At 40.8% G+C, this 60,000-nt stretch overlaps 3 protein-coding genes across 3 annotated transcripts; 1 reads left to right on the top strand and 2 right to left on the bottom strand.

The window, feature by feature from the left end:
• The first annotated feature begins 9,949 nt into the window (after positions 1 to 9,949).
• Positions 9,950 to 10,377, top strand: LOC108261488 (histone H2B-like). The gene has a single exon (XM_017462359.3). It carries the CDS (start codon positions 9,950 to 9,952, stop codon positions 10,322 to 10,324), a length of 375 nt encoding a protein of 124 aa, XP_017317848.1. The 3' UTR covers positions 10,325 to 10,377.
• A 20,253-nt stretch (positions 10,378 to 30,630) lies between these two features.
• Positions 30,631 to 33,060, bottom strand: LOC108261485 (histone H1). The gene is made up of 2 exons (XM_017462354.3): positions 31,826 to 33,060; positions 30,631 to 30,961 (listed from the first exon to the last, which is right to left on the bottom strand). Exons 1-2 carry the CDS (start codon positions 32,437 to 32,439, stop codon positions 30,895 to 30,897), a joined length of 681 nt encoding a protein of 226 aa, XP_017317843.1. The 5' UTR covers positions 32,440 to 33,060; the 3' UTR covers positions 30,631 to 30,894.
• A 2,112-nt stretch (positions 33,061 to 35,172) lies between these two features.
• LOC128630101 (histone H2B-like) lies at positions 35,173 to 36,226 on the bottom strand. The gene has a single exon (XM_053678670.1). The coding sequence runs from the start codon at positions 36,007 to 36,009 to the stop codon at positions 35,635 to 35,637; it is 375 nt and encodes a 124-aa protein (XP_053534645.1). The 5' UTR covers positions 36,010 to 36,226; the 3' UTR covers positions 35,173 to 35,634.
• Positions 36,227 to 60,000: the final 23,774 nt, after the last annotated feature.

The following is a 60,000-nucleotide window of genomic DNA, read 5'->3' on the forward strand; positions in this document are numbered from 1 at the left end:
CCCCCCCCCCTCGAGATAACGATAAGACCAAGGTCCCTCCCGGTTGTTTAGTCGTCTTGTCTACGTCATTTTTTTTACCTAGGGAATTGAGAATCCTGGTTTCTGACTACCTAGGTAAATGAAAGTCCTGGTTTTTGACCCCCTAGGGAAATGAGAATCCTGGTTTTTGAGAACCTAGGTAACTAGAAACTCTGGGTTTTTGTTTCCTGGGTTTTTGGAAATGCCTGGGTTCTGATTTTATGTGTAAATTAAAACCCCTGGTTTCAATTCTATGGGTAAGTGAAATAGGCCTTTTCTGGAAACCTATGGGTTATCTAGTGTGTAAATACAGTATAAATACTGGAGCTTAAGCTCAGGGTATTGGGATCACTTTTGAGAATTCTCATCGGTGTGGATCTCGTGTGGTGGAATGGAACAATAAAGCTGGACCCTTGCTTCTTCTCACTCACGGCTGGTGTATTTTTTCTATCTCCAACTGGGCTCAGAGGTAGATGTGAGTATTGGCTTCTAAGTTAAGTTTTAAATGTTTTTGGGTAATAGGCTAAATTCGAGCCAACAAGTGACACAGTATGAAGCACAGAAGGGTTTAATTAGGAAGGTTTTTATTTCATTTTATTTTCCTTTCATGGGAAATTCTTTAGAATGGAGGGCTGCATTTTTCTTATTAACTTTGGGGGAGAGAAAAAATAGAAGGTGGTGCATGAATGACTGTCTATAGCTGCTATAATGTAAGGGATAACAGGAACTAACTTAACTTGTCTCACAGGTGTTCTGTAACATTAGACATGACTATAAAGTGAGAAAAAGTATGTTGTGTCATTCTTTAATGAAATAAGAAATTCTTCTGCACACTCTGGTATGAAAATAATCAACTTCAGGGTGGTGACAGATTAATTAAACATTATTAACTATGGATTTAACTTAATATGTAAAACTAAATAGAGTTCCCTTCATTTCTCTCTCTCTCTGTCTCTGTGTGTGTGTGTGTGTGTGTGTGTGTGCATGCGTGAGTACAGTGGAGCGAGTGAAACGTGTTGGTGAGAGCGTGCGTGGAAGACTGAGGTTTTTTTCACTTTCTTTCTCTTATTTTCCCCTTCTACAGAATCTCACAAAAGTGAGTACACCCCTCACATTTTTGAAAATATTTGATTATATCTTTTCATGTGACAGCACTAAAGAAATGACACTGTGCTACAATGTAAAGTAGTGAGTGTATAGCTTGCGTAACAGTGTAAATTTGCCATCCCCTCAAAATAACTCGACACACAGCCATTAATGTCTAAACCGCTGGCAACAAAAGTGAGTACACCCCTAAGTGAAAATGTCCAAATTGGGCCCAATTAGCCATTTTCCCTCCCCGGTATCATGTGACTTGTTAGTGTTACAAGGTCTCAGGTGTGAATGGGGAGCAGGTGTGTTAAATTTGGTGTCATCGCTCTCACACTCCCTCATACTGGTCACTGGAAGTTCAACATGGCACCTCATGGCAAAGAACTCTCTGAGGATCTGAAAAAAAGAATTGTTGCTCTACATAAAGATGGCCGAGGCTATAAGAAGATTGCTACTACGAGAAATAAGCTCATAGCAACACTGATGAAATACACATACAGTACAAAAAAACACACACACACAAATAGAGAATGTGTTTAGCATTTTTTTTTTTTTTTTTTTTACATCTGCACATAATTATTAGTTTAGCAGCTTTTTTAGAATTAAAAAAGTAATGTGTAAGTCTATATAATGAGTCTTTACTGGTCACATATACAGTGAAATTGTTTTCTTCACATACTCCAACATGTCAGGAGGCTGAGGTCAGAGTGCAGGGTCATGATATGGCACCCCAGGAGCAGAGAGAGTTAAGGACCTTGCTCAATGGGCAGCTTGACAGTGCTGGGGATTGAACTCCCAACCTACTGATCAGTAAGCAAGAGCATTAACCGCTAAGCCACCACTGCCCCAGTGTGTGGGAGTGAGAGGGGGTATGGGGTGAGAGATGTGATAGAGAGCGAGAGAGCGAGAGAGAGAGAGAGAGAGAAAGAGAGATCGATAGAGATCGATCGATCGATCAGATCAATGTTTAGAGTGTTTTGCTCCGCTTAGAGAGACCGAACTAGCTACATTAAGAGAGAGAGTTAGTTTTCATAGCATTTACTACTTCTTACCCCACTGTTTTCTAACTACTACAAATATAGACTTCTGAACACCGCCCTTAAAAGCTTAATAACAGAATACTGCAATTTTTGGGAAATTGCCGTTCCCGAGTTTGGCCACACGAGGGCAGTCATGTCCCATCCGGCACAACACACGACGCCGCCTAAAACAGAAGGTAGGTTGTAGGTATTGTACTACTACTACTGATTCTAGTAATGACGTCAATCAAAGTAATTAAATACGTAATGAAAGGTGTTGTCTATATAGCCGACCTCATTTTCCTACACAGTGAGTTAAAGGCGCACAACTATCAGAATCCCAGTTCATAATTGTGTTTGATTGGCCAAGTAGAATAAAGTGTCCGATTCTTTTTGAGCTTATTGGACATTACACATTGCTGTAACTATCTCATTGGCACTACTTAATTGCTCATGGTTTATTTGACGAATGCAACTGCTGCGACCTATTTTGCCAATCTTAAACTCAGCTGTCATTCTGGAGGTGCAGTTTTGGTTGATGCATCACATTTAGGTTCAAACACAGTGCGTATGGGAAAAGAGAAGGCCAGTGATTAGACAGTGTGAAGGCTGACTTTGTATTCCTACTTGTGTGTGATGTTTGTTATGTTAGTTTCTCTTGCACAACTGTCGAAGTGCATATGCTTTCCTTGTGAGTGACACTTTTTAAGAATAAGTTGAGGGTTTGAGACAATGTAGCTAATTTCGACCTTTGAGAGTCCATTATATCGTGCATTTGCGAGAGCTGATAAAGCAAGGCCTGATAGTTGTGTTTGCATTCCTTTCTGTGGTGCTTGTAAGTTAGTGAAGTACTTGTGTGGTAGAATGTGGACTGGCTTCAAAGTGAACACAGACATTGGTGCTGATCCGCTGAATGCTGGGCCTACTAATAAAGGCTTGTGCTGCTATGTGTGACCTGTAGTTGCAGTGGACGTAGGACTGTAGTATATACGGGCCTCGAGTCCAAGGACGTGCTCAAAAGGAACGTCTTGTGTTTGAAACAGTAATGTCAATGTTGTACAAACACAGACGGCTTTTTCTAACCCCCTTACGCTGATGAGTGTTTGGCTGTATGCTTTACTATGTATGTTTTACCCAAAGTTCCTGACTATTGTGTTGTACTACTACTACTACTACTACTACTGCTGCTACTAATGGAACCAAAACATTAGTACTGATAATACTAATAATGTTTTGTATCTGTATGTGTGTATTTAGAGAGAGAGAGAGAGAGAGAATGGGGAAGAAGAAGACGTTAGCAGGTGAAAAGCAGTGCCTAGTGATTTGTTTTCGAAAAAGAGAGCTATTGTGTGACCGTTGGTGTAAGGCCCGCCTCCTCGCCTGTTCTCAACTAGGTCCTGTCGAGTGTGGATAAATAGGTGGGCGCTGCGCGAGAAGTTTTATTCAGTGGTTTGACTTCGAGAGCAGCATAATGTCTGGCAGAGGCAAGGGTGGTAATTAATACTCTCTTTTTGCAAGTGGTACCCTCGTTCGTAATTTGAAACTAAAGACTTTAACGACAACAACAACATCAACAACAAAAACACCTTTAACGAGGTGATAATTATCGCCACCCGGGGTTCGGTATGTCACCCCGTGTGGCCTCCTCGCCGTCGGCGGGGAGGCACTGGGTCAGACTACGTTACAGTGGAGAAGGAGAAGCGCCAGACAGGGCTGAAGTCGGAGTAAACCTTTTAAGTAGTCAATGGATATCGACTACAGATGTATACTCTTTTATTGCAATGCCTAACAGAAAAGAGTATGAAATATGTTTTACCAAAGAACAGGCACTTCAAACATTTTCTCAAATTTTTAATAATAATACAGGAAGTGAATTCTGGAAAAACTGGGAGATGACTACATCAGCTCCCCAAGACGTAAAGAGCATTGTAGTAAAGTTTTGGACTGGGAGAATCGCTGACTCGGATGTAGAACAATACCTCTTAAGGTTTGGTGAGATACTGAACCCTGTTGACAAGCCACTGGACCAGTTCGGGATATGGTATGGAGTCAGGAGATATAAAATAAAACTCAAGAAAAACCCCGACGGAAGTATATTCCAGATACCAAATTCCATTTCCATGGGACCATACAATGGAACGATTACATACCCCGGCCAAACAAAGCGATGTTTTATATGTAACGATTCCGACCATCAGGCAAAGGACTGTGAGAAAACAAAGTGCTGGAAATGCGGAAGCTTTGGCCACAAAGGAAAGAGTTGTAGAAATACACAAGTATGTAATTTATGTAATGAAACTGGGCATATATATTTTCAATGCCCAAATTCTTACAGCTATAAACTAAGACTGCCGAAAAATCAAAAAGACATTGACCAGAATGCAACACAAAACGCACATAACACAGAAACCAAAACAAACGATAAAGAGGATAACAACTGGGAAGAAAATAAACTACACACAAGTGAGGACGACTCGACATCTGGGAGTGACTCAAGCAGCACCGATACCAGCGACAGCGAAGACAGCGAGGACTCTGAGAGCAGCGCCGAATCTCTGATCCCGGAAGGGAGACGGAAGACACCGGAAGTACCTGCTGGAAGCAGCGGAGCATCTCCGCCCAGTCTTTCGTCTGTGGAGAGACGGCAAGCATCGGAGTTTCCTGCGCTATCAGCTGTAGAAGTCGGCGAGACTCGGATCGGCTCAACCCCTGAAGGAGGTCCACAAGCCCCAGAGGAGCCTACGTGCTCAGAGGGAGAGACCGGAGCGACCCAGATCATTTCTACACCTGCAGGAAGCCTACAGGGCCGAGAGGAATCATCGCATCCAGCTGGTGAAAGTGGAACAACTCAGACAATCGCCGACAACACAGGTGACACTGCGGACACTCCCACGCTGGCGAAAGGTAAAAACACTTTAGACTATCCATATAAACGCCAAAGGCGAAAGAGGAATTCTCCTGGAAATGTTGACAATGCAAAAAAGGTTAAGGAATGATGTATATCGCCTACTTTTCTTCCCTTTTTTTTGACATAATGTCTTTGATTTTAACTTCAATTCCTATATCATTTAAAAAGAAATGTGATATATGTCTGCATGAATTAAGGTTAAATGATGTGGATAATGTTGAGAAAATGTGGACTAATGGACATGCAATAATATCTATCGGAGAAGATTCTTATCTTAATTTCTATGGTTTTTTCAAATTTAACTGTTGCCACATGTAATGTTAGAGGGATTCAGGCAAAAATTAATCAAGTGAAAAAGTTAAATATATTGAGTGGAGAACATGTTGATATTTTATGTATACAAGAGACCAGATTAAGCAGTTTTGCAGACGTACAGGACGCTCAAAGTTTATGGATCAAAGGTCCTTCAATCTTTTCAATAGGTGAAAGTAAAGCTGATGGTATTGCGACCTTATTTTATAACAATAAATTTAAAATAATTAAGAGCCGTGAAATAATTCCTGGTCGATTAATGTTTATAGATGTGTTTTATTGCACAAAAAAAATTAGAGTAATAAATGTATACACAGCACAGGATACTGTTGGTAAAATCCGGCTTTTTAAAAAGCTTAAAATGCTCATGTGTGTCGGTTTCTATACCATTGTATGCGGTGATTTTAATACAATCACAGATTATAATGATAAAATTTCTTCCAAAATATGTAAAATTAGGAGAGAAGGTGGTGTCCTTAAATCTATAATGAATGAACAGCATTTCACCGACATATTTAGGACATTATATCCAGAGAAAGTGGACTTTACAAGGTTTGATAAAACATGTAAAACTAGAATTGACAGGATATATATTAATAATAATTTTGAGGCAAAATTTTATACAACAAAACTCTTGGTTGAGTCGGACCACTTGACAGTTATATGTGGCATTAGATTTAAAAATGAAGAAAGAAGAAACTATTGGAAATTAAACACACAAATTTTGAAAAGTCCTTTATTGATTGTAGAATTAAAAGAAGAAATTAATAGGATTAAAACTTTAGATATCCTCACTACCAATTATTGTGATTTGTGGGAAGTTTTTAAGATTCAGATTAAAAAATTTCTTAAATACAAATGTCTATGTTTTAATAAAGAAAAAAATGAGAAGTACAATACAATTATGACACAATATATAAACCTAAAACTGAAAAATACAAGAGATGAAAGTGAGGAAAACAACTTAAAGGATTTGAAAAAAGAGATAGAAACTTTAAATAGTGAGTTTTTACTGAACATTCAAGTCCGAGCAGGAATAATTTCCGATGAACTTCTAAATCAAACAAAAGCAATTTCACTATTTAATAAAAGGAAAGAAGCCCAATATATCGAAGCCATTAAAACAGATAATGGAACTATAGTGAAAAATCCTAAAGACGTCAGAGATGCTGTTCGGATCCTTTGTTCAAACATGTACAACTCAATTGAAATAGATAATAAACTCCTAAAAACCTTTTTGAATGTAAAAAATAGTGTTGACCCGCCTTCCAAGAGCTTAGGTGAGGAAATAAAAGAGGCTGAGGTTGTTAATGCCATTAAACAATTAAATCTAAAAAAGTCTCCAGGGAAAGATGGTCTCCCGTCTGATTTTTATCATGCATGCGCCATAGATTTGGCTAAAATATTAACGCAAGCCTTCAATGATGGGATCGCTAGAGGTTACATGCATGACTCGTTCTATGAAGGCGTTTTATCCTTGTTGTATAAAAAGGGTGAAATGAGTGATATCAACAACTGGAGACATCTCACCCTAATGAATGTCGATTATAAGATTTTTGCAAAGACCATTATGAACAGGATGAGTGACTATTTGGATGTAATAATAGCTAAACAACAAACATGTGCAATAAAGGGAAGATTTATGTGGGACAACTTGAACACATTAAGAGAACTAGTTTTTTGATAAAAATGGTGACAGTTTTTACATTGTGGCTTTGGACCAAAGAAAAGCATTTGACTATATCTCAAGGGACTATTTGTGGGAGATTTTAAAACTGTATCAATTCCCTGAAAATTTCATAAACATGATTAAATGCCTTTATGTTAAATCGACGGTTGAAGTAAATGTTAACGGTTCTTTGACTGAACCATTTGAAGTTATGCGGGGTGTAAAGCAAGGGTGCCCTCTGAGTGCAGCCCTGTATATTTTATCTATAAACCCACTTGTACAAAAAATCCAAGATGATCATAGACTTAAAGGTCTTCAAATAGGAAAGAACAGAGTCGTGATCTCTGCTTATGCTGATGACATAACTGTATTTGTGAAATCTAAACAAGAACTAGACATCATCTTTGAATATTTTAGCGAGTATGAGCAAGTCTCTGGAGCCTCCTTAAATAAAGCTAAAACGGAATGTGTCTGGATTGGAAATGAAAAAAACAAAATTCCCATAGATGTCCCAGAAGTTCAGCAATTAAAGGTTTTAGGTATATATATATAGATAATAATGGCTGTGTCGACCATAACTGGTCAAAAAAAGAAGAAATAATACAAGATGAAATTGATAAATGGAAATCATGTAATCTAAGTTATAAAACTAGAATAAATATTATTAAAACTTTTCTATTATCAAAAATACTGTTTTTATCATGCATCTTACCTCCGACAGAAGTTTGGGTAAAAAGACTTCATAAAATATGCTGTAATTTCATATGGGATACGACTCGTGAGGTTACAAAACGTGAGCTCCTTTTTAAGAGAAGGGAACTGGGAGGCCTTGGGGCTGTCGATATATCCCTAAAAACTAAAATAGCAGTGTGCAAAATCATCGCGAGTGGTATTGCCAGGCAAATCGAATGGATAGGGAACATCTCTAACTGGAAATCTAAAAAAGGTCCATCGAGGAAAGGAATTCCGTATTATAAACTGATGTTTTCTGACTTCACTGACAAATTTAAAGATCTAAACATCGATTGGGTGAAAGACTCGAGCAAAGAAATATATCTTTTAATTGTTGATCGAGTTTATTGTAACCCTGTGGCTTTCAGGAATTTGGAGGAAGACCAAAACAAAGAATGTCTCCAAAATTTACAGAATAAAATCCTATCTGAACACCTGAGAGATACAACTTGGTTAGTCGCTGTAAGAAGGCTCCCAGTAAGAGCGGTTGTAAAATGGAGCTGTTTTGTAAAAACCAGTAAATGCCCGATGCCTAATTGTAATGAAGAGGAAACACTCGAACATTTCCTGTTAGAGTGTTATCGCGCTAAAGAAACATGGGCTAAATTAAAAATCATTGGTCTCAATATAGAAATAAATATGAACTCAATTTTCTATGGCATTTTTAAAGAAAATTGTAGCAAGACTCAGCATGACTTCATTTGGTTCATAATATGTTTGACTAAATCTAAACTCTGGAAAACAAGAGCCAAAATGACTATAAATCAAACGTTTATATCCAGTGATGTTGTATTCAAGGACATTCAAAAAGAGCTAAGAAGACTTAAAAGCAGCACATCTTGGTTTAAAGACTCTTCAGTGTGGGACTCTATTTGCGTGTAATTGTACTTTGACTATGTAAGTTTTTTTTCTCTCCCTTTCTTTCTGAATATGATTTGTGTAAGATTGTGAATTTTGTATAATTTCAATAAAACTCATTAAAAAAAAAAAAAAAAAAGCAAGGGTGGCAAGGGACTCGGCAAAGGAGGCGCTAAGCGCCACCGCAAGGTGCTTCGCGATAACATCCAGGGAATCACCAAGCCGGCTATTCGCCGTCTGGCTCTCCGTGGTGGTGTAAAGCGTATTTCTGGTCTGATCTATGAAGAGACTCGCGGTGTGCTGAAAGTGTTCCTGGAGAACGTGATCCGCGACGCCGTCACCTACACCGAGCATGCTAAGAGAAAGACCGTGACCGCCATGGATGTGGTGTACGCTCTGAAACGCCAAGGACGCACCCTGTACGGCTTCGGCGGTTAAACGCTCTAACACCGAACGACGCGAATACAACGGCTCTTTTAAGAGCCACTCACATGTCTAGAAAAAGAGCTGTTCCGTGGGGGGGGGAGCTTTTTCTTTCATGAAGCATAAGGCATCAATCGCTGTACAGCAGTAGCGTAAGTGGTAGATCTATTTGTATTTTTTTGTAATAATTCTCTCTCTCTCTCTCTCTCTCTCTCTCTCTCTCTCTCTTTTATTTATATAGTATACAATATTAGATACATATATATTAAATATTGTAACTTGTTTGATTGAGGCCATTTAGAAGATGATTTTAGTAGAAACTTCTATATTTCTCTTTCTCATACGCACGCATGCATGCATATATAAGAGAGAGAGAAAAGTGGGGAAGTCAAAAATTTTTTCTGTTTTTTCAAGCATAAGGTATCAAACGCTCTACACAAGTAGTAAAAGTGATATAAGAACTATTACTATAATTTTTGTTTTTTTGCACACTTTATTTTGTTATACATTTATATGCACAGTATTAAATATTATAACGTGTTTAAAATGAGTTACAAGACGGTTTTAGTAGAAACTTCCACATTTCTTTCTCTCTCTATACATATATGTGTGTGTATATATATATATATATATATATATATATAATTTTTTTCAAGTCAATTGTTTTTTCATAGTGCACGTTGTCCTGAAAGTACAAGGGCGGGAAGGGAAACAAAGCGTAGCGGAGGACGAGGAGGAGGTATAGAAGGAGGGAGGAAGCAGAGTGCAGTAGGAGGTGCCATGCAGGAGGAGGTATCGAATTTTGGCCAATCAAAAAAAGGTGTCTTGTGTGGACGTCATTAGCATGTGGGTCTGTAAATGAGCGGGCGCGAGGCGGGCGTTAGTCACTTTCTGTTCGTTTATTCGAGAAGTAGTATCATGCCCGATCCAGCCAAGACCGCGCCCAAGAAGGGATTAAAGAAAGCCGTGACCAAGACGGCCGGCAAAGGAGGCAAGAAGCGCAGAAAGTCCAGGAAGGAGAGCTATGCCATCTACGTGTACAAGGTCCTGAAGCAGGTGCACCCTGACACCGGCATCTCATCCAAGGCCATGGGCATCATGAATTCTTTCGTGAATGATATTTTTGAGCGCATCGCCGGTGAGTCTTCTCGTCTGGCTCACTACAACAAGCGCTCCACCATCACCTCCAGGGAGATCCAGACCGCCGTGCGCCTGTTGCTTCCCGGCGAGCTGGCCAAGCATGCCGTGTCCGAGGGCACAAAGGCCGTCACCAAGTACACCAGCTCCAAGTAAAGCGCGTTAACGCCGTCTTCATCAACCCAACGGCTCTTTTAAGAGCCACCCACTTTTCATACAAAGAGTAATTTCCTCTCTTTCGTTTTCTCTCTCGCTCTGTGTGTGTGTGTGTGTGTGTGTGTGTGTGTGTGTGTGTGTGTGTGAGAGAGAGAGAGGGGGGGCACTTCTGAAGTGCTGCTCTCCCACGAATGTTCAGGCTTTTGGGTAATTCTAGCAGTCTGATAAATGCAGAGATGAGTAAATCTCAACAGGGTTGTACACGGTTTCTCGGGCTTGTATAATCTGAGCAATGCAAAATGGGGCTTTAGCAGCACAAAGTTATTCATATTAAGACTAGCAACAAGAAGTAACTGAAAATGGTATTCTAGTAAAACGTAGAAATTCAAACTAAGGTTCTAGAAGCACGTAAATGTTCTAAATACTGTTGTAGTAACATGTAGTCATTCAAAACTGTTCCAGCAGCACAAAGTCATTCAAAAGAATGCTCTAGCAGCATGGAATACAACACACACACACACACACACACACACACACACACACACACACACACACACACACACACAAGGCAATAGCGGAGTTGGGATAAAGGGCATTAGGGTGACTGTTTTGTTAGGGTCAGGGAGGAATCCGACCGAGCTAAAGAGAAGGAGGCCGGATGGGCTGGCTGGTGCTAACTAGGCGTGCCTGTTTGGCCCGGGACTACAAGAGCGGAGCGCCGCGTATGAGTGGCGAAGCCCGGACACTAGCAAAGACAGAAGGAGTCTTCTGACCTACACCTATAATCACATTTTCTTGTTGGACATGCTTTCTCCCCTACAACTAACAATGTCTTACTCTTGTCTTTGCTGCTCTGTTCAGCTCTTCCTACTTTCCTACTGACTGTTTCCCACCCACCTAGTCAACTTTTATTCAACATTTGTTCTTTTCATCTAGACTTTAAATTTATTTACTCTTCACCATCTATTCATATACTTTCTGTTTGAATGAAAGTGAGCAAGTGATTTCTAGCATGCTAGCCATGTTAATGAATGATAGCGACCATGCAAAGTTTGCTCCAGTCGAAGAATAGCTTGTTTCTCTATGAATGGGACTGTTGTGTAAACTTCTCCTTTGAAACTGCTTTATCCTCTTTACTCTGAAGCTAAAATTTTGTCTATATGATTAATGTGTGGGATTTTAGCTTGTTCTTATGAAATGGGGGTTTGACTCCTGCACTTATGCTGCTTTTTTCTAAAGCCTACAAACATTTGCAATATCTGCCACAAGCTCTCCCATTTTCTCCAAACTACTGAATTTGTGATGCAACAAACTTTTTTTGGACAAACAATTTTGAGCCTTTGCTTTTATTTCTTTTAACTATATGCTTTGAGAACTAATAATTTTCCCCCAATATCTGATTCTGACTATTGTGCTAGTAGGTCATTAAGGCTTGAACCTTATGAAAACTTCATTAAGACTGATTTGCTAGCCTAAGCTCAATCGGTTTTGTCCGATCTAATCCACAAACTGAGCAGGAGTCACACCCGACTCCACCTGTTTAATCGGTCGATCTTGACTTTCAATAGACTCGGGTGTGGCTTCTGCTTGGTCAGAATGAAAACCTGCACCTGAGTTCTGAGTCCTGAGTTCCTGAATACTAGATGTTCATACTAAATTACTACAGTCTTTCACTTATCCCAGTATTTTTTAGATAGTTTATTAGGGGACAGTGCATTTTCCCAGATGTTTTTTCCCCAGCAAGTTTTTTAGTGTCATGTTTTGCATTCCAATTCACATCTCTAGCTCAGTTCTCTCCTCCCGATATCTTTTGCAGTCTAACAGAATGTGTTTTACCGTCTCTTGTGTATTGCAGTGTGTGCAGAGTCCAGTGGGGTGTTTTCCTATTCTGTGTAATGTTAGATATAAGCCAGCATGAACTATTCTAAGACACATAATTATCATCTCTTCCTTTGGGTTCCTGTCTTGCCTCATACATATGTCCCGGTATTCCTGCCGTATTTTATGTGTCCCTTTATAATGGTTTTAACATCTGCTCTACTTAATGGTACTTGTATATCAACTGTTTCATGCTTTATCGATCTTTTTGCCAGTACATCCACAGTTTCATTTTCTTCCACCCCTACATGTGCAGGAACCCAAAAGAAGGAAACATTCAGCTCCCTACCATGGAGTATGAGAAGCAGATAAAATATTTGTTAACCAATGTCTTGTCTACATGATGTTTTCCCAGACTGTATATTTGATAGTGCAGATAGACTGTCAGAAGCTATAGCGACATCTTAGTGCTGATTATTTTTTTCCGACCGCTACAGTGACAATAGGACTCCTGATAGTTCTACGGTGTACTGATAAATGATCGGTCGCTCTTTTTTTGACTGCTACTTCATGAGGAATGAACAAAGCCACACCGGTGTGGCCAGTCTTGAGCCATCTGTATATACAAGTAATTTATCCTGATAATGGTCCATATATTTTTTAAGTATTATCCACTGTGGTGCTATTTTAGATTCCTCTTTTAATATTTGTTGTAATCTTGTATCTACACATGGTTTTATGAATTTCCAGGGTGGTACAGTTCACCTCAATGGGGCTTTCTTGTAGCTGGCTGAGGCCTGCATTTTGTGCCTTTACATTTCTTACCCATCCCAAACTCTTAAAGAGGTTAGTCCTATAAAACTCTGAGCATTGGTGTACACCCTGCTATGCCCTCATAGATTTATCCAATATAAATCACAGCATCTCTCCTGTCTCGACCTGTAACGCAGTCACTGGTGATGATTTAAATGCTCTAGTACAGATCCAGAGTTCTTGCGCCTGTTCCACGTCAAGCTTTTTAAGATTTTTAAGATACATTAGGCGACCGTAATCAAAGACAACTCTTGTAAGAGCCTGATAGATATTTATGAGCGATGCCCTACTTGCTCCCCGGTCTCAGAACATTATTCATCTTTTTACATTTGTTCTTAATTTTATCAATATGCTGACACCAGGTAAACTTCTCATCAAAAAGCTCTCCTAAAAATCTCACAGCCTTGACCTGTTCAAGATCTTGCATGTACAGTTTCAATGGTGCTGTTTTATGACGTTTAGAAAAACATATACCTTGTGATTTTGAAATTGATAGTTTAAAACCATATTCATTTGCACACTGTTCTACTTTCCCTATTGCATGTTGCATTTTCTTTCTTACATATTCTATATCCCGACCCCTAACCTCATCAGCTGCATAAAGCAACCTACCTATATTTTCTCCGACCTGATCAAATGTCTTTAATCATAATATTAAACAGTATCGGGCTACATACACTGCCTTGTGGGGTAAAATTTTCCACTGCATATCTATTTGAGTACTCTGCACCTACTCTAACTTCTATTGGCCTTCTGTTCAGGAAGTCTAATACCCAATTATATATATCTTTATGTTTATTCCTAATTCGTCAAGTTTAATAAGAAGTCCATCCTTCCCAAGGGTATCGTACATCTTTCGACATTGAAAAATACAGAGATGACACTTTCTTTGTTAGTTCGAGCTTTCCTAACTTCTGGCTCTAGGCATAAAATGGATTCTACCATTCTCCCCCTCCCTTTACAAAATCCCGACTGATACTTTGAGAGAAGAACTTTACTTTCTATATAGTGATCTAATCTCTCTGGTATCATCCTCTCCGTAGTTTTCCCTGTGACGTTAACACTGTGGATCTGTAACTTGACGGATCTGACTGTATTTGCCGGGTTTGAGTATTGGAACCTGTTGTGGATAAAAAATGTCATAAAATAAACATAAGGGAGAAGAAGGAATTGGAATTACGAGCAATTTAAGATCAGTAATAGTCAAAAAAGTCAAAAAGAAGTGTACGAGCTAAGGAGTGCTAAAAACACACACACACACACACACACTCGTACAGTCAAGGGCGGGCAAGTAGACACAACATACATACACACACACTCTCTCTTCCTCATACACACACATGAATAACTTTAATAATATCTTATAGTAATAGAGAAACTCTATAAAAAAACAGAATAGTAGGATATGCAGGACAGTAGAACTGTAATGATATTAAGAAGTTGGAAGTACAGTAAACCGCTTTTCAAGTAGTATAAATATATATAAAATAAGAAATATAGTGCAAATATGAAAATAAATTATAAATGAGAAGTACGGGGAAAAAAGGAAAATATAACTTACTCATGATTCAGATGGTGAAGATTCTCGTCTCGCAAGGAAAGCCTTAATTTTTAGAGAACCATGAAGAAAGCCAGTTATAAGGGTGGCTGCCCCCCCCCTCGAGATAACGATAAGACCAAGGTCCCTCCCGGTTGTTTAGTCGTCTTGCTTACGTCATTTTTACTACCTAGGGAAATGGGAATCATGGTTTCTGAAGACCTGGGTAAGGGAGAACCCTGGTTTTTGAAGACCTAGGTAAAAGAGAACCCTGGTTTTTGAAAACCTAGGTAAATAGAGACACTGGGTTTTTGTTTCCTGGGTTGTTGGAAATGCCTGAGTTCTGATTTTATGTGTAAAGTAAAACCCCGGGTTTCAATTCTATGGGTAAGTGAAATAGGCCTTTTCTGGAAACCTATGGGTTATCTAGTGTGTAAATACAGTATAAATACTGGAGCTTAAGCTCAGGGTAGGGGGGATCACTTCTGAGAATTCTCATCGGTGTGGATCTCGTGTGGTGGAATGGAACAATAAAGCTGGACCCTTGCTTCTTCTCACTCATGGCTGGTGTATTTTTTCTATCTCCAACTGGTCTCAGAGGTAGATGTGAGTATTGGCTTCTAAGTTGAATTTTAAATGTTTTTGGGTAATAGGCTAAATTCGAACCAACATTTGGCACCCCAGATGGGACTGGGCTAAGATCTATATGTCTGGAATCTCTCCCGTGGGACTTCGCTCTCTAAGCAACAGACAGGCCGTATAGGAAAAGGCATTGCAGACGCCTGTTATTTCAAAGCTCTGTTTTAGTGGTCTGTTGTTACGATTGAGAAGCCCCGGGGTGGGAAGAAAGACTAAGTGGGTCTCCAAAAGAACCTGGAGTGAGTGAGAAGAGGTAAGAGAAGTATAGATTATAGAATGTACTTTTATAATTATAATAAAGAAATGGTATATGTGTTGTGTGAGTGAAAGTCCTGCAATACCGCTGGAGGAGGTAGAAAAAAGGTAGAAAAAAGAGAAATAGAGAAATACTCCAGGGCTGGGATAGAAAGCAGGTGAAAAATGAGGCCTCAGACCCCAGATACCGGCTACTAGACTTGACTAGCAGTCTAGTGGTGGCTGCATTGGTGGGGACCCCTAATACCGCTGGAAAAGGATTAGATAAAAGATAGATAGATTAGATTCCAGGGCTGGATAGAGAGGGGAATAAATCCTGGGCCCAGGTCCGGGTCGTGCAATACAGCATGCCCGGTGTATGAATGGAATATGTACTAACAAATGTGTGTGCTTAAAATATATGTGCTTATAATATGTATAATATGAGTGTGGTGTGAGAGCGTGTAAGTTTTGGAGACAGGGAAAAAGTATTTATTAGTGCTCTGAACAAGAGAGCTCCATACATTTGACGCTTGATAAGATTTAGGGAAAAAGAAAAAAGGGGAAAAAAAAAAAAGGGAGAATAATAATAATAATTTTTTTTTTTTTTTGAAAAAGTTGTATTTAATTTATGTGACTATAAGCTTCATACATGCGAGCTGGTGTGAAGGCGTTTTATATTCTGAGACCACAATGGTGTGTATGTAATAACTAAATATGTGTAAGAGAGTGTGTGACACAATGTGTATATGAGTGTGCCGACGTTGTTGATAGAAAGGGGTGTATGTGTGTGTTCCTATCTGTTCTTATCTGCACAAGCAGGCCTGTCTTCTGTGTGGAAAGGAAAAAAGGAAAAGAAGAAAAATGTGTGTGTGTGCGCACTTCAGATTGAGCTGACTAATATAGAACAGTGTGAGATTTTTGTTTTTAAATTTGTTTTAATGTTTTGAATCTGATATGGACTTTCTGTGAGTCGAGTGTGACTGTGTGTATTATAACTTTATTGGTATCAATAACTGCTGTTTTAAAAACTGGAGGAGCATGCAAGAATTGTAAACAAACAAACAAACAAAAAAAAACATTTATTTTTTTTTTTTTGTTTTTTTAATATTTTAGGCATCTGTCAGACTGCCCATTGGGTGAATAAGAACTTCCAGACCAGTAATATATAACAAAATTGTTGAGAAATCAGGGAGTCAGTCCATTGGGACCTTTTCATTTATATTCCATAAATTATGAAGGTGTTGTTCAGTTAAATGACAAATAATAATACAATTTAATTTTTGTTTAATTACCCAAAATTGGGTAATGTAGAATAGGTAAATATTATGTCTAAGAATATTGTAAACATGTAAGAATTGTCTGTTGTGTGAGGCTGTGTGAATTACCTAAAGTTAAACTTAAAGCTTATAAGAGTAATTGAATCATTTAACTTAATTAATTAATCATCATAAGTAAATTGACTTTGTACTTTGTACTTTTTTTTTTTTGACATTGTACTTTGAGTGTATGTGAGTCCCTAGGGAGGCTGGCTGGGCCGAGTACCGACGGAAGGGAAAAGCGGGCGTAAATCGGTACGAGGTAGGCTAAGCAGGCGGGAACAACGGACAAGGTAGGAGGAAAACATTTGGCTGTGAGGCATAACTTAGTGGATTTAGGGGGTGTGTGCGGCCAACTTTAAGAGCTGAGAGGTGTGAGACACGACCAGAGTTATGGCTGAATGTAAGAAAAAGATGAGCCCGATAGAGAGGGTGATAAGCAAACACTGTACAGATGAGAAGGACATTAGACATTATTGTAAAAAATGGAGTGAGAAGACTAGTGGTGAGTGGAAATGGCCCGAGGAAGGTACTTTTGATGAACAGCTATGCCAGATAATGAAAGAGAGATTAGCTGTATGGAATGAGCAGAAAAAAGGCTTGAGAGTGAGGGAGAAATGTGTGAAGACAGAGAAGATAGTGGACTGGTTTGTGGAGGCAGGGAAAGAAGAGAAGGAGAAGGATAGGCGGCAGAGAGAACGAAAAGAGGCGGTGATACGGAAGAAAGAAGAAAGGGAAGCAAGCCTAGGAAAAAAGATAAAAGAAGCCATTCAGGAGGAATTGGCCGAGGCCCCGCCCTCATATAATCCTCAGTACCGCCCTCCAGTGAGACCTGTCGGAAGTGCCCCACCCGCCGGGCTCTACATGATGCAAGACCTGGAAGACAGAGAAGATGAATGGAAGGAAACTGAGGTGGACATAAAGGGGACATTCACCGGATACCAAAGAATGAGTCATCGCATGCGGGAGGATGAAGAACGTATCAAAATGGACGAAGGAGCTGCCGGATACGAGGATAGAACCCCGGTCGAGAGCGAAAGCCCACGGCTGGACCTCCCACAGGTAGGCAACAAGGAGAGGGACAGGGAACTACAGGAGTATATGAAAAACTGGACCCGCACTCCGGGGTGGCCGGAGCACAGGGAGATTCCCCCCAGCACTAGCACCCCGAGGCCAGGGTCACGGCCAATGGTGCACAAGCACAAAGACAAGGAACTGGAGGAAATACAGGAGCAGGAGGGGCATGGGACCAGGGGCAATCAAGAAAGTTGTCGGAGCGAGAGAGGGCACGAGGGTGGAAACGGAGCACGAGGGGCTCCACATACTAAAGGAGGAGGAAAAAGTGAGCCGAGAGACAATGTGGGGCGGATGGTCCGTATAGAGGGGGATGTGGTGCTCTCCCCATATGCTGTCGAGGAGGATAAGGAATTGGAGGGCAGGATTCGACGGCTAGAGGACGGGATATCATACGGCGTGGGTAAAATGGATGAATTGAAAAATCTCGCAGGTCAAGCGTTCCAGATGGCGACTGCTGTGAAAAATAAGTATGCGCACAAGCCGCGTTTGGGAGAGTCAAAATCACAAAGGTCGGGAAGAGCACTGAACCAGTCAGCAGGAAAACATGTGAAAAGCCTGAGTAAGGCCTCAAAAGTCCTAATATATCACCAGCAGAAGAAGAAGCAAGTAAGTTCAGACATGGAACTGGACGACCAAGTGGGGACTGAGAGCGAGGGGGCTGAAACAGACAACGAAGGAAAAGTTGAACAAGACGTCAATGAGGAGGAGGGCTTGGACGATTTGAAGCTTAGAGGAGCTAGAACACTACGGAACAGGGAAAGCCTGAGGCCCCCAGTGAGATTCGAACCTGGTGTCACAGCGTGCTTGGCGCATGCCCGCTCCCAGTCGGAGCCCAGCCTTACTCAGATGCCCCTCATGGTTAAAGGAAAAGCCCTACATTATGCACCCTGGAGTTTCATGGACCTAACGGGCCTGATCCAACGATTACCCAACATGTGTGAAGGGGGGCAGAAATGGATTACACAGTTTGAGGAAAAAACATCAGGACAGCACCTGGCGATAGGCGATATCAAAGCCATTCTCTGCCAAACAGTGGGCAAGGGACGGGCTGAAGAAATTTTCGATGGGGCAGAACACAGGGATTTGATAGACGACCCCAAGGCTGATGCCATCCCGTTTGGCCTATACCGGCAAGAAATATGGGATGCTGTGAGGAGTATGTATCCGGCTAAGATGGACCCTGGGAAGCTTGAAAATATAAAACTGAAAGACGAAGAAAACGTGATAACCTTCATACAAAAGTTTCAAGATAAATGGAGGGATGAAACGGGTGCCAAATGGGACGATTCAGTGGCAAGTGTGGGACTGTTCAAACTGCTATTGAAGAAGGCTCTCCCTGGGGAGGTACAGAAGAAGTTAGAGGAAGTGGTGGGGCTCAACGCAATGGAATGGGCTTCATTTCTGGCACATGTGACCCATCACGTGGAGCAACACAGGAAGCTGAAAAAAGAAGCTAAAGATGCCACTGAAACCCTAATGAGCCAACTCTATAAAGCACAGCTCGGCGAACTGACCAGGACTAAACAGGAAGAGAAGGAACGGAGGAGGGAACACATTAAACAAGCGGCAGTGATGGTGCCCCATACACAAGCGTCAGCCCCAGCACAGGCTGACCCTATGCTGTTGGCCAATGGATACCAGGCCCACCCACAACAGCAAGTCCCACACATAACTACTATGCTGCACCCCGACCAGATGGATTACATATATCATATGAGGGCCCCCATGCACCCGGGAATGCCACCTGCCTGGGGGAGGGGACGAGGATACGGACGGGGTCGAGTTTTGCCAAGGCCAAATATGGCAACTGAAGGGTGTTGGGGATGCGGTGATCCTAGCCACTTCAGGAGAAATTGTCCACGTGTCCCACGACCAACTTGGGGAGACCGTGTGGATAGGGCTGAAAGAAGAGGTCAGGTGCTTGGACCGAGAGCACCGGAGAGCTATGGAATGCCACCTCGGTGCCAACCGCTACCCCCAGTACCCCAAGGTGGCCCCATGTATGGCCCCTATGGGGAGCCGGGACCCAGCCAGAGTTGAGGAGGCCGAGAGAAGCCCGGGGGGGAGCTCATGCAGTCCGTCACCACACTGCATCCAGAACAAGAGCCAACTGTTACAGTGACGATCGGAAACACCTTGCAAGCACCTTTTATGATCGACACTGGAGCTACATATTCAAGTATAGGGAAAGAAGGTTCACAGCTCCCCCTCACCTGTAAGGCTATTCAAACTATGGGCTTCTCAGGAAAAATACAGACCTTACGATTCACCGAGCCTCAAGAACTATCTCTGGATGGTGTGACAATACAAGCACCACTGTTATATTCGCCAGGAGCGCCTGTTAACTTACTGGGACGTGATGCCCTGTGTAAGTTGGGAGCTCAGATACAGTGCGAAGCGACTGGGATTTGGGTGACGTTCCCCAAATCAATATCCACACAATTCTTACTGTTGCACGAGCCACCTAGCACCGCCCGTAATGTGAGGATGGTATACTGGCTAGAGATGTCCGATCCAGCTAACTCGGAACTCTGGCACAGATACGCAGAATGGAAACCATGGTTACAGTACATGCGGCCCGATTGCACCGAAGTGGAGGCCCCTTTATATTGCACTATTAAAAATGATGACGGTGGACGAGACCAGGAATATGCTCAGCTTTGGGAGGACATGGAACAGGGACAAGTAATGGACATTAAAACCATGGAAATAATAAGCGGCCCACAGGGAGTGGCGGCTATTATAAAGCTCCCAGATAGAATCGCTAACTGGTATCAGCTGGAAGGGACAGCGCCCCATGTCACACTCATGGTCACCAAAGGCCTGGAACGGGAAGAGGTAGAGCCAATGATAGGGCAGGCAAAAGAAGTACAAGAGTGGAAGCCAACTACCAATCCATCCTTGCACAAGTCGCCTGATGGAAAGTTTGTGCGAATCTCAGTAACAGCAGTTGATACCGCCGTGGCCACTAGTGTCTGCATATGCACGAACACGGACCGGAGTGGTTTACAAATGGCAGTTAAGGCAGCAAAAGATCAGGACAATGAGGAAATACTGAAAACTATTCCAGAAGAGCTATGGACAAAACATCCGACCGACGTAGGGTTGGTTAAATCCGCCGACCTAGCTCAGATTAAGGTAAAAGAGAATGCAAGGTTGCCCTACCAGAAACAGTATCCGTTGTCAGTGCAAGCTAGAGAAGGCATACGGCCCACAATACACGGATTGGTAGAGGCCGGAGTTCTAATCTCCACGCGAAGTCAGTGCAATACCCCCATTTTTCCAGTTAGAAAACCTGACTCAGAGAAGTGGAGGCTAGTACATGATTTGCGTGCTATTAACCAAATTGTGATACCGGAAACACCAGTAGTGCCAGACCCACACACCCTATTGTCGAACATTCCAGAAGGGACCAAATGGTATACTGTCATAGATTTATGCTCAGCATTTTTTAGCATGCCACTGCACCCAGACTCACAGCATTTGTTTGCTTTCACATACGAAGGGCAGCAGTACACATACACTAGACTTCCTCAGGGATACTGTGAAAGCCCATCCATATTTAATCAGGTACTGGCTCAAGACCTCTCAGCCCTGGAGTGCCGTAGCACCATCTTGCAATATGTCGACGACCTTTTGATTTGTAGTGCGTCTAAAGAGCAATGCCAGCACGACTCTCTAAAGGTTCTAAGAATGTTGGCCGAAAATGGCCACAAAGTAAGTAAAGAAAAGTTGCAATTTTGTAGACAAAAAGTGGAATACCTAGGTCGTGTGTTAGAGGGAGAAAGCCGTACTATAGCACCAAAGCATGTAGAGGCCATACGCAAGGCCCCACAGCCAACCACCGTGCGACAGATGTTGGCATTTCTAGGAATGGCGGGGTTCAGTCGTCCATGGATATGTGAGTTCGCGCTAAGGGTCCAACCATTACGGGATATGATTAAGGCAGCAGACCAATCACAGCCAAATGCCCCCCTCGTCTGGACTCCTGAAGCTCTAGCTGCACTCGCAGATATTAAAATGGCCTTAATGACCGCTCCTGCATTGGCTAACCCAGATTATAGCAAACCTTTTCACCTCTATGTATCCGAAAGAAAGGGGTACGCATCGGCCGTCCTAACTCAGCAGCAACAAGGGATGGGAAAACAGGCCATCTCCTATTACAGCACGGCTCTTGATAACGTGGAAAAAGGGATGCCCCCCTGTTATCGGTCTTTGGCAGCGGCCGCATTTGCATATCAGAAAGCGTCCTCAATCACCATGGGGCACCCAGTTACATTATATACGAGCCATGCACTGCATGCGCTCCTAACGAGTCAGACCTTTGTGATAACGAACTCCCGTCGAACAGGATATGACTCCATTCTGTCAGCCCCGGAGCTCACCATAGAACGGTGCACCACGGTGAATCCGGCCGATAAACTGGTAACCCCGATAGATGGTGTACCCCATGAGTGCGTAGCAGTATCAGAGATATTTTTGAAAGCGCGTTCAGATTTGGAGAATTGCCCTATTGATAATGCTAAGCATACGTATTTTGTGGACGGTTCCTGTTATCGTACTAATACGGGCAATAAGGCTGGGTTGGCAGTAGTAGAAGCACGACGAAACCCGGCGACGTTTGAGGTAGTGATGAGTGTTCCGCTCCCCCAACTCTGCTCGGCCCAGCTAGCTGAACTACGGGCGTTGACAGCTGCATGTAATTTGGGCCGTAATGAGAGTTGCAATATATATACGGACTCAGCCTATGCTCATGGAGTCTGCCATGTGTTTGGACCAATCTGGGCTCAAAGGGGATTCCAGCGGGCAGATGGGACCGCCGTGACCCACGGGGAGGCGATTTCAGATTTACTATATGCTATGACATTGCCCGCAAAATTAGCTGTAGTGAAATGCAGGGCACATAGGACCGATGACTCCTTTATCACTAAAGGGAACTCACTGGCGGATGAGGCAGCTAAGAAAGCTGCCGTAGGGCCGGGGCAGATGATGGCCCTAACTCAGCCTGGGGAAAGTCCGATGCGGCATCCGCAGGTAGACAATGTGGCCCACTTGGTGGAGCTGCAGAACACCGCAGGTGTGGCTGAAGTATCGGCGTGGATAAAACGGGGGGCGAGAAAAGAGGCGGGTACTGGATTGTGGCACAGCATAGAAGGATTGTGTATAGCCCCAGCCAGTTACCTCCCGCTCTTGATCAAAGAAGCCCATGGCTTGGATCATGCCCATAGAACCGAAACAATCCGAAAAATCCGTCAGGAATGGTGGTCCCCATTTCTGGCCAGTATGGTGGACTATGCATTGAATAGATGTGAAGTGTGTATCAAGAACAATGTGCGAAAGAACTTCACTGCTCCTTTAGGACATATTCCCCCGCCGACAGGGCCATTCCGGCATATAATGATGGATTATGTAGACATGGGAGCAGACAACCGGAAAGAAGGGAAGCGCTACATTCTAGTAGTAGTAGACCGCTTCAGCAGGTGGGTGGAAGCAACTGCAACTTCCAAGGAAGATGCAAGGACCGCGGCTAAATTTTTATGTCGTGAAGTCATTCCCCGGTTCGGTATTCCAGATTTTCTGAGTTCGGACAACGGTACCCACTTTGTGAATAACGTCATTGACAATGTGGCATCTGCCTTGGGGATAGATCATAAGCTAGGATGTGTGTATCATCCTCAATCCCAGGGCATGGTAGAACGAGTGAATGGTACCCTAGTTAATAAACTGGCAAAAATATGCGAGAGCTCTCGCCTGAACTGGGTACAGGCCTTACCACTGGCCTTGATGAAGATGCGTTCTCAGACCAATCGTATGACGCACTTGACTCCTCATGAAATGCTTACTGGGCGCCCAATGCCTATGGCATTCACCCGAGGTCCATACACAGGGCCGTCTTTGGCACAATTGGAGGACGAAATGCAGGATTATGTGCGAACCCTCACCAAAATCCATAGACATTTGTATTCACAGGTTCGTGAGGCAGTCCATGGAGAGAGCGAGGTACGGGAGGACGTGCGCCTAGTGGCACCGGGGGACCAGGTATACATTCGTGTTTTCAAGAGAAAGAGCCCCCTTGCGGGACGTCGGGAAGGACCATTCACCGTGGTCGCTGCAACCCCCACGGCTGTGAAAGTAGAGGGGAGGAATTACTGGTATCACTTGAACCACTGCAGCAGCGCCGAACCAGGTAAGGGACCGCTACTGCAAGACACTACCGACGAACAACCATCGACCTCAAGACTAGACAGTACAAGGAAGCCCACTGGGGCAGTGGTGTTCACTGATAGTGACAGTGATTCGGGTGCATCCCTGAGCCCTGCCTACAGCACTCGAGCCCAGAACAAGCGGCGAGCTGTGGAAAAACTCGATAGACTGTCTCAGTCTGATGCCAGTAGCCTCACCGTTCTCACGCCCCAAATAGAAGTGACGGGTGTAGTTATCTGCCCACAGGAAGTTGTAACCCCAGCAACGGAGGATTTTCTGTCTACATTCGCCACTCTCTGTCAGGACCTTGACGACACCGCTTTGCCTCTGAGCCTAATCAACTCAGATACGCTACAGTCTCTAGCAGCACAGTTGAACTTACCCGAGCTTACTCCTGAACGTCAGTCTCCGCATGAATCCTTGCGCACTCCCCTACCCCCGGTTCCGGAGGGGACCGGTGGAACAAGCTCCACAGAATAGTAGCACGTATGTGGGTAAACTGATTTTTACAGCAGGGCTAATAGTACTCTTTTTCTTTTTCTACGACCCAATGTTTAAAAGAAATGCCCTGGATTCCTATCATACATTACGCCCACTAGCGACTGCTACTTCCCGCACAGCCCTCTATCCTCGTATTAGGCGTGTTCGATCCTGGACGGCCCCTGGCTCCACTATAGGTTCCCGTAGCTCGATGTGCGCGTTAGCTCTCCTTAGACTCGCCCATGAAGAGTCCCTGATTGGGAGAAGTCCCTATTTGGCCTCATTCACTTTCTCCCCAGCTCGGTCTGTGGAGATTCGCGTAGGACATCTTAGAATTACTGGTAGGGCACGGACGAGTAGGTGCTCCTTCGAGCTGCCCACGATTGGCCCCCTGTGGCTACCGTTCCTTTGCTCGGCTACGGCATGTTCTTACAATGATAGTACAGGGTCACCCTTCGCATCCCGGGCTCTCCACCCCCTCCTCATTTCCCCGATGTCAACTCCGCTCGCACATAAATTAATGAAATTACAATATTATTCAATCTCTACCGCTAACACTTCGCTCACGGAGGAGCAGAGTAACATGTACATGGCATGGATGGTCCACACTGCTCGATCTGTGACGGATCGCTCGTGTCTCGTATGTCATGATCGTAGCCTCACCCCCCATTTTATGCTGCCTATGGGGAACCTCAAAGAATGTCTCACCAACCCCTATTCTGTTGATTTTTTGTGTCCTACTGTGTGCCTCCTTGGGGCCCTTTCGGCTGATTTTGGCCCATCGTGGATGCACAATGCAAGCTCCTCATGCCTGTTTCACCCTGTAACCACTCAAGTGTCGACTTTTGTCCGCGTCCAACCATCTCTGCCCTCGTTCTTTCCCATCTGCCTCTGCTCCTCTGTTGGCGTATATCCTGTGGGAAATATGTCTGCCCGATGTAATGTCTCCCTGTTCGCTAATGATTTGCAAATTGAAACCCCCTCTGTTTGTGATTCACCCCCATGCACCCCCAACGTGGTAATTCCCCTACCTGATCTTAGTGGTGGTACTGTTCCCCTTGCGGATGTGTTCTGGTTTTGCGGGGGCCAACGTGTACGCCAGACCTTGCCTGCGGAGTGGCAGGGATGCTGCGCCCCGGTTAGGTTGGATGGTAAGACCCGTGTTTTGTTGGTGGCTGACCGACCGTCATCCGGCCGGTCCCGTTCACGCCGCGACGTGGCCCAATGGACTCAGTATGTCCGTGACGCTGATGCAGCGAACTATTCTGACTGGGCTGCTGATGAGACCGTCCATCTTGACTTTGGGGGTACCCCCGTTGGCGTTCCTGCTCGCTACAGAGCCATGGAGGCCGTTGGCAGTGGTGTAGCGTCTATTTTGCTCCTGGCCGTGCAGATCAACCGCAACGTGGCATGGATTAATTACATGTGGTACAACGAGCAACGCTTCATTAACTACTCACTGAGTGCTCTCGGACTGGTCCGTGATCAGCTCCATGCCACTTCCCTCATGGCTGCTCAGAACCGTTTTGTCCTGGACCAGATGCGGGCCCCCGAGGAAGGTGTCTGTACAATGATTGGTCCCGAGTGCTGTGCTGCAATCCCTTTGCACACTGGTTCTGAGGGAGCCCTCTCCAAGGTCCTGGGCCAACTACAAGCCCTCCAGACGGAGCAAGCGGCTAACTCCGGCTTTGGGTCTAGTCTCCGCCTCCCGCCGTGGCTCTCCTGGTTTCTTTCTGGAGATTGGACTGCTACCCTGACCCGCTTGGGAGCGTCCCTGTTCGTCCTCCTTCTCCTTATGGCTCTGGTGGCCTGCTGTGTGATCCCCTGCGCACGGCGGATGGTGATGTCCTCAGCCTCCTTTTCTGGCCAGTACGTTGTTAAGGGTGAGGCGTTACCGCCTCAACGGGGGGTGGTGATTGAGACCATGCGACGGGGGTCAATGAGCAGCGACAGCAGCGACAGACAGGGGTCAATGAGCAGTGACAGCAGCAACACCAGCGTCTACGAGAACATGAGACAGGACATGAGCCAGGACTGATGGGAAAGGGGGCGCAAGGACCCGTTTGTACAAGGTAGTGGCAAGGTAATGGGCCTATCCGAGACAAACGGGACCTATTGGTGTTTTCTATATGTTCATGTGTGTTGCAGATCTACTGAACCCTGAGGGGTGAGAAGAAGATGTGATGATCCATACCCTGGGTGTAAGTGCTAGCCTAACCTCTCCCCAAAGGGTGGTTCTCTACAGTACGTAAAGTGCTTGAGCCGAAGACAACTGGAATACAGAGGGATACTGCCGATAGAGACTGTTATGCCGAGTGTTATAAAATGTGTATGTATGTATGACATGTAATGTGATGGGCAAAAAAGTGTGACGCAATCAGGCACAGAAAAGTATAATGGTGCTGCTGAGCACATGGTGCTGGCAGGGTGGGAATTTTTCCTCGTAAGAGGTTTTTTCGCCCACCCCTGACTGCGAAAGACTGGGGTTGGTTTTTGAGGGGAAGCAAGAATCTGCAGGTCCCGACAAATACAAAACTGTGGGCTGACAGGCCTAGTTGAGAAAGATAGGGACGTGTAGATCAAGTAGTTAGTTACTGTAGTGTACTCATACGTATGGCAGTAGTAGTAGTAATAAATGATTAGAGGAACTCAGTTAATCTTATAATCGATGTAGGCAAACAAACGTATAATCAAGGTAGTTAAATTCGAAATGAGATATATATATATATATACATAGTTAAAAGGAGAAGTAAGTTAAGGGTTAAGAGTTATGGCTAGGTACATCTACACATGTCCGGCGCAAAGTGGATGTAGGGGGGTCCTAAGGCCCATTCTCCAGCTGCCAATCTACTATGAGACCCCAGGGCGCACAACACTAGCACGTCTCCCACCAGGTCTACAAAACCTCCTCAGCTCCTGTTCGGATCAGTGTTGCGTAGAAGTGGTTAATGTAAGGGACCCATTGGATTACGGGGACGACGGGCGCAGGGATTATGGCCTTGTTAGAGTAATCCTCCGACAGCTAGCGGGGGACGGCCATGGGGTGCGGCAGAACCAGTTCCTCCACAGATACCCGCTTAATTAAGGTAGTGTATGAGGCTTCACAGCCTCAGAGGGGGAAATGTTGTGGATAAAAAATGTCATAAAATAAACATAAGGGAGAAGAAGGAATTGGAATTACGAGCAATTTAAGATCAGTAATAGTCAAAAAAGTCAAAAAGAAGTGTACGAGCTAAGGAGTGCTAAAAACACACACACACACACACACTCGTACAGTCAAGGGCGGGCAAGTAGACACAACATACATACACACACACTCTCTCTTCCTCATACACACACATGAATAACTTTAATAATATCTTATAGTAATAGAGAAACTCTATAAAAAAACAGAATAGTAGGATATGCAGGACAGTAGAACTGTAATGATATTAAGAAGTTGAAAGTACAGTAAACCGCTTTTCAAGTAGTATAAATATATATAAAATAAGAAATATAGTGCAAATATGAAAATAAATTATAAATGAGAAGTACGGGGGAAAAAAGGAAAATATAACTTACTCATGATTCAGATGGTGAAGATTCTCGTCTCGCAAGGAAAGCCTTAATTTTTAGAGAACCATGAAGAAAGCCAGTTATAAGGGTGGCTGCCCCCCCCCTCGAGATAACGATAAGACCAAGGTCCCTCCCGGTTGTTTAGTCGTCTTGCTTACGTCATTTTTACTACCTAGGGAAATGGGAATCATGGTTTCTGAAGACCTGGGTAAGGGAGAACCCTGGTTTTTGAAGACCTAGGTAAAAGAGAACCCTGGTTTTTGAAAACCTAGGTAAATAGAGACACTGGGTTTTTGTTTCCTGGGTTGTTGGAAATGCCTGAGTTCTGATTTTATGTGTAAAGTAAAACCCCGGGTTTCAATTCTATGGGTAAGTGAAATAGGCCTTTTCTGGAAACCTATGGGTTATCTAGTGTGTAAATACAGTATAAATACTGGAGCTTAAGCTCAGGGTAGGGGGGATCACTTCTGAGAATTCTCATCGGTGTGGATCTCGTGTGGTGGAATGGAACAATAAAGCTGGACCCTTGCTTCTTCTCACTCATGGCTGGTGTATTTTTTCTATCTCCAACTGGTCTCAGAGGTAGATGTGAGTATTGGCTTCTAAGTTGAATTTTAAATGTTTTTGGGTAATAGGCTAAATTCGAAATTTGTTAGTGGGATTTTTCCTGTATTCCATACTATATTGAACAGTCTTAATAATACATCAAGCGTGATGTCTCTCATGTGGCCTAACATGCTATAGCATGTACTGTATTTCCCTGATGTCGTTTGCCGTGCGTTTTATATAACTCTTTTGAACTCAAATAGAGTAAATGGCAAGTCCTTCTTTCTACTATCCCTGGATTTTGGGCAAGTGTCTGCTCTCTACACTGCTTGGCTGTTGAGGATAGGTTTTCAATACTGTGGAGCTTCATAAAAGTTTTTACCAAAAGTTCTGTTTTTTTCTGCATTGCTAATTGCATTTTTATTGTTGCTATTTAACACTGGTATTTACACACTGTTTCTTATTCCACTCATTTTCCTAATTGTTCTCCATATGTCCGATAGCTGGGTTTCTCTTCCAATTTTATTGCAGAATTGTCTCCAATATACACGTTTGGCTGATCTGATTGTTTTCTTACCTACTGCTTGCGCCATTTAATAGTTAATCAAAGTTTCCAGTGCACGGTGAGCTTCGAGTTTCCTAAAAGCTTTATTTCTCTTTTTAATTGCTACAGTACAGCTCTCATCCCACCGTGGCACACTATTTCTTCATTTACTTCCTATCTTTTTTGACATTGTTTCTTCATCTGGTCGTATAATGACCGTGGTCACTTTTCCGTTCGTTTCTTCGACATCTGTTATATCCTTAATCGCTAATCCCACACGTTTCATTTCGCTCTACGTTTGGAACATCTGCTGGTCGGCTTTCGCTAACTTCCACCTTGGCATTCTCGCTACCTACTGTTGAATGCTCTAAACCCTCCCGTGTGTTGATTCCTGCAATTACAGTTGACGTTATTGTCAGATCGTTAACGCTTTCTGCATTATGTGAACTACAACACCACGTGTCCTTCCCGTCATTTACACATACCAAATTTTTATCGTGTATAAATTCCTCGATCACTGATTCATTTATATCTGTATTCTTACTCCCTGTATTGTGCTGTGTGTGTGTGTGAGTTAAAATCCCCACACCGTACTAATTTCCCTCACGTCAACCCACATACTGCATTTGGAGTATCGGTGCTCTGTCTATTACGGGGATTGTAAAAGTTGAATATCGTTATACTGTCTTTTCCTGTCCGTATTGTGACTACTACAGATTCGTGTTCTTTCCCTTTATTGATAAGATTATAACTCATATAATAATAAAAGAATATAACTCATTTCTTACAAAATTTGCTACCACTCCACCTTTACCCTTTTCCCAATCAATTCTGATTGTACACAGCAAATTTTAAAGTGTTATTTTTACACTCACAGTGTTCAAATTAACACTTATCAAGAGTTTATATAGGTCCACACTAAATAGAGTTCAATTTACACTTTCAGTATTGTTTTTTTTTCTACACTCTCATAGTGTTGAACAAGCACTGTAAGTGTTCACTGTTAGCACAATTGGTGTAGTTTTTTTACTCCTCACAGGCTCCATTTACACTAAGAAAGTATTGAATCTACACTAAATGTGTCAATAGCTCAACCTAATGGAGTTATTTTCAACACTAGTGTAATTAAATGTGATCTACACCCTGTCTGCCTAAAAATGCAGACCTTTAAAATGTGTGTACTCGTCAATAAAAGAACAGCTAACACATCAGTTGCTGTATAAGGTTGAACTTTTATTGACAACACAGTATCTTAGATGTAACAAACCAGCATGAATTGAGGTGCAATATATTCACCTCATAGTGAATATATTCATCTGACCCATTTGGACCCTGTAGATCAAAAGGCATGTAGAACTTCAAAGTCCGGGCTTTTACAAGTTCACCCAAGTCACATACTGTTGGCTACAGCCACGCTGTGCACATAATAACCTAAACTTTAACAAAGGATAGAAACTGTACGTGACTCTCGTGGCTTTGCATTCATCTCATTTGTAAGTCGCTTTTGGATAAAAGCGTCTGCTAAGTGAATAAATGTAAATGTACTAACATTTAACCAAGTTCAAAAGCTTTGCATGCAATTCCTTTACTCTGGGAGACTCACTGTTAAGACCAACATCAATGTTGTAGATCGTAGTCTGCAGGAAGGTAAAGATGTTGACAAGGGCTTCCTCATATGACAGTTTGAACACATAGTGGACTTTGAAGAGTTCATCTATAGCACTCAAGGAGCTGGTTCCTGTGCAAGGGATGAGGTGCTTATACACAACCACGTAGAATTTGTCAATCCTGCCCTTGATCCTTCCTAATGCCAGTAGAGACGGCTGGAGGCCCTCCCTGGCACTGATATGGCCTTCAATACTGGTGGATGACTAGAAAAAAACCCCAGCAACGATAAAAACTAGATTAAAAATGTGGTCCTTGACACATTCAGACATTGTGATGAATAATGTGCTATAATCATAACTAGGAAACACAACAAACCTTAATTCAATATGTGCAAAATAACACCAGTTCGTATCATTCTTTATGTATTACTGCAACAGGACAACTTCATCAAAGGAATATTTCAACCAAAAAAGAAACTTCTTATGTGACTTTCTTTGTTCATCCGAACACAACATCCGGTTTTTCCTCTGCCACTCATCTTGATACTCAGATCTATTCTAACAACAACTCCGAAATTAACGTTACACCCCGAGCTCTCCGTGATATAGACAAAACGGCCACTCTCTTATTCGCTAAGAACGCAGTGGCGCATTAGCCAATCACAAACAGGCCGTCGAGTTCCAGCGTCACCCCTCCCACCCCTGTTTGTGCGTGTGTGAGTGAGAGAGAGAGAGCGCGCGAATGAAAACAGACAGAAGGGAATATTCATACAAAAGCACGAAGTAACAACTATATACTGAATTTATTTATTCTTATCATTAACATTGATTCATTATGTATCAATATGTTATCCTACATATTCTGTGATCGTTTTGGAGATCAGGAATGACGTTTAGGAATCACGATCAGGATTCTATCCAAATGTACTAAAATCAGTATGAGCGTGTGGTTATGTGTACATATGTAGCAGATATGTGTATCCATACTATTGAATGTTTCTAACGTGTATTGCTTTGATTCCATAAAGCTCGACTGAAAATGAATTGTCGCTCTTTAAAGGAAAATATGGGTGGCTCTTAAAAGAGCCGTTTAAGGAACAAAAGCATGAAAGAAACAAACGTCTTTACTTCTTTTTGGGTGCTGCCTTCTTCGCCTTTGCCGCTTTAGGCTTTTTGGTCTTGGGCTTGACAGCTTTCGCTTTCTTGGGGCTCTTGGCTGCCTTTTTAGAGGTCGCGGGCTTTTTCGCCTTCTTCGGGCTCTTGGTGGCTTTCTTTGCGGCGGCGGCGGGCTTCTTCGCCTTCTTAGGAGACTTCTTGGCCGCGGCGGCGGGTTTCTTGGCTGCTACCTTCTTAGGCTTCTTAGCCCCGGGGGGCTTTTTGGGGGCGGGCTTTTTCGCTTTGGGCGCGGCTTTCTTCACGGGCTTCTTGGCTTCGGTCTGCTTCTTGTTCAGCTTGAAAGAGCCAGACGCGCCGGTCCCTTTGGTCTGCACCAGAGTGCCTTTAGTCACGAGACCCTTAACGGCGATCTTGACGCGGGAGTTGTTCTTCTCCACATCGTATCCGCCGGCAGCCAGCGCTTTCTTCAGAGCAGTGAGAGACACGCCGCTCCTCTCCTTAGACGAGGAAACGGCTTTGACGATCAGCTCGCCGACGCTAGGGCCGGCTTTTTTTGCTCTCGAAGCTGCTTTCTTCTTGGGCGCTTTGGCCGGCGCGGCGGCGGGAGCGGGTGCGACTTCTGCCATCTCTCTTGGAACTACGTAGAATACACGAGTCGTACGCTGTACGTTAGTGTGTAACACAGGATGATCCTCCCTCCCCGCGGCCGGGGGCTGGTCTTAAAAACAGATATGAGAGCGATGTAGACTCAACTCGGGCGCCGCTGAATGAATGCACGGACGCGGCGAGCGCTCAGATGTGTTTTCTCATAGCATTTCTCGGTGAAAATCCAACTCGCAAAACGAGATTCAAAACGTTGAAGCACACGCTGAGCGAGGACGGGCTTTCTCGTTTCCCCCGTGGCCCGGCCTGGCCGGCTAGAGAGCAACAGTCTCGCGCAGCGCACATGAAAAGGCGCGGCGCGCGTTGTACTCAAGCCGGCGGGCTGCGCATTTGGTGCGATGTGGTGTGTAAAAACGGGCGAAAAGCAGGCACGGCCGTCGTATGCGTTCTGGGCCGAGTTGAAGAGGAGCCTTGTGAACGAGCCTGATGTCTTTGCAGCTGTCGAGTGGTGTGTGTAGTATCGGAAGCAGAGCGCGTTGGGGGCCGTGTAAAGCACAGCACGCGTTACTATAGGCTCCGCTATAGCCTTGTGTGTGTGTGTGTGTGTGTGTGTTGTATTCCATGCTGCTAGAACATTCTTTTCAATGTCTATGTGCTACTAGAACACTCTTTTGAATGACTTTGTGCTAATGTCACATTAGTTCGAATGACTACGTGCTACTGTGACATTAGTTCAAATGACTAAGTGCTACTACAACAGTTAGAACGAGATGCCCAAACTACGGCCTGTGGGCCAAAGTTGGCCCGTGGTGACTTGATTTGGCCCGCCATGCCATATGTGAGAAGGGGGGGAGGGGAAAATTTAATTGATGCTGATCTTCATTTCTAATTTAACATTTTATTATTATTATTATTATTGAGCTACAAAAAATGTAAATTGAAATTAAATGTAGAGAATAAGAAATAGAATTTTATTTAATGTACATGCATACTTCAAGGCCAGCATACATTGCGACAAACAGGTAATAATGGAGAGATCCAGGCACTGGCACACAGACAAGAGGAAATTTAAAAAGATTTGGCAAGTTGACTTTTTATTTACTGAAATCAACTCAAAGGCAGTGTGTCTAGTTTGCAAGCAGTCAGTTGCTGTTTTGAAAGAGTACAAAATCCGTTATTATGAAACAAAACCTTCTTCAGCTTTCTCAAAGGACAGCGGCGAGGCATAAAACAGAAGGCTAACGAGCTGCTTGCTAAACTTCGATCTGAGCAGTGTGCTGCTACGTCTTTCATCAGCTCAAGAAAGTGCCACACGGGCCAGCTATCAGATTTCCTATATTTTACATCAAGAACAGCTATGTGCCCAATCCATCGGGCTTGTGGATGTGATGCGTGACGTCGTCAAAATTGTGAATGATATACGCTCCAAGGCGCTCTCTCACCTGCAGTTCAAGGTACTGTTGGATGAGATGGATGTGCAATATGGTGATGTGTTGTACCACCAGGAGGTTAGATGGCTGAGCAGAGGAAAAGTTTTCAGGAGATTTTTTGATCTGCGTGATGAGATCAGAGCTTTTCAGGAAAGCAAGATTGGTAGTATTCAAGAGCCCATGGATAAGAAATGGTTTTCTGACCTGGCTTTCCCGGTGGACGTCCCAGAGCTGCTCAATGTTTTAAATGTTCAGCTCCAGGGAAAAGACCAGATTATCACCCAGGTTTTTTATCACGTCAGAGCCTTCAAACAAAAACTACTGCTGCTCAGAAGACATCTCTCAGCAGCTAACATTCACAATTATAATATTCACCATAGTTTTATGTGCAGTTATTGTTATTATTAATACTTATATTTAGTTAGCATTTATATCCAGTGGTGTCAGCTTTGGGTTTTTTTGTTAATCAAGCTGATAAATTTTGTGTCAAAGTTCTCTTAAATTATCCTGATTTAATTTCCTTGTTTTGTCAGTTATTTATTCTATTTTCCTCCCTCTCTCTTCTTTCACTCCCCGTCTCACACTGTTCCTCTCTCTCTCATCTCCACATCCAGGAAATTTAGCCCATTTTCGCTGTTTTAGAGAGGCAGGCATGATGAAAGAGAAGGTACCTGAGTATGATGCCGTTCTCAGCAACCTTTTCCAGGAGTTTGACAGTTGCTTTGAGGACTTCAGACACAATGCTTCTGACTTTGAGTGGTTTGTTCAACCTTTCACCATCAGTGTGGACACAGTCAGTGATGATCTACAGATGGAACCAATTGAGCTTCAGTGTGATTCAGAACTCAAACACAAGTTCAGGTCCCTTCCCTTGACAGACCTCTACAAATGTGTCCCAGCAAACAGGTACAGATGGGCAAACAGGCACAAGTGATGCTGTCTCTGTCTGGCAGTACCTACCACTGTGAACAGACTTTCAGTCTGATGAACTTAAACAAGTGTAAACTGAGATGCAAAGTAACTGACTCTCACCTACATAATATCCTGACTTTGACAGTAAGTCCACTGCATCCCAATTTGGAAAAACGTTTGAAAAATAAGGACCAGCTTCATGTGTCTCATTAGAGGTCACTGATATTGCAGGCATGTGGCTGCATGAACATGTATTATAAATGGGATTGGTTCTATGTTTTAATTATACTATAAGTTTCATTGTACTATAGAACTCTGAAAATAAAACTGCATTAGTGAAGCAGATACAGACTAACGTTTTCTATTAATTTATTTATTTGTAAATATTATGAAATGATAGAGAACCATGGCAACTTTAATTTTAATATAATACAGTTTGGTATAATGCAACATTTGCTTTTGGCCCACAGCCGTCAATCAAGTTTGATTTTTGGCCCTTCACAGGAAAAAGTTTGGGCACCCCTTATGTAGAATGATTATGTGCTAGTAGAAAACCATTTTCAACTAATTCCTGTTGCTACAATCTTAATACGAATAACTTTGTGCTGCTAAAATCCCATTTTGCATTGCTCAGATTATACAACCCCCGAAACCGTGCTACAACCCTGTTTAGATTTACTCATCTCTGCATTTAGCAGACTGCTAGAATTACCAAAAAGCCTGAACATCCGCGGGAGTGCAGCACTTCAGAAGTCCCCCTCCCTCTCACACACACACAGCGAGAGAGAAAACGAAAGAGAGAAAATTACTCTTTGTATGAAAAGTGGGTGGCTCTTAAAAGAGCCGTTGGGTTGATGAAGACGGCGGTAACGCGCTTCACTTGGAGCTGGTGTACTTGGTGACGGCCTTTGTGCCCTCGGACACGGCGTGCTTGGCCAGCTCGCCGGGAAGCAACAGGCGCACGGCGGTCTGGATCTCCCTGGAGGTGATGGTGGAGCGCTTGTTGTAGTGAGCCAGACAAGAAGACTCACCGGCGATGCGCTCAAAAATATCATTCACGAAGGAGTTCATGATGCCCATGGCCTTGGATGAGATGCCGGTGTCAGGGTGCACTTGCTTCAGGACCTTGTACACGTAGATGGCATAGCTCTCCTTCCTGGACTTTCTGCGCTTCTTGCCTCCTTTGCCGGCCGTCTTGGTCACGGCTTTCTTTGATCCCTTCTTGGGCGCGGTCTTGGCTGGATCGGGCATGATGCTACTTCTCGAATAAACGAACAGAAAATGACTGGCGCCCGCCTCGCGCCCGCTCTATTTACAGACCCACATGTTAATGACAAACAGACAAGACACCTTTTTTTGATTGGCCAAAATTCGATACCTCTTCCTGCATGGCGCCTCCTACTGCACTCTGCTTCCTCCCTCCTTCCATACCTCCTCCTCGTCCTTCGCTACGCTTTGTTTCCCTTCCCGCCCTTGTACTTTCAGGACAACGTGCACTATGAAAAAACAATTGACTTGCGAAAAAACCGTTTTATATTATATATGCATGTGTGCGTGTGTATGAGAGAGAGAAATATAGAAGTAAGTTTCTATTAAAATCATCTTTTAAATCGTTTTATAATGTTGATATATTATATTGATTTATAGTTTATAACATTGAACACTGCATATATGTAGTTTATTACAAAAAATACAAATAGATCTACCACTTACGCTACTTCTGTACAGCGTTTGATGCCTTATGCTTCATGAAAGAAAAAGCCCCCCACACGGAACAGCTCTTTTTCTAGACATGTGGGTGGCTCTTAAAAGAGCCGTTGTATTCGCGTCGTTCGGTGTTAGAGCGTTTAACCGCCGAAGCCGTACAGGGTGCGTCCTTGGCGTTTCAGAGCGTACACCACATCCATGGCGGTCACGGTCTTTCTCTTGGCATGCTCGGTGTAGGTGACGGCGTCGCGGATCACGTTCTCCAGGAACACTTTCAGCACACCGCGAGTCTCTTCATAGATCAGACCAGAAATACGCTTTACACCACCACGACGAGCCAGACGGCGAATAGCCGGCTTGGTGATTCCCTGGATGTTATCGCGAAGCACCTTGCGGTGACGCTTAGCGCCTCCTTTGCCGAGTCCTTTACCACCCTTGCTTTTTTTTTTTTTTTTAATGAGTTTTATTGAAATTATACAAAATTCACAATCTTACACAAGTCATATTCAGAAAGAAAGGGAGAGAAAAAACTTACATAGTCAAAGTACAATTACACGCAAATAGAGTCCCACACTGAAGAGTCTTTAAACCAAGATGTGCTGCTTTTAAGTCTTCTTAGCTCTTTTTGAATGTCCTTGAATACAACATCACTGGATATAAACGTTTGATTTATAGTCATTCTGGACCTTGTTTTCCAGAGTTTAGATTTAGTCAAACATATTATGAACCAAATAAAGTCATGCTGAGTCTTGCTACAATTTTCTTTAAAAATGCCATAGAAAATTGAGTTCATATTTATTTCTATATTGAGACCAATGATTTTTAATTTAGCCCATGTTTCTTTAGAGCGATAACACTCTAACAGGAAATGTTCGAGTGTTTCCTCTTCATTACAATTAGGCATCGGGCATTTACTGGTTTTTACAAAACAGCTCCATTTTACAACCGCTCTTACTGGGAGCCTTCTTACAGCGACTAACCAAGTTGTATCTCTCAGGTGTTCAGATAGGATTTTATTCTGTAAATTTTGGAGACATTCTTTGTTTTGGTCTTCCTCCAAATTTCTGAAAGCCACAGGGTTACAATAAACTCGATCAACAATTAAAAGATATATTTCTTTGCTCGAGTCTTTCACCCAATCGATGTTTAGATCTTTAAATTTGTTAGTGAAGTCGGAAAACATCAGTTTATAATACGGAATTCCTTTCCTCGATGGACCTTTTTTAGATTTCCAGTTAGAGATGTTCCCTATCCATTCGGTTTGCCTGGCAATACCACTCGCGATGATTTTGCACACTGCTATTTTAGTTTTTAGGGATATATCGACAGCCCCAAGGCCTCCCAGTTCCCTTCTCTTAAAAAGGAGCTCACGTTTTGTAACCTCACGAGTCGTATCCCATATGAAATTACAGCATATTTTATGAAGTCTTTTTACCCAAACTTCTGTCGGAGGTAAGATGCATGATAAAAACAGTATTTTTGATAATAGAAAAGTTTTAATAATATTTATTCTAGTTTTATAACTTAGATTACATGATTTCCATTTATCAATTTCATCTTGTATTATTTCTTCTTTTTTTGACCAGTTATGGTCGACACAGCCATTATTATCTATATATATACCTAAAACCTTTAATTGCTGAACTTCTGGGACATCTATGGGAATTTTGTTTTTTTCATTTCCAATCCAGACACATTCCGTTTTAGCTTTATTTAAGGAGGCTCCAGAGACTTGCTCATACTCGCTAAAATATTCAAAGATGATGTCTAGTTCTTGTTTAGATTTCACAAATACAGTTATGTCATCAGCATAAGCAGAGATCACGACTCTGTTCTTTCCTATTTGAAGACCTTTAAGTCTATGATCATCTTGGATTTTTTGTACAAGTGGGTTTATAGATAAAATATATAGGGCTGCACTCAGAGGGCACCCTTGCTTTACACCCCGCATAACTTCAAATGGTTCAGTCAAAGAACCGTTAACATTTACTTCAACCGTCGATTTAACATAAAGGCATTTAATCATGTTTATGAAATTTTCAGGGAATTGATACAGTTTTAAAATCTCCCACAAATAGTCCCTTGAGATATAGTCAAATGCTTTTCTTTGGTCCAAAGCCACAATGTAAAAACTGTCACCATTTTTATCAAAAAACTAGTTCTCTTAATGTGTTCAAGTTGTCCCACATAAATCTTCCCTTTATTGCACATGTTTGTTGTTTAGCTATTATTACATCCAAATAGTCACTCATCCTGTTCATAATGGTCTTTGCAAAAATCTTATAATCGACATTCATTAGGGTGAGATGTCTCCAGTTGTTGATATCACTCATTTCACCCTTTTTATACAACAAGGATAAAACGCCTTCATAGAACGAGTCATGCATGTAACCTCTAGCGATCCCATCATTGAAGGCTTGCGTTAATATTTTAGCCAAATCTATGGCGCATGCATGATAAAAATCAGACGGGAGACCATCTTTCCCTGGAGACTTTTTTAGATTTAATTGTTTAATGGCATTAACAACCTCAGCCTCTTTTATTTCCTCACCTAAGCTCTTGGAAGGCGGGTCAACACTATTTTTTACATTCAAAAAGGTTTTTAGGAGTTTATTATCTATTTCAATTGAGTTGTACATGTTTGAACAAAGGATCCGAACAGCATCTCTGACGTCTTTAGGATTTTTCACTATAGTTCCATTATCTGTTTTAATGGCTTCGATATATTGGGCTTCTTTCCTTTTATTAAATAGTGAAATTGCTTTTGTTTGATTTAGAAGTTCATCGGAAATTATTCCTGCTCGGACTTGAATGTTCAGTAAAAACTCACTATTTAAAGTTTCTATCTCTTTTTTCAAATCCTTTAAGTTGTTTTCCTCACTTTCATCTCTTGTATTTTTCAGTTTTAGGTTTATATATTGTGTCATAATTGTATTGTACTTCTCATTTTTTTCTTTATTAAAACATAGACATTTGTATTTAAGAAATTTTTTAATCTGAATCTTAAAAACTTCCCACAAATCACAATAATTGGTAGTGAGGATATCTAAAGTTTTAATCCTATTAATTTCTTCTTTTAATTCTACAATCAATAAAGGACTTTTCAAAATTTGTGTGTTTAATTTCCAATAGTTTCTTCTTTCTTCATTTTTAAATCTAATGCCACATATAACTGTCAAGTGGTCCGACTCAACCAAGAGTTTTGTTGTATAAAATTTTGCCTCAAAATTATTATTAATATATATCCTGTCAATTCTAGTTTTACATGTTTTATCAAACCTTGTAAAGTCCACTTTCTCTGGATATAATGTCCTAAATATGTCGGTGAAATGCTGTTCATTCATTATAGATTTAAGGACACCACCTTCTCTCCTAATTTTACATATTTTGGAAGAAATTTTATCATTATCATCTGTGATTGTATTAAAATCACCGCATACAATGGTATAGAAACCGACACACAGGAGCATTTTAAGCTTTTTAAAAAGCCGGATTTTACCAACAGTATCCTGTGCTGTGTATACATTTATTACTCTAATTTTTTTTGTGCAATAAAACACATCTATAAACATTAATCGACCAGGAATTATTTCACGGCTCTTAATTATTTTAAATTTATTGTTATAAAATAAGGTCGCAATACCATCAGCTTTACTTTCACCTATTGAAAAGATTGAAGGACCTTTGATCCATAAACTTTGAGCGTCCTGTACGTCTGCAAAACTGCTTAATCTGGTCTCTTGTATACATAAAATATCAACATGTTCTCCACTCAATATATTTAACTTTTTTACTTGATTAATTTTTGCCTGAATCCCTCTAACATTACATGTGGCAACAGTTAAATTTGAAAAAACCATAGAAATTAAGATAAGAATCTTCTCCGATAGATATTATTGCATGTCCATTAGTCCACATTTTCTCAACATTATCCACATCATTTAACCTTAATTCATGCAGACATATATCACATTTCTTTTTAAATGATATAGGAATTGAAGTTAAAATCAAAGACATTATGTCAAAAAAAAGGGAAGAAAAGTAGGCGATATACATCATTCCTTAACCTTTTTTGCATTGTCAACATTTCCAGGAGAATTCCTCTTTCGCCTTTGGCGTTTATATGGATAGTCTAAAGTGTTTTTACCTTTCGCCAGCGTGGGAGTGTCCGCAGTGTCACCTGTGTTGTCGGCGATTGTCTGAGTTGTTCCACTTTCACCAGCTGGATGCGATGATTCCTCTCGGCCCTGTAGGCTTCCTGCAGGTGTAGAAATGATCTGGGTCGCTCCGGTCTCTCCCTCTGAGCACGTAGGCTCCTCTGGGGCTTGTGGACCTCCTTCAGGGGTTGAGCCGATCCGAGTCTCGCCGACTTCTACAGCTGATAGCGCAGGAAACTCCGATGCTTGCCGTCTCTCCACAGACGAAAGACTGGGCGGAGATGCTCCGCTGCTTCCAGCAGGTACTTCCGGTGTCTTCCGTCTCCCTTCCGGGATCAGAGATTCGGCGCTGCTCTCAGAGTCCTCGCTGTCTTCGCTGTCGCTGGTATCGGTGCTGCTTGAGTCACTCCCAGATGTCGAGTCGTCCTCACTTGTGTGTAGTTTATTTTCTTCCCAGTTGTTATCCTCTTTATCGTTTGTTTTGGTTTCTGTGTTATGTGCGTTTTGTGTTGCATTCTGGTCAATGTCTTTTTGATTTTTCGGCAGTCTTAGTTTATAGCTGTAAGAATTTGGGCATTGAAAATATATATGCCCAGTTTCATTACATAAATTACATACTTGTGTATTTCTACAACTCTTTCCTTTGTGGCCAAAGCTTCCGCATTTCCAGCACTTTGTTTTCTCACAGTCCTTTGCCTGATGGTCGGAATCGTTACATATAAAACATCGCTTTGTTTGGCCGGGGTATGTAATCGTTCCATTGTATGGTCCCATGGAAATGGAATTTGGTATCTGGAATATACTTCCGTCGGGGTTTTTCTTGAGTTTTATTTTATATCTCCTGACTCCATACCATATCCCGAACTGGTCCAGTGGCTTGTCAACAGGGTTCAGTATCTCACCAAACCTTAAGAGGTATTGTTCTACATCCGAGTCAGCGATTCTCCCAGTCCAAAACTTTACTACAATGCTCTTTACGTCTTGGGGAGCTGATGTAGTCATCTCCCAGTTTTTCCAGAATTCACTTCCTGTATTATTATTAAAAATTTGAGAAAATGTTTGAAGTGCCTGTTCTTTGGTAAAACATATTTCATACTCTTTTCTGTTAGGCATTGCAATAAAAGAGTATACATCTGTAGTCGATATCCATTGACTACTTAAAAGGTTTACTCCGACTTCAGCCCTGTCTGGCGCTTCTCCTTCTCTACTGTAACGTAGTCTGACCCAGTGCCTCCCCGCCGACGGCGAGGAGGCCACACGGGGTGACATACCGAACCCCGGGTGGCGATAATTATCATCTCGTTAAAGGTGTTTTTGTTGTTGATGTTGTTGTTGTCGTTAAAGTCTTTAGTTTCAAATTACGAACGAGGGTACCACTTGCAAAAAGAGAGTATTAATTACCACCCTTGCCTCTACCAGACATGATGCTGCTCTCGAAATCAAGTCACTGAATAAAACTTCTCGCGCAGCGCCCACCTATTTATCCACACTCGACAGGACCTAGTTGAGAACAGGCGAGGAGGAGGGCCTAACGCCAACGGTCACACAATAGCTCTCTTTTTCGAAAACAAACACTAGGCACTGCTTTTCACCTGCTAACGTCTTCTTCTTCCCCATTCTCTCTCTCTCTAATCACTGGCCTTCTCTTTTCACATTTCCATTTTCACTATCTGTGTTACAGTCGATGTACACACTGCGTTTGAACCTAAATGTCATGCATCAACCAAAACTGCGCCTCCAGAATGACGGCTGAGCTTAAGATTGGCAAAATATGTCGCAGCAGTTGCATTCGTCAAATAAACTATGAGCAATTAAGTAGTGCCAATGAGATAATTACAGCAATGTGTAATGTCCAATAAGCTCAAAAAGAGCCGGACTCGCAGCACACTTTATTCTACTTGGCCAATCAAACACAATTATGAACTGGGATTCTGATAGTTGTGCGCCTTTAACTCACTGTGTAGAAAAATGAGGTCAGCTATATAGACAACAATGTTCATTACGTATTTAATTACTTCGATTGACGTCATTACTAGAATCAGTAGTAGTAGTACAATACCTACAACCTACCTTCTGTTTTAGGCGGCGTCGTGTGTACTGCCGTATGGGACATGACTGCCCTCGTGTGGCCAAACTCGGGAACGGCAATTTCCCAAAAATTGCAGTATTCTCTTATTAAGCTTTTAATGGCGGTGTTTAGAAGTCTATATTTGTATTATTTGGCAAATAGTGGGGTAAGAAGTAATAGATGCTATGAACATTCATGTTTCTCTCACCACTGGGGCAGAGGTGGCTTAGTGGTTAAGGCTCTGGTTTACTGATCAGAAAGTCAGGTCACCATATCATGACCCTGTGCTCTGACCCCAGCTTCCTGACATGTTGGGGTATGTGAAGAAAACAATTTCACTGTGCTCTACTGCATATGTGACCAATAAAGACTCATTATGTAGACTTATACATGACATTTTTAATTCTAAAACAGCTGCTAAACTATGTGCAGACTAAATTATGTGCAGATGTAAAAACAAAATGCTAAACACATTCTCTATTTGTGTGTGTGGTTTTTTGTACTGTATGTGTATTTCATCAGTGTTGCTATGAGCTTATTTCTCGTATAATAATAATAATAATAATAATAATAATAATAATAATAATAATAATAATAACGCAGCTCATCAGTGTTATTACTGTGCATTGTCTAGTTTTCACGTATCAATACACGGAGCTTCTGAACTGTTTAACAGCATTATTATTATTATTATTATTATTATTATTATTATTATTATTATTATTATTATTATTATTATTACTATTAGTTGGCCAATAATTTTTTTTTGATTAATTGGATGGGGTGGAGCGAACTTTCAGTACCATTTGTTTTTGTTTATTTAAAATAAAGTCCACAAACTGAGTGTAACAAATATAAACTTCACAGTAAAACTTTACACAACTGTTTGTACAAAACAGAAAAGAACCCAACACACACACACACACACACACACACACACACACACACACACACACACACACACACCAGAATATATATTATTAATTTAGGACTATAGTTTAATTCGGTGCTTTTTGTGCATCTATTAAAAATAATAATAATAATGCATAAATACTATATATATATATATATATATATATATATATATATATATATATATATATATATATATATATATAGTCCTAAATGAATAATAAAATCTCACTTTCACTGCACCTTGTGGTTTCTGTTCCTCGGTGTCTTTAGACATTATTTTACTTTTGATCATAATGTTTGAATTAGACATTACAGATCTTACTCGCGCTACACTCTGTATCAGCGCGTCTACACCGCGCGTGACCAGCAACGCAGCCTTGTTACTAACATGTCACTTCCGACAGAATTTACACTGAAAGCGCGCAGATACAGCATATAATGACAAACTTAAATTAAACTAAACCTTTTGAACAGCTTGCACCAGTTTCCCCTGCCCCTTACACACAGTGGAGCATTTTGGATATAAACATAAGTTCAATTCAATTCAATTTTATTTGTACAGCGCTTTTTACAATAGACATTGTCTCAAAGCAGCTTTACAGAAATATCAATACGGTATACAGATATTAAAGGTGTGAATTTATCCCAACTGAGCAAGCCACTGAGTGGCGACGGTGGCAAGGAAAAACTCCCTAAGATGTTTTAAGAGGAAGAAACCTTGAGAGGAACCCGACTCAGAAGGAACCCATCCTCATCTGGGTAACAACAGATAGTGTGAAAAAGTTCATTATGGATTCATATGAAGTCTGTATGGCGTTAGGAGCAGCCGTAATCACACGAGTTGAAATTCATGTTAGATGCTCTGTTGTCATCGATAGCAAAGTAAGCAGGATAATTGTTAGTGTAAAGAAGATTGTACTGCTATTCCTCCTAAGGCCACATCGACTGGAGGGGAGAAGAGAACATATTTATTCATTCATTTATCTTACACAAAATTTTATTTTCATTAATAGTTTGTTTACGTACACACAGACACAGACACACGCACACGCACGCACGCACACACACACACGCGCACACACACACACACACACACACACACACACACACACACACACACAGTCGGGGCCAAAAGTCTGAGAGCACTAGTAGAAAATGTTTCTATTTTGCATTTTTTTATTATTTAATTTTAACATTTTCATTCGAAATTGTATTATTGACCACAACTTCAGTAAAAAAAAAAAAAATAGAACCTTTAAAATATTTACAAGAGACTCAGAGTTTCTTAATGTTTACAATTGCAGAATTTAAAAAATTAAATATCCAAAATATTAAACATTTACTTTCTTTGTTTTAAATATTAATAAAATTCTAAAACCAATTTATTTCAAAATGTAAGAGAAAAAAAAATCCAGATTTTAAATGTGGTCTCAGACATTTGTGTGTGTGTGTGTGTGTGTGTGTGTGTGTGTGTGTGTGTGTGTGCGCGTGTGTGTTTCTGTGTTCTACTATACTGTATTCTTACCTTGCTGATTGGTCCGAATCGACTGCAGTGAAAAAATGCATATCCCTGCGCAAAAAAATATATATATTATAGGAACATTTGATAGGTTGTGTTTTTAATCTATAAAAGGTATTGTCTTTTTAAATGATGACAGTTTACAAGTGATATTAAATCAATCATAGTGTACTGTAAAATGAGATTTTTTTTAAATACTTGAAATCTGTTTGATACTTGAAATCAGAATTTCTTACCTTCTTCGACATAGATCAGAAAGTCATTTCTTTGACCCTTTAAACTCTGAGCTGTCCACTTGGTGTATCACTAAATGATTATTTAGTTTATTTAAAAGGCAAATGCACTTTGTGTTCTTCAAATGCAAATAAGTTTGACTCAAACGACAGTCTACAGCAAAGTTTAAAAAAACATGAAGCAAAAAGCTTCCATTTACATTTTATACATACATAAATATATACATATATAATATAGGTATAGGTTTTATCCAGCCAGATAACTGATTTATGAATCAATCAATGTCTGATTCATCAAAACTGTTGTACAAATGTGTGATGCAAAAGCAAAAATGTCAGGCTAAAACTGATGTGACGGATCATTCAGCGTTCCCTTTAGTCATCTGATGATACATTTATTATAGATTCTCCTTCAAACATTGTTTAATTGACTTTCAGAGTTAAGAAGTTTTCATTTTTGGCAATGAGACACAGAATCATTACTGTGACAAAACATTAATAACTTCTCCATTTGAACTGTTAAAATGTGCAGATTCATTGTATTTCAATATGAAATTGTTCTCAAAAAATATTAAGACACAAGGGTAATATTCATTAATAATAGCACCTAATATTCATTAGCATTGAATTTATTAAAACACTGTGCTATTCTATCACACACCTTTGAATCATGTTAATTTAAATACTATAGTTATAGTACCTGTCAGTGCCAACATCCCCACAAGATTTCATAATGTAATGGATTTACATTAATACTACATGAATTGATCATGCTCACTTTATATAATTCAATCTTGTAATTAGAAACTTGTGTAAATTAAGCTTAGCATAAGCAGTGAAATCATGTTTTGATGAGAAATTTAATATTTCTTTGTAAACTATCAATCATATTTTTTCTCAAATCTAGTCTACAGCATGTTCCATGTTTTGTTGAAACATTGTAATTGTAAAGCGACACTGGTTATGAGTAAGGAGCTATATAAATTACAATTATTATTATTATTATTATTATTATTATTATTATTATTATTATTATTATTAATAATAATAATAATAATAATAATAATAATGTATTTATTTATTTATGATATATTTTAACTGTTGAAGCATATGTAATTAAACGGTGATTTCAGTGGTGGTAACACTGTATACAGTGCCTTGAATCCAATTTCAGGTGTTTTGGGAGTTCTTAATAATCTGTTTTAGGAAAAATAGTATTTTGAATACATTTTGCATTAGGCTACTCAAAGCAGCTGGAGTGCCGATCTTATTTGCTTTTGCAGGATGTGTTTGAAAAAGAACTTAACTAATTCATGTGGCAGCTGCGCAATGCATAAAATCATGCAGATACAGGTAAGTATTTCAGTAAGCTTCAGTTAATATTCACACCAAACATCAGAATCTCAGTGATCTCAGTGATGATGGTATGAATGTTGGTGCCAGACGAGCTGGTTTGAGAATTTTAGAGGCTGATGTGGGATTTTCACAGACAGCAATCTCTTGAGTTTACACAGAATGGTGGAGAAAAACAAACAACTTGTTGATGACAGAGGACAGAGGAGAATGGACAGACTGGTTCGAGCTGACAGAAAGGCTATGGTAATGATAATTCTTTACAAGTGTGGAGAGCAGAAAACCCTCTTGCAACATACAGTACGTCTAACCAAATGAGGTGGATAAGCTACAACCATATTAGGTTCCACTCCTGTCTGTGAGCCAAGAACAGGAACCTGAGGTTAGAGTGGGTGTGGACTCACTGGAACTGGACAGTTGAAGCATGGAAAAACATTGCCTGATTTGATGAATCTTGATTTCTGTTGTGACATGTAGATGATAGGGTCAGACATTGGCATCAGCAGCATGAACCTGCCTTGTGTCAACAGTCCAGACTGCTGCTGGTGGTATAACGGTGTGTAGAATGTTTTCTTTCTATTATGTGATCCTATGTGAACCTTTGCTTTCAGCATATGGTGTGAACCCCTTGGTCAGAAATAACCGAAACTAAACATTTTCCCTGTTTTTACTGTTGATCAGTCCTGCACATCGGCTTGTAAGAATTTTAGCTCGTTTCTCAGTACAGAACAGCTTCAGCTCTGGAATGCTGGTGATTTTCCTCACATGAACTGCTTGCTTGAGGTCCTTCCACAACATTTCTATTGGATTAAGGTCAGGACATTGACTTGGCAAATTCTGAAGCATGAATTTTATTCTCTTTTAACCATACTTTGGTAGACCCGTATGTGCTTTTTGTGCTTAGGGTTGTTGGCCTGCTGCATGACCCACTTTCTCTTGAGATTCAGTTCACAGACAGATGTCCTGAAACTTTCCTTTAGAATTCACTGTTATAATTCAGAATTCATTGTTCCATCAATTATTGAAAGGTTCTTATAAGTAAGGTTCTTATGCTGGAATGTAGTGTTTGCTTTCTCCAAACATAACACTTCTTATTTAAACCAAAAGGTTCTATTTTTCCACACAAAACATTTTTCCAAAAGACTTTTCCACGTAATCATTAGCAAACTGCAGATGGACCGCGATGTTCTTTTTGGAGAGCAGTGGTTTTCTCCTTGTAACACTGTAATTCACTCCATTGTTGTTCAGTGTTCTCCCGATGGTGAACTCATGAACATTAACATTAGCCAATGTGAGAGAGGCCTTTGTTTGCTTAGAAGTTACCCTGGGTTCCTTTGTAACTTCAGGGACTTTTACATGTCTCACTATTGGAGTAATTTTGGTTGGTTTCTAATAAACATACTAGGTTCTCTTTTTTGATTAAATTACAGCTAATAGTAACTAGTGACCTAGACGTATTAGGTGTAATTTATGCACTAGTCAAATGTTAACCCCACCCCATCCAGTTAATAGTTATAGTTGAAATGAAGCTATCTGGCAGCCCGACATTCAGGTCTCCCCCTCAGCACTTACTGTAGAACAGCGGTGCTACAGAGGCGCAGACCACATGCCGATTCTCTCTCTCTCTCTCTCTCTCTCTCTCTCTCTCTCTCTCTCTCTCTCTCTCTCAATGTTCCCTAGTTTATAACTTATAACCTTGGTACCCAAAGTTTCCCCCTTTTTAATGTAACTTAGTTCCATTTAATTTTGTGCCAGATCAACAAAAAATCCTCCAGTATGTTTATCACTGAAAAGAAAATGAAACAGAACACACACACGCTGCTTGTATAATAGAAAACAGTTGACCTGTGTTAAGTGACTCAATGTTTTTAAATCTGTTTTTACATCTGTTACGCTTCCGCCGGTGGATGGCGCTGTGGCGTCGAAGCGCAAAGACTGCTGCAGAGCGCGCGTGCACGAGACCCTGACATATGGACACGCGCGGCTCGTTTGTTTTGATTTACTTCCTGTCCAGGTATTGGCTTATGTTCGAGGGTGTGTCTTTATTTCTCCAGGTGTCTATGCTTTAGATAATTATGTTGGTTATTTAAACCCCTCGTGTGGCTGCGCACTTCGCGCAGTATTATAGTTTGTAACGTTAGTAGTGTTTAAGGAGTATAGCTTTAGCACTGTGTTAGAATGCGTGTAGCATGCTAGTGGTCTCAGTTCCATGTTCTGTTTTCGAGTAATGCCTAGACTGTAGTTCCATGGTTGATCCAGCTAGTCCTGTTCAGCATAGACCGCGTTTCTTGTGTTCTGTTAGTTTGTTTATCAATAAAGACGGCGCTCCTGCGCTTACTTCCTGCTAACTGTCCTGTGTCGTTACATCACACTCCTGTCCAGTGAAGTGATTATTTGGTGATAATAATAATAAATTTTATTATTATTATTGCAACATAGTACATGCGGTCATGCACATTAGGGTTAGTGTGCTACATGGGATACACAGTGGTCATTACAAAAGTCATTAATGTACTTTTTGAATTCTAAATGAATAGTTCAATTCATATTTTGCAGAAACTTAATTTATCTAATTCTAAAGCATCATTGCTATATTTTATTCTGTCAAACAGTGAGATGGCAATATTTTGATGGGTGTAGAAGGCCTCACTGGGACATTTTGTATTAGTAGTGTAAAACATATGCATTGGCTTACATATTGGTAGACATATGCAAATTAAAAATATATATATACATGTAGGAAACACTTAAGAGACTTAATCTATATGTAACAAGAAAATGTAGGAATGGGATAAGCTGACTTAAACATCTAGTTATCTAGTTGGTGGCTGTGCTCAGGTGGTAGAGCAGGTTGTCTAATCGTAGGGTTGGAGGTTCGATTCCTGGCCCACATGACTCGAAGTGTCCTTGGGCAAGACACTGAACCCCAAGTTGCTCCTGATGTCAAGTTAGCACCTTGCATGGCAGCTCTGCTACCATTGGTGTGAGAATGGGTGAATGGGAAACACTGCTCAGGTTAAAAAGCACTATATAAGTGCAGACCATTAGTTATGTCAATAGTTGTGTAGGAAAGTTCCTCATATTCAGAGTAGGGCTAGGCAGGTGCTCAAGTTGCTATGATTTAATAAAGCAGCATGTCAGTTACATTTATGTTTTTAAATAAGTCATTTACAGTGCATATACACTATAAAAAAACAGTCACCCACTATTTATTTGATAGCACATTGTGCTATTCTGTGTGTCACATTTTTATTAAAGAGACCAGAGTGGGGCGCACGGTGGCTTAGTGCTAAGCACGTTTGCCTCCCACCTCCAGGGTTGGGGGTTTGATTCCCACCACAACCCTGTGTGTGCGTAGTTTGCGTGTTCTCCCTGTGCTGCTCCCCCTGTCCAAAGACATGCATGGTAGGCTGATTGGCATGTCCAAAGTGTCTGTAGTGTATGAATGGGTGTGTGAATGTGTATGTGAGTGTGCCTTGCGATAGACTGGTACCCTGTCCAGGGTGTACCCTGTCCTGTGCCCTATGATCTCTGGGATAGGCTCAAGGTTCCTGTATGATAGGAGATGTAAATGGGGGTGGATGGAAACGAGAGTGAAATTTTATTATCCTGAGTATCCAGTTACACAAATGGAGAGGTGAGTTTAGATTTGGCTAAATAAATCATACAATCTAGAAACAAACAAGTGGGATATAATCAGTGGTTGATTTTAGACACAATCATTCCTGATATTATTAATAATTCTGCTGTTGGTTTGAGTTGAGCACTGACAATCAAATTAAAAGAAGATGAAGCTAGCATTTAGTGGTTTGGTTTTTTGTTTGTTTGTTTGTTTGTTTTTACAGTGGAGTGATGAGAAGAAATCCTCAGAGACTGCTACAGTGTCCTCCCAGGAATCCATGGCTAATCATAGGCTGAAGTGTTTCAGAGACATTCTGGACATTTTTTCTGTTTCTGAAAGCAGGACCTCGCACTCGCCGCGCAGTACTGGCCATTATCTTCTATGGAAAGTAGCTAAGGTTTGTCCAAAAAGTCGCTAGATATGTCGCTAGATGCTTTAAAAAAAAAAAAGTTGCTAAAGGGGTCTGTGAAGTGAACCGAAGCTGTCCCTGTTAAAATGAATGAGTGAACGGCAGGAGGAGGAGGGGCTGCAGCGGGGAGTCATATTTTGAGTGAAAGGATTGTATTCGTGTTCTTTTGAAAATAAACCCTTTAAAGTGATTGTTATTTTTTATTTATTGATGTTTTATCATTCAAGCACTTTTTAACCACTTTTTTAACATAAAAAAAATTGGCTATTTTCAAGGTTTTCCAGTACTTAAATTTCCAAATGCCAAATTCAAGCACCTTGTACAAACCCTGTGGTAATAATTTTTCATGGATACATTTCCCAAACAAACAAACTAAAAAACTTCTAGTACTTCTAATTAATAAACTTATAACATCAGTTAGCTAGTATTTTCAAGTGCTAAACCCAAACCTCACACATTTGATGTTTTTTCTTTCTTTTTGTTCTTTGAACACTTCTTCTTCTTCCGCTTCTTCTTCTTCTTGTTTCAGATATATTTCTGCCACCTGTAAGTCAGAATGACAAAATTCTTGACTGTAATATCACTCAGGTAAAATAAATAAATCAATGAATTAATAAATAAGTAACAGTAAACTGATTTTCTGCAAATTTCATGGAACTATTAATAGACATTTTAGTGTATTTAATACAAATTATATCACACTGCTGTTGCACTCTGGAATCTGATAGGTCAGAAGGTCTGAAGGTTGCAATTCATATCTCAGGTTTTATTAATGTGCTCATTGTAATAAGTTATCCTGTCTATGATAGCAAATCATTCACAGAGACTTCTCTGGCAAACATTCCACATAATCAAAGTCTAATAATAAACAGATTTGTGCTGTACTACTTTAATAAAAACTTTTAGTCGTTGATATGGTGAAGCTATCTATAAGGAGGTGTTTATTTAAGATTTATGGAAAGAGACTCGGGCCACAGATTTCTCCAGATTCTGAATTTTTTCATGATATGATGTGCTGTAGATGATGAGATATTCATAGCCTTCACAATTTTACATCGAGGAGCATTATTCTGAAATTGTTCCACAAATTGTAGATGTAGTTTTTTTGGAGATTGGTGTACAGAGGCCCATCTTTACTTCTGAAAGAGTCTGCCTCTCTAAGACACTTTTTATACCCAATCATGTTACTGACCTGTTGCCAGTTAACATAATTAGTAGCACAATGTTCCTCCAGCTGTTTCTTTTTAGTAACACTTACTGTTCCAGCCTTCTGTTGCCCCGTCCAAATTATTTTGAGACATGTTGCGCCTATAAATTCAAAGTTACCTATTTTTTTCCTTTAAATGCTACATTTCCTCAGTTTACACATTTGATTTGTTTTTTATGTTCTACCGTGAATAACATATGGGTTTATGAGATTGCAAATCATTGCATTCTGTTTTTATTTACATTTTTCACAACGTCCCAACTTTTTTGGAATTGGGGTTGTAGTACTTCCTCCCATTACCCAGGAAAGTGAGATGTTGCTGTTTACAAATGTCAACATGTTTTTGATAATTATTGAGCATCACACCAAAAATTAATTAATGAGGACTGTCACCAAATTTCTGAAGCTAGGCCAAACATCCCAGCACTAGTTGGCAAAAGTTAGTTTAGCATTTTTTGCTATGTGCCAAATTTGGTCATACAAATGGAGCAGAGCTAAGATCAGATAGCTGTTTATGAGGAACTGTATGTCTGATCAAGCTGAAATTTGATATGGAAGATATACCGTATGTGCTAATCTATAATAGATTCTCATGATGACTTAATTACTGAAAAAAAAACATGCCTGTCATTGGCCAATCAGATATCAGATAATTGAAAAGTTTCCCATTAGGTTATTGCCACAAAACTTGAATAGAAAGTTCAGGGATGGACCTCCTAGTATCCAATGCAATCTCGCTCAAATTGGCTACCTGGGGCGTGCTGTTCATGTTTATAAGGGTCAGCGTTAAGTTCAAATAGCTGTTTCTCAGGAACCAAAATGCCAATTGAGCAGAATTTGCTGTGCGCTTTCTGCTAATCTGTAACTGAATTACTTCAAAAATGTCTGCCTTCTGCCAGTCGGCTTTCAGCAGGTAGGTTACACAACTAGCATTGAGCCATCATCACAAAATGTGATATGCATAAGTATGTTCACATATGGTCTCTTTATTGTTCTATGAATCTTGACAAGAACTGGCCACTGGGAGTGCTATATGCAGGGAGTGTTTGGACAGATTGCCTCTTATCGCTATATTACTATTATTATTAGCAGTAGAAGTAGTTGTATTATTATTAATATTATTATTATTATTATTATTATTATTATTATTATTGCAGTAGTAGTACTGATATTTCCTACCGTTTTTTAAGTTTCATTTTCCACCTCTGGTTCTGTAGTCCAACAGATCTGACGCACTGAAGGCTGGGCATTGGCAGATATCGTCTATGATGAAAAATTAGTATTATTTATTTATTTATTTATGAATCTACCATACATGTCATGAACACAAACCTTTTGAATAATTTTGTCCCTCACAGTAGGGTTCATAAGATACTCACTGATGTTAAACTTCAATCTCAGAAATGCCCTCTTAGTAACAGGCACTAAAAAAAATTAGCAATGTTGATATTTAGCAGCTGTTGTAAAACTTAATTTGACTTCAAATGTATATGAAATTGTGAACTGGATATAAAAGTGTAACCTGGAACCCCATAGACTTCCACTTCACAGAGCGTGAGAGCCTGGATAACATTGGGAATGATGATGTTCACATAACGACCCCTCATGTTGCAGGTGTAATTTGCAGAGGCACCAGCAGGGATGCTAGAGATAACAACACATCTGCAGGGGGAGAGAGAGAGAGAGACTTTGACTTTTAAAATATAATTTATTCTACAATTAAAAAACCTTAACATACAGAACACATTGTTTTAACAACCATTACCAATTGAAAAAGAGATTCTCGCCTCTTATAAGTCACCCCTTTGTTTACACACCATTTCTTCTCAAACATCGGAAGATCACCATTCATTTGGTAAAATTCATACTTTAATCTAATCCTAGACTCAACCAAGGCCTTAAATAATTTAACCATGTTTACTTCTTTCCCTTCTGATCCCATTTTGTCAGCCTTCCAAATGGCTAATTTTGCTTGACCGACCAAAAAATTCGAATAGGTACAGATTTCCTGCCTGTGGCGAGAATATCTACCCCCATAAATAAACCCTGTTTTCAAGAAAATGATCCCCAAACTACGAAACATTGTATACAATAGATTAAAGAGCGGAGATAATTTACAACATTCACAAAAGACATGAAACACAGTATCGAGTTCATCACACAAAGTACACAGTGGAGACGGTGCATATTCACATTTAAACAAAAACACTTTTGTTGGTAATGCACAATGTAAAATCTGCCACTGTAAGTCACCAGACTTTTTTTGGTAGAGGGTTCTTATACAATAACCGCCATGAAGGTTCATTATCTCCCGACTTCAAGAAATGAGTCCTCCATTTTGTATGCCTCCTCCTCCTTAGATGTCTGACAAAGTCGGACTTTACACAGGAAATATATGCATTTTGTTTGTTCACCATGGAAAACGGAAGACTTTGCAAGCCTTTAAAGGATAACAACATGTTTACATTGTCTCCATTGTTAATTTGAGCTACCTGTGGAGTTATGTACACTTCTGGAAAAAAAGACCTTTGTGTTACCGCCGGACATAAACTTGGTTATATATTATCCCACAAACATGCAGGAAAAGATGTTTTCAAATCCTTTAATATGTTCCCGACTATTCTCTCTGATCTACCAGTAATTTTTCTAGTTAGATTCTGTACTGAAAAACATTCTCTATTCGACAAGTCAAACAGGTTTCCAACTTTAGTTATCCCAGCTAAAACAAAGTTAGAAATTTCGGCGTTGGATATAATGCATTTTTTTAGAAAACCAAGGACTGTGCAGAAGTGGTTCATCAAAACCAAAATGTTCTTTCCGCTCCGACTTAAAGTAACCCCAAGCTTCAAGAACCGATCCATAAAACCTTATCTTAAACATGTCTTTTACCACATTTCCCGAAATCAGAAACATTTGTTTATCAAAATCCATCTTGTTTTTTCCACGTAGAATGGCAAGGCCAAAGCTAATCCATGGTAGAGAGTCCGACGAGTAAAGCAGTTTTTGGGCAGTCTGCAACCTCATGGATTTCACCTTAGAGGCTAAATGAATTAATCCCTGACCGCTATCAATTGTAGGGAGACACAGTACCCCAGGGGGGAAGCCAATGATGACCACCCCAAAAGAAGACTACAAAGGCTTTTTGAAGTTGTGACAAAAGCTCTTTCTGAGGGTCCAACACAGTTAGACGATGCCACAGCATTGAGCTGGCTAGATTATTCACCACCAGCACCCTGCCTCTGTAGGAAAGCTGGGCTTGAATCCACTTCCATCTCTGGAGCTTGCCTGTCACTTTTTCTACAAGTCCTTCCCAATTCTTGTTCATGTGCTGTTCAGTCCCAAAGAACAGCCCCAGTATCTTAACCCCCTCTTTATTCCAAGGGTGCTGATGTGGAAGCTGAGGTGGATTTTGGTGTGACCAATGGCCTAACAATAAAATGTCAGTTTTTCCCCCAATTGATCCGTGCGGAAGAAGCACTCTAAAAGATGTTGAGGCATGAGGTAAGACGTTTAACATCATCTTCAGATCTAATGATCACTGTTATGTCATCTGTATACGCGGTGAGTTTCACCACTGCTGTGTTTGAAAGGTGAGATGTTGGAACTGTAAATCCTTGCAGCTTCTCTCTCAGAATCCTCAACATTGACTCAATGGAAATCGTGTACAAGAGACCAGACAAACTACACCCTTGTGTCACACCTCTACCTACAGAAGAAGGTCTGGTCAAAATTCCATTTATTTTCAGCATACTATAGACATCTTTATAAAGAAGCCTTATCCATGAAATAAACTGATTCCCAAAGCCAAATCTTTCAAGTATTTTGAACAGGTATTCATGGTCAAATTTATCAAAGGCTTTTTCTTGGTCCAAACACACAAGACCAAGATCTAATGTATGCAGTTCCGTTAAGTACACCATGTCCCGCACAAAAAAAGATTGTGAAATATAGATCGCTAGGGTACACAGTAGGACTGATCTTCATGGATGATGGACGCTATAGATTTTTTAAGATGATTTGTCAGAGTTTTAGACAATATTTTATAATCAGTTCCTAAAAGAGAGACCGGTCGCCAGTTCTTCAATAAACTAAGATCTCCTTTCTTGGGTAAAAGAGTCACTACAGCTCTTCTACAACTGATGGGTAGGATATTTGACTCAAAGCTTTCGAGAAACACCTCATACAAATCCTGACCAATGAGGGACCAGAAGGCTTTATAAATTTCAGAAGTCAAGCCATCCAATCCTGGTGATTTTCCCGAAGATTGCTGCTGGACAGCTTCCGTTAACTCCTGAAAGGACAAAGGTTTCTCCAGCTCTGCTTTATCTTCATGTCCAAGATGCGGCAGTCCATCTGAAAGCAGATTAATTGCTCCAAGGTCACAGGGTTGTGCAGTATATAATTCTTCATAAAAAGATAGAGTTTGCGAAAAAAAAAAAATATTTTCTGTTATTTCTTTCCCATTTAACAATTTAAGATGATTTACATTCTTTTTTCTCTGATGTTCTTTTCCAATGAAAAAAAAAAAAGTTGTTGAAGAATCCATGCTGTTTAACTGAAGATATCTTCCCAGTATGGATGTACTACGACTTATCTCTTCATACAAATTTTTCAAAATCATGTTGTACTCGTCAAGCATTTTTGCAGTTTGCATCTCTTCACCATCACTAATGGAGCTGCTTAGCTTCAGAATCTGCTGTTCCAAAAACTTAACCTTTTCCTAGTTCAGTCAGGTGACTCCTTGTGTATTGTTGGCACAAGAGCCGGATCTGTACATTTCCAATATCCCACCACTGGCTTAAAGTATTATACTGTGATTTTCTCTCTCTCCACTCTCCCCAAAACTGAGCAACTAATTGTACGAAAACTTTATCTTGCAATAATCTATTATTAAAAGCCAAATCTTATAATATGTGTTACTCTGCGTTATAGTCATAGTTACTGCAATATAGTGGTGATCCGAAAATGGTGTTGGCGAATTATCACTATTGGAAAATCTTCCTCTGTCGTTCATCTGAACATAAAATCTATCGAGTCGTGCACCGGAAACTGTATTAGAATTCATTTTCACCCATGTATATTGTTTGGAAAGTGGAAAGCTTCTCTCCATACATCTACAAGACTATGAAACTGAACAACGGTTTTGAGAGTCTCAGACGAATTTGGATGAGGTTCAACATGATTCCGAGCCATAGTGTAATCGAATGTACAATTAAAATCACCAGCTAAAATTATTATTCTATTCTGCGAAACTTTTGAAATAACGTCTTTTACTTTTTTAAAAAAAGAAGCTCTTTCTGCCCCATCATTCGGAGCATAAATATTAATAAGAGATTGCGGTAACTCAAAGCGTAAATTCTATAATTTTCATTCTGCCAGGTATAATTTCTTCAGCTCTACTGTCTTGAATTTGTAAATGCGATGAAATAAGAACTTCTACTCCGGCACTCACGTTTGAATCATGGCTCACTGAGCCATTGCACCTGATTGTCCATATATGTGTGTGTGTTTCTTGCAGAAAAACTACACTTGCTTTTTTCCAACTAAAAAAATCGAACAAAGCGAATAATTTTTCAGCACCATGACATCCATTAATGTTCAAAGATCATAAGTTTAAGGATGCCATGATGCTGACTATTGAATAAATGACGAATGACATCGCAACACAGGTCTCATTATCTCCTCTCTTCTTTACAACAACATATTCAAACCTTCTTCGCCTTACGGTTAATCATGACTTTTACCTTTGTTATTATTTTCCTGAAGTGATAAAGCTTCTGAATGCTAAGCTCTTCGTCAGTTGCTTTATTCATCGCCATTTTACACGACACCAAAAAGCGCTTTAAATCAGGGGAAAAAGTCTCAATTTGTGGTTTCCGAGCTCCTTTAGTCTCATCTAGAAAGTCATTAATTTGCTTTAATGTGTACAGTCTAGCGCTGAGAGACTCTGTTCCTTCAGCATCATCCATATCAGAAAAACTCTCTATGCTCTCTAGATCAACATCTGAGTCATTTTCAGAGTGAGCATACTCTGAACTCATGGTGGACATCTGAGTACAGATATCTACAGCTGCTTCACTTTCACCATCTCCTTTATTACTTTCTATTTCTGTCTGATCTTTTTCTGATGGTTTATCATGTTCATTTACTGTCTGAGTCAATGTTTCTCCACTACTTGCCTGACTTACCCGCTCCTCTTTGTAATCATGATTTTCTACATCTCCTGCATCAGGATTCCCTTTAGGTGCTGTTTTAACATCTGGAACGAGATGGCTCTGTCTATGCTCCTTCACTTTGGATCTCTCTTCCTCCTGAACTCAGGGAAGCCCAGACTTTTGGCATTTTTAAAGCTCAAGACACACTTTTTTAAACTTGCATTCGACTGCTGATGTCTTTTTCGATTGTTTAATAATTATTTTTATTAGTATTAATGTTGTTATTTTTATTCTTATTAACCTTTATTTGTTTTATTTTTCTGTGGACTGTGATTTTATGTACAGTGCTTTGAGAAGCTGCTTTAAAGGCGCTTTATAAAATGAAGTTTATTATTATTATTATTATTATTATTATTATTATTATGGTTATTTTGTCTGGCATGTCACTCGGTTGTTTGAAGATTAGACGGTCTGACATGTCCTAGTTCTCCGCACAAAAAACACAGCATATGATCCGAACTAATAAAGATTGTGTAATCTTTGCCTTCATTAGTCAGTTTTACAGCCAGATTGAGCGGATCCTGTTGTTGATTCAGAATCATGTTCGTAAATCGCCGAAACGACACAACGTGCTTGATATCCGGATTTTTCAGACCGAGTGGAATCAGCTCGTGTCATTAATCGCGAGTCCGCATTTAACCAGGTCATCTACCATCTGAACCTCAGCGAGAAAAACAACAACAGCTTTATTCATCCTACAAGCTGACTGGATATTTGACCACCGACCTGTTCACTGACTGCAACCAGCACATCTTCCACAGATACGGAGTCATCAGGTGTACATTTAAATCCATGACTCAGAGTCAAGCGTGAGAAATCTCCCCTTCACCCCATTTGTCAAAGTTTTCCGACCGAAGTCGGCGCTCAAAAAAGTTTTATGTCTAAGATTAATCTTTTTTTCCACGAATCTTAAAAAAGAACGAAGAAATTGATTAAAAGTAACAAACTCTCAAAAGTGTCCCGCAAACTCTCGACTCCTCCCACTACCCACAATCCTGAGCGAGACTTTTGACTTTTAAACTCACTTTATTTACCAATTGTTTAGGGAAAACAGAAAGTATCACTTATTCAAAAGGAAAAAAGGAAAGAGAATCTATGCATTTAAACATGGAGGTGAAGAATGGTTAAATTAGTAAAGACAATCACCAGTGAAAAACAATTTCACCATCATCCGTTATAGAAAACAAACCCATGTTTGCGCACCATGTCTTTTCGAACATTTCCACATTGTCATTCATTATATGGAATTCATGTTCAAGTTCAATCCATGACTCTATTAGAGCTTTGAATAAGTTCACGGTGTTGATTTCGAAGTTCCTTCCGCTTTTAGTCTATAGGATTTCCAGATGGCTACTTTTGCCTGTCCAACTAGAAAGTTGATCGATGTACATCGTTCTCTGCGTGAACGGGAATATTTACAACCTAAAATAAACATTGCTTTAGAAAAGGGTGACCCGAGATCGTTAATTATTCTGTCCAGTGTATTCAAAAGAGGGTCCAGTCTGTGGCAGTCGCAGAAGCAGTGGAACACAGTGTCTGGTAGTCCACAGAACCTGCAGAGGGGAGAGTCCGTGAGGTTACACTTAAACAGGAAGATATTGGTCGGCATCACAGAGTGAAGAACTCGCCACTGTAGGTCTCCAGATCGCTTTGGTAGGGGACTCTTATAGAGCAGCCTCCACATAGGGGACTGAGACGGAGGAGTGGATATGTGTATTCTCCACTTTCTGTCTGTCCGTCCTTTGAGCTCTCTTGAAAGTTCGTTTTTTATGCAGAAGTTGTACAATTGGTCTTTTGCTATCATTGAAAAGCGGACGTTTCTAAGTCTTGTGTACGA

Source organism: Ictalurus punctatus, unplaced genomic scaffold, assembly GCF_001660625.3.
Source record: "Ictalurus punctatus breed USDA103 unplaced genomic scaffold, Coco_2.0 Super-Scaffold_100046, whole genome shotgun sequence".
NCBI classification, from domain to species: Eukaryota; Metazoa; Chordata; class Actinopteri; order Siluriformes; family Ictaluridae; genus Ictalurus; species Ictalurus punctatus.

Excerpts from the sequence above, each read along its gene's own strand:
- LOC108261488 (XM_017462359.3), top strand. The coding sequence starts at position 9,950 with ATGCCCGATCCAGCCAAGACCGCGCCCAAGAAGGGATTAAAGAAAGCC.
- LOC108261485 (XM_017462354.3), bottom strand. The coding sequence starts at position 32,439 with ATGGCAGAAGTCGCACCCGCTCCCGCCGCCGCGCCGGCCAAAGCGCCC. Across the intron at positions 30,962-31,825 it reads AAGGCAGCACCCAAAAAGAA|TCATCCACCAGTATTGAAGG; the intron begins GTAAAGACGTTT and ends GTTTTTTTCTAG.
- LOC128630101 (XM_053678670.1), bottom strand. The coding sequence starts at position 36,009 with ATGCCCGATCCAGCCAAGACCGCGCCCAAGAAGGGATCAAAGAAAGCC.